Source organism: Salmo trutta, chromosome 14 (genome assembly GCF_901001165.1).
Source record: "Salmo trutta chromosome 14, fSalTru1.1, whole genome shotgun sequence".
NCBI lineage: Eukaryota > Metazoa > Chordata > Actinopteri > Salmoniformes > Salmonidae > Salmo > Salmo trutta.
This window is the reverse complement of record NC_042970.1, coordinates 72,992,462-73,064,550: the sequence shown is the minus strand read 5'-3', so window position 1 is coordinate 73,064,550 and position 72,089 is coordinate 72,992,462. Positions and strand designations below refer to the sequence as shown.

Below are 72,089 nucleotides of genomic sequence, written 5' to 3'. Positions count from 1 at the left end.
GAACCGTGTTTCTTACTACATTAGACAAATGAAAGCTAAGAACTTTAAACTTTATCTACATTTTGTATCCCAGGTTCCCAGAACATTCCCTATCAAAAGAATTTCACGTGTTTAATTAAAACTCAGAAAACAAAACTTCTACGATTCCATGTGTGTGTAACTTCTAAGATTCCATATGTGTGTGTACCCCTTTAAGATATAGTGGCTTCTAGGTGTACAGCAGGAACACTATTAGCTCTCCAATTTAGCTTCCTGCGATACCTATCGGTTGAGGGACTGTGTTGATCTCCACTAATCATGTCTACCCAGTCTGTGATTTTCCTCCCCTGTGACACCCACTGGCCCATGCCCTCCGACCTTTCTGAGGGCTCCCTGGCGAGAGATACATGGGGGCTCCACCTTTCTCTGAACAATGTCTGGTTCTGTGGAAGTAGCTCCACTTCCACAGGAACATGAGTGCTGTCATAGTGTAACCACTTTAACCCAATAGTTCTCTCTGGGGTTTTAAGTAATGCTTCCTCATAGACTGGATCTGGACCTGGGTGTTTGATATACCAGAGAGTACAGTGTAAGTCATCGGGGACATTTTAATGAGTCCTGGTACTAGTTGGTCTGAGAGTTCCATCAAGGTTTTAGGAATATCTGTTATCCCCCCCCCCCAGCAAATCCTGACTGTACCAATAACATGGTTCCCCGTCCCCACAGACGGTCATATTGTCTCTAACAATGTATGCCTTCATTCCCCTCTCAGTGGGACTGACGGCCACATTTAGTTTGGTCATTACATCTCGGCCCAACAAGTTTACTGGGCATAGTTTAGATATTAGAACAGGGATAGTGGCTTCTCCCTCAGATTCTCCCCCAGGTCCCGTGTGGCTCAGTTGGTAGAGCATGGTGTTTGCAATGTCAGGGTTGTGGGTTCGATTCCCATGGGGGACCAGTATGGGAAAAAATTAAAAATAAGTAAAATGTATGGAATGTGTGCATTTTCCCTGGATAAGAGTGTCTGCTAAATGACTAAAATGTAAATGTTTCAGTGTTATAGGAGCAGATAACTGTTCCATGAATTGATGTCCTGATGCTGACTGTACTATTATCTGTTCCCCATTACTCTTTACCCCATTGGGAGCATCGTCTGCACAGATTGCTGTGCGACACGCCCCAGTATCACACAGAAAAGTAATTATCTTTCCCCTTACTGTTAGTGTCAAATAGGGTTTCTGTTCCTGTTGTAATGCCAAATCAATCGTAGCCAATTCAAAAACTTCACAATCACTGTTTATAACCAAATCCTCCTTCCCCTCACTAGAGTCTCCTCCCTCGCTCTCCATAGTTAGTCATGCCTCCTCTTCCTCCTCCTCTGAGTCTGGCTGTGGGCGCCTGACCTTTTTCTCTCTGTATTTGTCTCGACCCCCTCTTTTGCCTCTCCTGTCTTTGTTATTTTTGCAGTCTCGGTGATTATGGCTACTTTATTGCAGTGTTTACACGGCTCCTCACATTCTCTAGCAAAATGTCCTGTCTCGCCACAATTGTAACATCTATTTCCCCCTTTCTCTCCTGCCTTGCTATTTTTTCCTCCCCTGTCACCTCTACCCTTCCCTGCAATCTCTCCTAGAGCGGCCATCAAATACTCCGCTCTCTTCCGTTCCTTCTTTTCTTTCTCTCTTTTCCCGTGCTGCTCATAGTGGACTGCATATCTTTTTACTTCCCTCAGATCTGCTAGCCCCCACCCTACGAGGTTCTGTTTGATGGTACGACTTATCTCGGGACACATTCCACTGAGGAAAGCAATTTTTAATTGCTGATAATACGGGGCATTAAATCCATCCACTATCGGGGGTTCTATTAACCCACTATTTGCGTTGAACACGTCCTTTAATCTCTCGGCTTATAGTCTCACTGTCTTCTTGTTTACACTCGTGGACCTTAGAGATATCTGCATGTCGGTGATAGTGGTCCCTCAGATTATTACACAGCTGTGTGATTTTCTCGACATACTGTTCATCTATCGCCCAGGGCACTACTATCAAATCACCATGTCCTGGTACCCAATTTCCCCGAACTGCTGCCCAATCTTTTCCCACCAGCTGTCTAACTGCTCTCTCTACTTCACCCATCGATAACCAGAAACTATCACAAAGCTTTTACGATTCAACTATCCAAACCTGAATCGCTTTACAGCCAATATATATATAGCCCAGTGAGCGCGCAAACAACGTTCTGCTTTACCTCTATTGTAAGATTAAAAGATATGTTACAACTTTCTCCTCTCTTTCGGCTTCACACTTATGAAATGTCTATGACTTTAAATGTACCATGTAAATCGCCAGATTTATAAAATACTTAATACAACTCCTTTCAAATAAAAAAAAACACATCTCGGTGGGTAATATTCGATCGCAATCACCTATCCGCTCATTAAAAATCATTAGATTTAGGTAACTGTCTCTTCAATTTAAACTTAACAAGCTATCAAAACGTTCGGTTTATACCTTAAACAACCACTAACAACCGTATCTTTCTAGGCAAAACATACCAACAGTTGAATGACAATGAGCACCTCAAATTTTAATCCACTGATGCAGAGGCTGAGAAGTGAACCCGAGCCTCCCGCATGGCAGGTGAGAATTCTACCACTGAACCACCAACGCACTCTCTAGCAAATGATGGAGACTCCTCGCAAACAACCCTATTTCTAAATGTCTGTAGTCGTAAAATTAGGCACGTACTACTGATACAATTTCCAGAACATAGCCCTAACGTAAATGTCTAAGCCTTTCTCCTGTGGCCGTTTACTCTGCCTCTCTCTTTTTCTCCTTCTCAGAATTTAGGAATAATTACTATTGTGACTTTTGATAAGTTATTAGGTCTCACACATATACGAGTTACCGAACTTATGACTTTTAACTGGTCAATAACTCTATCTCACACGCACATATATATATTTTTTCCCTGCTGATATCCTTCTTCAAACCTTCTCTCTCTCTTTCTCTACACTTGCCTTCTTTCCTTCTTCTCCGGGCTTCAGACAGCCACACCCTGGCTATGTCTAACCCTCGACCTGCTGTTTCCCTGTCTCGTCCCCACATACCTTATGTATCTTTCTTATCATTAGTCCCAACTTTTCTACGTCCAAACTTCCATCAAATTCATACTTCCTTCTCCACATTGGACCGAAATAAATATTTATTTTATAACATTTAACTCCATGTATCGCTCATCTCCCGTTAATTCCTGCACCTCCTTTGAGGATTTGCCACCCATGGTTATCCAATAACTATCGTTGTTATTATGCTTCTTCTCACAAAATATATATACTTGCTATTAACCTCAATGTGTAAATGTACTTGCTATTAACTTCAATGTGTGTGCTTTCTACTGTTATTATCCTTTACCTCTTTTGAAAAATACCTACCGTTAATCTTTCCTAGAATTTCAGAATAATTATTTGTATGAATCCTGAATTGTCATCTTATTCTATGTGCTTTTTTTTCAACTCTGATTCAATTACTTCTATGTGTATCTCTTACCTACTGGTAATTTCCTCTAGGATCCCAGAATAATTACTGTTATGACTTTTGATAGATCCATTAGGTCTCACATGTATATGGCCTTTGACCCTCTTATCTATCTCACACGCAATTATCCTATTACCCCTGTCATGACGTTGCCCTCTCTCTGGGTACAGCGAGCACAGTTGAACCCCCTCCCTCTGCACCAGGCCTTTTCTACGCACTATCCCCATACCTACCTCCCCCTACCCAGGCTGCTGTGGTCAGAAGGCGGTCGTAAATCCAAAGGGAATGTCCTGCCTCACAGGCCACAGTTTTGAGACAGAATGGTTTCATAGAGAGACAAAGGAATTCTTCCACCTCACGGGACGGGAAAACCGAATGACATTTATGTTCTGGAGAAGGTATAAAAGATCGGTGAAGAATCCAGCTACGAACTGGTCCGCTTGGTACAATTTTATGAAACTCATGAGAGACAATATTGCCATATTACCATAATAATGTTTATATAATAGCCTCAGCTATGGGACTTACATCTAAATGGTTGTATAAAATGTATTAATAAGGATAAAGCTATTTGGAATAGGTTGAGATGCTATGTACTGATGTTAATCATATAATTTCCATTACACGACCCTCCGAACAAGGCAATTTGGCTGGTACTGGTACACTCATGGGTACACTCAATATGGATGACATATGCACAGGCCCATGTCCCTGCTCTGCAGTGAGAGGGGGGGGGGGGCAGAGAGAGACAGAGAGAGAGAGAGAGAGCGTGAGCGAGAAAGATGAGGAACATAAAAGAGGGAGAGAGAGAGAGAAGGGAGAGAGACAGATACAGGGGATGCAGAGGAAGGCAGCCACTATACTGTGTTCACTGAAATTGTGACATATTTTATATTTACTAAGCCCACATGAATTCCTCTGTCTTGCAGGTTCGCCTATAACACTTTATGGCAGGCACGTGGAAAGGCAGCTATGAGGGCTGATTTATAGTAACTGAACTGGAGAATGATGAGCGAGAAAAAGAGAGAAAATCCCATGTTTACATTGTCACCTATTCTCGTTCTCCCTGCACCCACTTCCTGCTTTGCTTCAAATTGATCCCTTCCTCATCCCCAACAGCCATTAAGCACATTGTAAATTACACCTTTCCAAACAAACGTATCTACCCAGAGCCCTGACATAAGAGCTGTGTTTTCTCTGTTTAGCTAGGCCAGGGTGTGATATGTGGGTGGGCATTGTATGTTTTGTTTTCTATGATTTGGCCGGGTATGGTTTCCAATCAGAGGCAGGTGTCTGTCGTTGTCTCTGATTGGAAGCCATACTTAGGCAGCCTGTTTTTCCTTAGTTTTTTGTGGGTAGTTGTTTTCCGTTTAGTTGTAAGTAGCTGACGGAACTGTCGGCTGTCATTTTTGTTTATTTTGTAAAGTGTTCATTCTTTCATTAAACTACAAGATTAACATATTTCACGCTGCACCTTGGTCTACTCATTTTGACGCTTGTGACAGAACTACCCACCACAAGAACACCAAGCAGCGTGGGCAGGATGAGTAAACCTGGGAGGAGATCCTAAATGGGGCAGGACCCTGGACAAGGCCTGGGGAGTATCGCCGTCCGCAATGAGAGATAGAGGCAGCGAAGGCGGAATGGCGATACTGGGAGGAACGGCTAGGCAAGCAACAGGAGGCCGAGCTTACCGTGGGGAGCGAGTGACCGAGCAAGCACCGTGTTATGCGATGATACGCACTGTTTCGCCAGTGCGTACTCACAGCCCGGTGCGCTCGGTGCAAGCTCCTCACCGTTGCCGTGCTAGAGTTGGCCGACAGCCAGGTTATCCTGTGCCTGCTCTACGCACGTGTCGTGTCTTTGGGCATCATTAACTTGAAGACATGTTTATCAAATAACTCTCTGTAATTATTATTACGCGATTAAACTGATTAATCATGTAACTGTAATTAACTAGAAGGTCGGGGCACCAAGGAAAATATTCAGATTACAAAGTTATAATTTTCCAAATATAACTTCAGATATCATAATATCTGATCTGAGTCTTCTGGTTTATGATGTATTCTTTAACCCCTTCAGTCTCATTCCAAACGTCGTAAATTATTGTTATCTGCATGAACCCAGTCTTCACTAAGTCATCCATACATCAATTGTCTTAAAATCATTTATTTACTAAACTAAGTAATTCACAGAAAGCATACAAAACAGTAGGTATCGTTACAAAGCAATGGTAGAGGAATGTGCCCTAGTGGGCTAAACCGGCATGGCGGCTTGTTAAACAAACAGGGGGAGGGGGGCAGCGGAGAAGACACTACAGAGTTGATAAACATTAACAATTGATATGCTAATCCTTTGCACATGAACACTCACTCATTCGGAAACAATTGCAATCAATATATATATTTACGCTCAGTGTGTCGTCGTGATCTTTGTTGGAGAGTTTCGTCCTCTCTCTCTCTCTCTCTTGGTTAGAATGGATCTTTCAAAGCGACATTCATTAATGACATTTTAGAAAGGATGTTCCGTCGGTCTTCGCGTTCAATGATACCGAATCCCTAGCTGCAGACTAGTAATTAATATCAAAGACTTGTTATTATTCTGTATCGATAGTTTAACCACGTGGTATGGTTAAAGTTCAGTAGAGGAATGCATGGTCAAACCTTGGCCCTCTCTTCTCAAGGTAAGCTGGTCTAAAGAAAGAAACCCTGGGTAGGGGTTCATATACTGAACGTAGAAAAGGCTGTCACATGACACCTTGTCCTGTCTTTGTCCCTGGGGGCGTGCCGGTGACTTGGTAAAACTTTAAGTAGAAAATACAATTCTCTCACATTAACATCTTACAAGCATCCCAACATATTCCAAATAGGTTTATCCTTATTCATTAATTGTATACAACCATTTAGATGTAAGTCTCATAGCTGAGGCAATTATATAAACATTATTATGGTAATATGGCAATATTGTCTCTCATGAGTTTCATAAAATTGTACCAAACGGACCAGTTCGTAGCTGGATTCTTCACCGATCTTTTATACATTCTCCAGAACATAAATGTCGTTTGGTTCTCCAATTCTGTGAGGTGGAAGAATCCTTTGTTCTCTCCATGAAAACACTCTGTCTCTTTATACTGTGGCCATGAGGCAGGACATTCTCCTTTGGAATTGTACGACCCCTCTCACAGGGCCTGGGTAGGGGGAGGTAGGTAGGGGGATGGTGCATAGAAAACCCAGAGGGCAACGTCATGACACACGGTACCCCTCATTCACCAGCACAGCCCAGTTCGTCCTGTACCATCGCTCCGCCCTTGCCGGGCTATAGTCAACATCGAGCCAGGACGGGTTGTGCCAGCCCTCAGTGCCAGACCTCTAGTAAGCCTCCAAGGCCCAGTATACCCTGTGCCTGCTCCGCGCACTCTCCCTCCAGTGCGCCACCATAGCCCAGTACGGCCGGTGCCTGCTTTGAGCACGCGGTCCTCAGTGCGTCTCCCCAGTCTGGTGAGACTGGTTCCAGCTCCCCGTAGGAAGCCTTCAGTGATAATCCATGGCACGAAGCCTCCAGTGATGATCCATGGCCCAGAGCCTGTAGTGATAATCCATGGCACGAAGCCTCCAGTGACGATCCATGGCCCGGAGCCTGTAGGGATGATCCATGGAATGAAGCCTCCAGTGATGATCCATGGCCCGGAGCCTGTAGGGATAATCCATGGCACGAAGCCTCCAGTTATAATCCATGGCCCGGAGCCTCCAGTGATGATCCATGGCACAAAGCCTCCAGTGATGATCCATGGCGCGGAACCAGTAGTGATGATCCATGGCACGGAGCTTGCAGCGAAGGTCCCTAGTCCGGAACCTACAGAGACGCTCCTCAGCCCAGAGCCTCCAGCGACGCTCCTCAGCCCGGAGCCTCCAGAGACGCTCCTCAGCCCGGAGCCTCCAGCGACGCTTCTCAGACCGGAGCCTCCAGCGACGCTCCTCAGCCCGGAGCCTCCAGCGATGCTCCTCAGCCCGGAGTCTCCAGCGACGCTCCTCAGCCCGGAGCCTCCAGCGAAGCTCTGCAGCCCGGAGCCTTCAGCGGCGGCCTGCAGCTCCGAGTCTTCAGCGACAGCCTGCAGCCCCGAGTCTTCAGCGATGGTCTGCAGCCCAGAGTCTTCAGCGGCGGTCGGCAGTTCAGAGCCTCCGGCGCTGATCCACGGTCTGGTTCCTCCGGCGACACAGAAGCAGGGGGATAAGCAGGCGGTGTGGGGGCTACGCCCCGAACCAGAGCCGCCGCCAATTATAGATGCCCACCCGGACCATCCCCAATAGGTTCAGGTTTGCGGCCGGGAGTCCGCACCTTTGGGGGGGGGGGGGGGGGGTACTGTCACGCTCTGACCTAGGAGAGCTGTGTTTTCTCTGTTTAGCTAGGCCAGGGCGTGATAGGTGGGTGGGCATTCTATGTTTTGTTTTCTATGATTTGGCCGGGTATGGTTTCCAATCAGAGGCAGGTGTCTATCGTTGTCTCTGATTGGAAGCCATACTTAGGCAGCCTGTTTTTCCTTAGTTTTTTGTGGGTAGTTGTTTTCCGTTTAGTTGTAAGTAGCTGACGGAACTGTCGGCTGTCATTTTTGTTTATTTTGTAAAGTGTTCATTCTTTCATTAAACTACAAGATTAACATATTCCACGCTGCACCTTGGTCTACTCATTTCGACGCATGTGACAAACATAAACAAAATGTATTATTAATGCTCAATTACTGTCTCTGAGGCTCCAGTGGCTTAGGCTATAAGTGATCTCCTGTAGACAGCAGTAAATGATCTGTAGAGCGAAATTATCCCCCCGAGTTATGGTCCCTATAAAGTGGTAGTGGCGTTCCACGTGACAGACTTTCCTATAGAGGCCAATAAACCTTTCTATACCGAAGAAGAAGAAGAAGGTTATATAACAGAGCAGCAGAGAGAACACTGATGAACAAATTATTCTTAAAGAACATGAGTCATCTCTAATTCAGGAGCCAAACTTTGCTTGGGTGTCCTTCTCCTCGGCCAAGTCCCAGAACAAGAGTAGGAGTCAGTAGACGTTTACTGAACGTTAGACGTGTCAATATAAACAACCCGGGAGCACAACCATTTATCAACTTCTTACCGAGAAGTCAAAGATAACCACATTTTCTGGACCGTTGTTTGGAATTTGGCTTCGTTTTTTTATTGCGCCGCAAAGACGAGGAGGATATGTGTTTATGTGTGACGCAATGAAGAGTCACTGAGTTGAAGGGCTGGATTCAATCAATAGCGCCGAAGATCAGCGTTGTAGAGTGATTGAAATGTAAAGGCAATGTTTCCACGTTCGCAGAGACTGCATTCCCGGTAAACACTGCATATGTCTGCTCAACCCTGCTACCACGCTGATCTTCAGCGCCCGAATGGAGTATGACTTCCTGCCGTTTGACTTTGTCACATATTTGGAAGAGTGTGTGTGAGTAAGTGTGTGTGTGTCCTCAGATGCACTACGGCAGATAAGGAGCCGAGAGTTGACCCTGCTCTGTTGCTGAGTGATGCAGGGAAGTCATCAGGGTTTACACAATGGTTCAGACACACACACACACACACACACACACACACACACACACACAACACCAAGCTGAGACACCTATAAAGTGCCTGCTTTCCCTCCAGCTGACCCCCCACCTTGTATCAGTACACATTTCTTTCCTGGAATACATTTTGATCATGTGTTGACTCAGTAGACTAAACCACTGGCTTGATAGAGAAGAGATATCAACCCCTATCCATTGCAGGCTCTGTCTTGTTTCATGTGCTCTACTACTGCACGACACTACTCTCTCTAATCCAGCACCTGGATAAATGTTTTAAGGGATGGGAGCATCACACCTGGGTTCAAAAACTATTTGAAATTATTTCAAATACTTGTATCTGTTCTTGATTGAGCTTGCCTTACAATGGAACCAATAGAAAAGTCCCACAAAGTGCTAACCCCTCCCACCTAGCACTCCAGACACCGGCTAAAGCAAACAATCAAAGTATGAAACATTTCAAAAAGTATTTGAACCCAGGTCTGGTGAGCATACCACCCCTATATGCATTGTAATCAAGGCTTAGATGAAGTATATGTCCTTCTGCCATTGAGGTACACAGACAATATCCTGCTCATTTACTCATCCTCTCTTCTGGTTTTATACTGGTCTACTCTAATTGGTTACAGAGTTTAAGTGTTGCCATAGCAGCCGAGACAACCTAAACCTAAGAAACAAAAGATCCTTGAATATCCGCAGTACTAAAATAAAAAAAAATATCAACCGTATTCACAGACCCACCACCACCAACAATAAAGGGACTTTGGCTACTAACTACAATCTGTCTGGATAAAATAATAAACCCATTGGAAGGTTGAGTGAGTAAGTTCTTGGAAATGGAAAGGAGACACCTGACAGCGGACCATTCCCACAATGACTGAAAAAGCCACCCGCTCGCTCACAGCAGTTACAACAGATGTTTAGCCTAGCCCTTCCTCAATGATGACCATGCCACTTTCTAGATGCACACACATGAACAAAGCACACCTGTATGCGCACACGCTTGCATACACACACACACACACATTCTCTCTCACTCCCTTCCAGCCCAAGGTCATCTGGTTTCCACAAGCATGGAGGATGAGATTTCATGGAGGAGTCATCAAATCCACCCAGGTTATAAATGGATCATAGGTAACGTTATACAGTGTTGGGAAGGGAATGGGAGACCAGGCCTGGATTGGGAAGATTAGATGAAGATCAGATCTGAATTGCAAGAGAGCCATCCAAAAGCCTTGTGCAATCCTTAAAGCCTTTATCATTTCAGAATAGGAATATTTCTTCCCTTGATTGGTATCTAGGACAGAAAGAAGACAGAGATATGTTTCAGTAGCAGAGCTTCCTTCTGTTCTGTGTAATAACCATGGCAATCGATTTTCAGTTTAGAGGTTCCGTTATGGTCCTCAGGAAGGAACACAACCCCAAACTAATATTTTCTGGTAGATCTATTTCACCATCCACCCACCAAGGTCAACTCTATCTGTTGAAGGAGCGTATGTTCATGACATTAAAAATGTCTGCTTTCATTAAATATAACAGTTTGATTAATTGGATTGGCTTTCCTCCTTTCAGCAAGAAAACAGTAACTCTGGACTATATTCAATGCTCATCACTTGCGTCCCAAATAGCACCCTATTCCCTATATAGTGCACTACTTTTGACCAGGGTCGTATATATAGGGAATAGGATGCTGTTTGGGACGGACAAGTCTTTTTGGACTATAGTCAATACAAATCAAGTACAGTTATATGGAAAGAGTTGAAAGGAGCAGAATTAAAGCTATTGAATGAAATGAATGATAGGGTTGCTGACTGAAAGGAACAATTATTGGGTCATTCTACGAAAAGAGTGCCTTTAAGTAGAAATTGTGGACCAATATTGAATTTTAAAAGCCTGTTATATTAAATCCTCTGTCAACCCTGTGTCACTTCTATGAAGATTTTAACCCACTTAATCCCCAAATTCCTCTGTCAATCCTGTGTCACTTCTATGAAGATTTTAACCCACTTAATCCCCAAATTCCTTTGTCAACCCTGTGTCACTTCTCAGAAGATTTTAACCCACTTAATCCCAAAATGTCTCAAATTTCACCATCATTATAAAGCCCTAGTTGTTTTGTTGCTTTGACAAAGAATGTGTTTAATGTGATTAGTGATTCATTTACATCTGTCCCTCATTTTAAGGTCAACCCTGTCACGTGAACTAAACTCTCTTTTGAATATGGTGAAACATTTTTTTTTTAATTCTAAAGAAACACTGAACATCTAATAGTCAAATCATATAATGAAAGCAGGTGAGCTGGTTCTACCCTTCTTGACAATTTTCTGGTGTTTTGTGTTGGAAAACTGAGCGGGTCGAGCATTAACCAGTTACCCATAGATACTGTAGACAGGCTAGAATCTTTTTTACAATAAAAAGCTTGCATTTTTGTGAAGCTTGCATTCAATTGCCACTCCCTGCTGCACACAACAAGCTTCCATTCCCCCTGTCACAAGGGGATTTATGGCTGATTTAAGAAGACATCGTCAACCCTGTTACGGTCAACCCTGTTACGGTCAACCCTGTTACGGTCAACCCCGTTACTTTATTTGGCACTTAATAGGCACTTACTATAGTCATTTTTTTTATGAGATGTGCTCTTTATGACAGAATGTAACAGAGTTACAATACTTAGAAGGCACCGAATTGGTGGAACAACCCTGCTACAGAAGGTTGAAGAGAGCAGAGCCATAACAGAAGCTGACCATGTTGATTAATTGTATTGATTTAAGTAATTATAGTTGTTAGGTGACGACAGCATGATAAAATAAACATAGTGTAAGCATGCACACACACACACACACACACACACACACACACACACACACACACACACACACACACACACACTTCCTGTTTGATGCCCCACATTACCTAGTCCCCTTGTAAATATATTTTATTCCAGGCACATTAAAGTAGCCAATCAATACCATTTGTTTAATAGCCAATCTCCATCTTGGTTTAACATTCACCTCCATGGAGCTAAACATAATTGACCTAATACGAGATGAATGCTGAGTTCCACGTCGAGGCATTGGGTCCCATTTTTAAAGTCTTTGGCATGAATCCCCAATCTTCCAATCTCAGGGCGTACACTGTAACCACAAAGCCGCTGAGTTGGATTGACCTAATCACTTAGAAAAATAGCCTTGTTCTTCTGACTTACATGTACAAAAGACAGCGCTACATTCTGATGCTCTTTCTTGACCTATGACCCTGCATCCAGTCACTATTATATGCAGCTAGTGTGGTTCGTCCAAAAATGATATACTATCTAGGTTATAAATATTTGTATGTTTTGATATCAGAGCCATATTAGGGTGCAGAGGCAATGTTTGGGAATCTTTGATGTGATAGTGGAGAGATATTTTTGTGTGTAGAGATCCTTTTATGGAATAGGTTGGCATTTGGGATGCAAACCACATCATATGTCATGAATGATAAATGGCCTGCCTAGAAAATGAAATATTTCATCTAGCTGTATTTCATGGTGGTTGTGATTCCAGCGAAGTGAAACAGGGGGGGGGGGGGGGGGGGTGTTTACATACACTGAAATATTCGGTTTGCGTTGGAACGGAACAGTGGTTCGTAAAACAGTACGCCCCTCTGTAGTGGGCACAGTGTGTGTCCCAAATGGCACCCTATCCACTATGGTGTGCACTACTTTGAACCAGATCCAAGTGGGCCTTGGCCAAAAGATGGTGCCATTCGAGATAAGAGACCATATATTATATAGTATATTTCTACTTATCCCTATTAAGTGCACAAAATTTGATCAGGGCTCTGGTCAAAAGTAATGCACTATATAGGAAATAAGTAGCCATTTGGAATGGAACCATTGTGTATAGGAGGCTGGAAGAAGCGCATTCCATCTAATCCGGAATGTCACAGATTTGACTTATTTTCCTGGCAGAACGTTGAGAGAGGGATGGAGGGGAAAGTACTTTAATCCTCTAGGTAGACGAAATGATAATGTGGTGAAATCTCTAAATGTACAACCTAACTTGTTCTTATTTGTCTGAAAGAGTCATTGTGAATCACTGTTTACAGGAATTTCACTATTTCCACATTCATTGTTGATGGAACAAAAAACTTTGACATGAGGAGCAATATTTTCACATCGTAATTGGATGTGTTGAATACATTTGGTTTGATGCTACTAAGATTGTACTATGAGTAAGATTTAATGTGAGATTTTCCCCAAATGCATCAGGAACCTAAATATAACAGATCATTTACAGGTGGAGGGAAATCCTGGTCCGTTCAAATCACTCAGTAGTCTCCTTAGTGAGAGGAAATTATGTCACTGGAGATTTCTCCCATTTCCTGTTTGACGGGTTTTCCCAAATTGCTGATAGACATATAGACTGTAGTGTATTTTAACTAACTACCATATAACAACTTTATGTCATGGTTCCAAGGAGTAATTAGGCCAGGGTTCATTTGACTTATGCCAGTAATTAGATGGAATCTTCTAAACATAAAAAAAAAGATAAAACCCCCTAAAACCAACAGACAGGCCTTTGAAGACTGAACAAGTCTCCAGACTTTTAAAGTTAGGAATGCATTCTTTGTTGTCCCTTTATGGTCAACTCCCTTCACTGCCCAGCCCCAATGCTTAAAACAGAACCCCTAGTGTCCCTAAGGAGTCTCGTTTCCAGGCTAGGACTGGCATCACTCTCTGGTTCCAATATCATTACATGTCACAAATACCTTAATACCTGTGGAAATATTACTGGTATGTTAAATATCCAATGACACGATTATTCCCCAAAATGTCAACATCTGCAACTTGGGGGCATAGAGAAAATACGGACAGGGTTAGAGGTGATAGGGGTCCCTCCTGTGAAGTGACATGATAGTGACACAAAGCATGGATTCAGTTTGGATCCCAGGTTATAAAGAACGACTGAGAGACTCTCCTCTACCTGGTGAGAACAGGTTACATCAGACTCCCTGTCTATCCGCCTAAGAATAATGGCCTCTCCCTCTCACTTTCTGTCCGGTGAATGACAACTATGGAGTATTGGAGGTGACATTGATAGGTACACTCTTAGAAAAAAAGGTGTGTTCTAGAACCAAAAAGGATTATTCGGCTGTCCCCATAGGAGAACCCTTTGGAGAACCCTTTTTGGTTCCAGGTAGAACCCTTCTGGTTCCAGGTAAAACCCCTTTGGGTTCCATGTAGAACCCTTTTCACAGACAATTATACATGGGCCCAAAAAGGGTTCTACCTGGAACCAAAAAGGGTTCTACCTGGAACCAAAAAGGGTTCTCCTATGGGAACAGACGAAGAACCCTTTTGGAACCCTTTTTTCTAAGAGTGTATCATGCGAGGTTCAGTAACACTAGTGTTTACTTTCACACTGCAACAGCGGATTCTGATGAACGTTTGTTAATATCACACTTCCTCTCCTTCTCTCCACCCCTGCTCTGTCCTTCATCATGTCATCGTGTGTGTTCCTTCATTCTGTCCTAGCACGCGATGACTCTGTGACAGGACGCGCTTAACAATGTCTGACCTGCCATCTGCAGGCACGCCCATACAAACCCACACACACACACACACACACGGGTGACTAACTAACCAGACAATTCACAGACAGCGAGCTCCAGCACAGCATAGCCAGCCCAGGGAGCGAGAAGTAAGCATCTCGAAAAACAAAATGTACAACACTATTTCTTTTCAGAGTTGTATTCCGGAATTCATATCTTATGGCCTGTCTGGAGCTAAATTTGTCCCTAAAAATACCGGCACAAACAGATGATCCACCACATCAATCATTGACAGTCACAGTGGAAACGTTATATAGATGGTAAACATAAGTCTCTGTTTACATGGAGATATGATGAGTCATCTTTATACGATGCTATGCTGTAGGTCAGTGTAGGTCAGTCAACTCCCGGTTCTGGGTGGAACTGGTCCCCTGGGGTGCTGCTAACCGGTCCCTCAGATGGTTATTTATTTGACCCTGATTTAGTCACTTCTCTTAAGTAGTAGTTTTAATGTCAGTGGTAGTTTCAATGTAAGGGCCATATCGTACCAGTTCCAGGTATAAAACAGGTTGAGAAACACTGCTGTACGTTATCATTACAGGAATGCACAGTTTATAGTCAGACTCAAAGGTAAATTTAGTTCTCTGTTTCACTCAGAGTCCTTGATGATGTCACAGGTCATAGGAGAGGACCCATAGATCACATGACCTGACTAGTACGCTGCTACTGACCACATGAACAAGCCATTTGTGTTCTCACCATATGAACGACGAGGTCTGATATGTCTTAATGCACATAAATGTGTCATGGTCATCATTAATTATGATGGATGAACCTGATACTGATGACCCCAGCAGCACAGCACGGCCTCCTGGGTAGGGTATGGCCCTTGCCCCCCTAAGGGGTCAAGTGTCAGTAGATTCCAGAAACAGCAGAGAGCCATCAGTTCAGGTAACCTGAGAGGCAGAAGGTGTTCTGCATGGTGACCCTATTATGACCTCATTACGACATGTAGCCTGATCCCAGATCTGTTTGTAATGTCACACCAATGACCATAGGAGTTGACCAGACAGTACAAATAGATCTGGGACCAGGCTACATACAGTCTAGGAACATACAGAGATGACCCAGTCACAACCATAGAAATAGAATGAATAGAAAGGGTGTCTCCATTCAAGTCAGTGATGGCATAATGGGTGGACTGGCAGGCATTTTGAGTGTACCCATTCCATGAAGTAAAAGCAGGATGTGTACCCTTCAATCTGTGCTGTGATTTGTTGAGTCAACTCAACTGACATAAACAAATATACATTCTACATTACTATGGCAATCCTTAAAATGACATGGAAATTATAACGTCAACATTCCAGGCAGCCATTACGAGTGTACCTGTGAGTTTACTAGTCAGATTGCCAGGGTCAGAGCTTCCATTTCTATGGTCGCAACTGTGCTGGTGAAATGCTGAAGCCATCAGACAAGGACCTTGCCCGTCTTACAAACATGGTGGAGATGACTGAACTACTTACTGCTCAATCTAATATATCTACTCTGGATTGTTAATTGGACTCATTCTGACATTTCTTCAGTTCTTGTTTAGATTTTGTGTATCTGTATTGTATTTGCTAGACAGTCTACTACACTGCTGGAGATAGTAACATAAGCATGTCACTGCACCTGCTAATCTGTGTACGCGACCATTAAACTTTGATTTGATTTGACTAGTGCACATAGCCTTACAGGATATGTTGCTGCCTTGCTAGGTACATGCTGACTGATACAGTATTGTATTCTGTAATGCATCTGTACTGTATTCACTTTCATGTAGACAAATGACATGGTCTATTATGTATAACACTGCCTGAAAAGCCATTGAGCTCAAAACAAACTAACAATGTGATTTCAACCTCAAGAGTTTAAGATGATGAGATTCCCCCTGTTTTACATCTTCCCCTGTGTAACAAGAGAAATTCGGTCTTTACAAGACGATATGGAAAAACACAACACACACACACATACACACACACACACACACACACACACACACACACACAGTCCACAGTTCCACAGTCGGAGAAAATGGGTCCTTTGGGAACACTGATTGTGAAGCAAGTCACTGAGTATTTATATGAATCATCTATTGAAGACATATCTAGGGTTTCAGTTAAAGTACTGTCATGGCCAAAATAAGGAGGGAAAAGGGAAATAATGGATCCTTCTAAATGTATCCCATAGCAGCACTGCCACACAAATTACATGTTGTCTGTCACTCAGCATGTGCTGTCAACTTGGTTCACCCACTGCACTCTTTCCATGGATTCCTTTTTTTCACAAAGGAGAAAGGAAAGATGACTCTAAAGCCCTCAAACTGAACTCTGGACCTCGAAGCCAGTTCCACTGCATTTGTTCATTGTTCTCCTCTAATCGGGGACTGATTTAGACCTGGGAATGCCGAGTGTCTGCAGGTTTTCACTTCCCCCTTGTACTTGATTGATGAATTAAGGTCACTAATTGGTAAAGAACTCCCCTCACCTGTTTGTCTAAGTCTTAATTGAAAGGAAAGACCAAAAACCTGCAAACCTTAGGCCTTCCATGGTATGACTTTGACACCCTTGTTCTAGAAGATCAACTGACTGTGTGAATTCACAGAGTCCAGGGTTGTGTTCAATAAGGAGAACACCTTTTGAAATGGAGCGAAACGGAAGGTATTACTTGAACTTGTCCAATAAAAACGACAGATTTTTGTTTCTGTTGCAAAGTGCTTTGCTACGGTGTGCTCTTCTGAACACGATCCAGTACAGCTCAACTCACGCTTGATATGGAAGCTAAAAATAGTGACACATATCACATAATGTCTCCTCTAGATATTTATATCAAGGACTGTGCCATCACTTCTGCCGGATCAAAGACAGGTGGCCGATGAATGGAGTAGAGCTACCACAGTCATTTATCTTTTAAACAGGCCTATAGTCTGTTTGATCATAGTAGACTTAACATGCGGAGCCTTTTCACTAATTGGTACAGACTACAGTATCCAAGATGGACCATCATCAGCGTAAAACACATAAAACACAGCTATAAACTCAGGATTATATTAGAAGTAGAACATCCAGCTCATATTAGGACATTCAAGTCATAATCCAACTGCTCCAGTCCTTGAATACATCTAGAAACTATATTTTGAGGAGGTTAGGTGAGGGCTGGGTTCTCACTTAAAACAAGCAGGACTTCTATGAAACATCCAACTCATCCGGCCCTGGATATAGACAGTACATCTACGAACTGTCTCAACGATAATCTCTTTTGAGGAGATTAGGCTGTGTTCCAATCATCTCTTTTCAGGAAGGGATTGAGGCTGCATTCTCACTTAAAACGAGCAGGTCCCTTTAAAAAGGGCTCCTCTTCTCATTATTGGGTCATCAGGCATCAATTGGGCCGAACATGGGCTCTACTGCTCTACCCGATCTGTCCAGTAATGACTATGTCCACTCCAGACAGACAGACGGACGAACATGAGTAATCTACCGGCTGCCTCAGACAGACAGACAGACAGACAGACAGACAGACAGACAGACAGACAGACAGACAGACAGACAGACAGACAGGCAGACAGACAGACAGGCAGACAGACAGACAGGGCACTCTCCCGGCTCAGGGAGTGTAATAAACGCATAGGGTCAATATGGAATTAACAGAATGGGATACAGGAATATTTTATTAGCAGGCTTTAAAAGTAGGCACTTGGGTCTGGAAGCGGATCAGCGAGGGTGGTTGAATGGTTCCTCAGGGACCTTCAATACGCCCGTAATGTCTGGCGGAGAAGAGAGGATGGAAGCAGAGAGGAGCCTGAGACAGAAGCGTGATAGATCGATTCCAGAGTGAGGCCCACTGTTTGGAATTGGCAGACACACAGACACCGTGTCGTGCTCTATAAGCCTGGTAGGGATAATGTCCTCTCTCTCCCTCACTCTCTCTACCCTTATACACCCTCGCTCTCTCTACCCTTATACACCCTCCCTCTCTCTACTCCTATACGCCCTCTGACTCATTGATGTGGTTTCTTCTCAACACTCACTATACCACGAAGAGGCCATTCAGCATTTACGTATATAAAATACTTGAGGTACGTCATGTAGCCTATTTTAGGATAGTCCAGTTGTGGGTAAAGATGCTCATTTACTTGTGCAGCAGTTAATTGGGAATTGATCCATTTTGAATAAGGATAATATTTCAAAACTAAAAACGTGTCAAACATCTTAGAGATACTCATATTGTACCAACACAACCTATTTCACCAGCCAGTCTATTCCACTAGCAAAGTAAAAAAGCCTGAATATTTGTTATTTTCGTACCCTTTTGACTGATATAGAAGTATCATTGATCTTCTATTCTAAAACCTCTAGAGTAGTAGTTAATCTGTGGTACATAGATTTTCACTTTATTTGGCTGAAATAAAACTGAAATAAAACTCATCGATCTTCATTCTTCACCATCGAGTGTAGTTTATCTAACGTAGATAGTTTTTTACTCTATGTGACTGAAATACAACTAGCATCAATATTTTAAGTGTGGTTTAACTAAAGTAGATTGTTGAGTGCAGACCTAACACTGATTTAACGACTACCATTCCCCAGGGTCCAGTCCAGGAGGTCAGTGATTAACAGTACAACAGACTGATGAAACAGTAGGGAGTGGAAGGCTGCAGCATCAGGGAGAACTGTAGCCACTGGCCAGACATCATTTATACAGGCAATAAAATGAATGTCCCAGGCCTGCTACTGTCAATGCTGGGAATCTGTCCTAGCTTTGTGTTGTGTGAAGGGAGCCATGGCCACCACCACCCGACCTGGGTTCAAATAGTATTGGGCTTCATCTACACAGGCAACACAATTCTGATGTAGTATTTTAGCTGGGCTTATCTGAGTTTGAATAATAAGCTTTGCTGGCAGTAATGTCACCAATGGAATAGTCCCAAAAATTCTAACCCTGTCAATCTCAGACGCTAGGCAGGCTCAATGAAACGATTAACGTATTTTAAATATTTCAAATATTATTTTAACCCAGGCCAGATAGCCACAGTCTCAGACTCACAGTTATGGGGAAACATGTACTGAAATGTCCATCAGCACTGAACCATTTCAACATTTCTTCAGACCAGTGGAGGCTGGTGGAAGGAGCTATAGGAAGACGGGCTCATTGTAATGGCTGTAATGGAATTAATGGAACGGTATCAAACATATCAAACATATGGAAATTACGTTTGACTCTATTCCATTCCAGCCATTACAATGAGTCCATCCTCATATAGCTCCTCCCACCAGCCTCCTCTGCTTCAGACTGAATTGGTATGAAGTCGCTGTCAGATGTTCTCAGTCTAATGAGGTTTGGATGAGAGAAACGTGGAATAGAGTGAAAATGATAGGGTTCTATTTTACTTGTATATAAATTGTTTGAATTGTTTGGATTCAGAGAAGGTTTTGTGAAAGAAAGTGTGTGTGATGGATTCAAATCCGATGACATGACACTCAAGTTTTAAGTTCTATTTTGGTTCGGTTTGACATTAAGGAATTGGTCATTGTTCTTAGCCAAGTCAACTATAACGGCTTTTTTATTTTTTACAACTACACTATATGGACGAATTGGACATACTGTAAGACTACCAATTGACCAGTCCAACGGCATTGTCAGCAATGAAGGACGGATGGGCCTGGTATTTTATAGGATATAGTTATGTATGTAGAAGTTTGGATAAAAAAGTATATACAGGAGTGGACAGTAATTTCTCGATTTACCCTGCTAGCCAGCCTCTTGTAGCTCATTGGGTCTGTTTCTTGTGGTGCTACAGACAGTCACTTTCATTCATCTGTTGGATTTCTTTACATTGTAGTCTCAGCCTAATTTCGTTAGACAAGGAACCTTGGAAAAACCACTGTTACTGATGTCTTGACCTCAAATCAGTCAAATCAAATTGTATTAGTCACATGCTTTGTAAACAACAGGGGTAGACTAACAGTGAAACGCTTACTTACTTGTCCTTTTCAAACAATGCAGAGTTAAAGATAAAAAAAAAGTAGATATACAGTATATATATATATATACACTACCGTTCAAAGTTTGGGGACACTTAGAAATGTCCTTGTTTTTGAAAGAAAAGCACATTTTTTGTCCATTAAAATCAAATAAAATGTGTAGACATTGTTAATGTTGTAAATGACTATTGTAGCTGGAAACAGCTGATTTTTTTATGGAATATCTTTACAGGTGTACACAGGCCCATTATCAGCAACCATCACTCCTGTGTTCCAATGGCACATTGTGTTAGCTAATCCAAGTTTATAATTTTAAAAGACTAATTGATCATTAGAAAACCCTTTTGCAAAAATGTTAGCACAGCTGAAAACTGTTGTACTGATTAAAGAAGCAATAAAACTGTCCTTCTTTAGACTAGTTGAGTATCTGGAGCATCAGCATTTGTGGGTTTGATTACAGGCTCAAAATAGCCAGCAACAAAGACTTTCTTCTGAAACTCGTCAGTCTATTCTTGTTCTGAGAAATTAAGGCAATTCCATGCAAGAAATTGCCAAGAAACTTAAGATATCGTACAACGCTGTGTACTACTCCCTTCACAGAACAGCGCAAACTGGCTTTAACCAGAATAGAAAGAGGAGTGGGAGGCCCCGGTGCACAACTGAGCAAGAGGACAAGTACATTAGAGTGTCTAGTTTGAGAAACAGACGCCTCACAAGTCCTCAACTGGCAGCTTCATTAAATAGTACCCGCAAAACACCAGTCTCAATGTCAACAGTGAAGAGGCGACTCCAGGATGCAAGGACTTTTCTAAGTGACCCTAAACTTTTGAACGGTAGTGTGTATATATATACAGTACCAGTCAAAAGTTTGGACACACCTACTCATTCAAGGGTTTTTCTTTATTTTTACTATTTTCTACATTGCAGAATAGTGAAGAGATCAAAACTATGAAATACCACATATGGAATCATGTAGTAGCCAAAAAAGTGTTAAACAAATCAAAATATATTTTATATTTGAGATTCTTCAAAGTAGCCAATGTTTGCCTTGATGACAGCTTTGCACACTCTTGGCATTCTCTCAACCAGCTTCACCTGGAATGCTTTTCCAACAGTCTTGAAGGAGTTCCCACATATGCTGAATACTTGTTGGCTGCTTTTCCTTCACTCATCTCAAACCATCTTAATTGGGTTGAGGTTGGGTGATTGTGGAGGCCAGGTCATCTGATGTAGCATTAGGACTGCTTGTGCTTAGCTATGTTCCATATATTTATATCCTAAAAAATGACCTAGTCCTTGCTCGATGACAAGCATGCCCATAACATTGTGCATGCTTGAAAATATGAAGAGTGGTTCTCAGTGATGTGTTGTTGTGTTGGATTTGCCCCAAACATAACACTTTGTATTCAGGACAGAAAGTTAATTTCTTTGTAACAATTTTGGCAGTTTTACTTTAGTGCCTTATTGCACACATGATGGCATATTTTGGAATATTTTTTATTCTGTACAAGCTTCCTTCTTTTCACTCTGTCATTTAGGTTAGTATTGTGGAGTAACTACAATGTTATTGATCCATCCTCAGTTTTCTATCGCAGCCATTAAATTATGTAACTATTTCAGTCACCATTGGCCTCATGGTGAAATCCCTGAGCGGTTTCCTTCCTCGCTTGCAACTGAGTTTGGAAGGGCGCCTGTATCTTTGTATCGACTGGGTGCATTGATGCACCATCCAAAGCGTAATGAATAACTTCACCATGCTCAAAGAGATATTCAATGTCTGCTTTTTATTTTTACCCATCTACCAATAGGTGCCCTTCTTTGCGTGGCATTGGAAAACCTCCCTGGTCTTTGTCGCTCAATCTGTGTTTGATAATTCACTGCTCGACTGAGGGACCTTACAGATAATTGTATATGTGGTGTACAGAGATGAGGTAGTCATACAAAAATCATGTTAAACACTATTATTGCACACAGTCCATGCAACTTATGTGAGTTAAGCCAGTTTTTACTCCTGAACTTACTTAGGCTTGTCATAACAAAGGGGTTTAATACTTGACTGAAGACATTTCAGTTTTTCATTTTTAATGAATTTGTAAAAATGTCAAAAAACATAATTCCACTTTGACTTTATGGGGCTGTAAACACAAGAAAACATGGAAAAATTCAAGGGATGTGAATACTTTCTGAAGGCACTGTAGGTTGAAAATGTCAGTGAAGACACTTGCCAGCTGGTCAGCGCATGCTCTGAGTACACGTCCTGGTATTCTGTCTGGCTCTGCAGCCTTCAAACCACTAATTACAGAAGAATTCACAAGAAAAATATAAAACCTTGTCTTATATTTCTTTACTTCAGAAAACAGTTCTACATTTAAAAACATAATTCATAAAAAAGCTAATAAAAATTCCTGTACAATAGGGAAATTTTAGACCATAATTCAAAAGTGAACATGCTTCCTTCCCTGCTAGTTTGCAATGCAACCTATAATGCCACACTGCTTTGAAATAGTTGAAACAAGGGGAACGTATTTAATGCTTGAACAGGCTTCGCCTTACTTCTTCAGTGACATCACTGACTACAGCCTATGGAAACCCATTCCATCCAATGACTACTATGAATTTAGGTTTCTATGAAAATAATGTGCAATAAACATCCCAATAAAGAAATGGAATGTAACCGTTGCTAGACTACTAACTGGTATGAATGTGTCATGGTGAATGAATGTTAGTTTGTTTGACCCCATGTCTAAGTTACCCCAGCAAGAGTAGTTACTGAAAGTAGACTTCTTCAACTGGCCCAAGTAGGCCCTCTAGAGTTGATATGAGGCTGGTACAGCGATGTCTGTGCTACACTAACCTTATCCCCAGGCTAACAGCTAGAGTGAGAGACAGCTGGTGGACAAGACTAGTGCTACAGTACATCCACTTTGTGCAGTTATCATTCAAACCAAGTCATTTCTTTAACGCTGAATAAATAAACGAAGGCATAATCCCCCCCACACACACACACCTTATTAGGTGTTTTTACCACAGTGTAGACTGAGTTCAACAGTCCTTTGAGGAAAACAAACACATGAACAACAGATAAGACGATCCAACTAAGTGGTAATAAAGAAAATGCAGTGAGTGTAGCCATAGTAGTGGACCATTTAAACCACCAGTGGTGCCAGAAGGACCGGGGTGGTGGTGGTGGTGGCTGAGGGTTCGATGCCCGGGACCAAGGGCCGTTCTGGGTCAGGGGGAGGACAGGCCTTGTTGATGCGGAGGTCCAGGATGTGTTTCTGCAGGTGTCTGATCCAGTCCTCCTGTACTGACTGAGATCCATGGAACACTGCCTCACAGAACCTGAGGGATGGAATAGAACAGAAAGCAAGAGAGAGAAGGTTGGTTAATATTAATATACAAACAGACATTCTGTGAAACATTGTGGAACCCGTAGTGCAGAGACCCTCGTACGATGCCAATAATAAATCATACAAGTGTGTGAACTCAGGCAATCTGAGTTCAGCGCACATTGAACTATCAGCGTTTTGGCAATCAGCTCACCTGCACTTGAGGGTGTACTCTTTGCCCACTTGTTTGACGAGAGGAGTGGAGGGAGGCCTGGGAACCAGGGAAGGGATGTTTCCTGACCGGGGGGGTTGTTGAGAGCTGCCATCTCCCTCTGCTCCCTCCGTATGGGCGGTATGTTTAGGGACCCGCCGCTCAAAACCTGGCAGACCGGTTGGAAGGGGGTTTAAAATCAGAGTCTACCATAGCTCAACGTTGGTTTTATCAGAGGGATTACAGGTAGAAAGTTCTGTAGGGTGTGTTTGTGTGTGTGTACATGCACGTTTGAGTCGGTTTCCATCTCTCACCTCTAGGAGAGCGTATGTGGTTGAAGTCTCCTCTAGCCCCCTGGGACTGCGTATGAGTGACGGTATGATGGTGATATGACGAGTGTCCCGTCTCCCCCTGTGACCTTTGACCTTGAGCTGTCCTGGACGAACCCCCGGCGACCCTGGCCACCTCTCGGCCCGCCCTGCGCCCCAGCCCCGCAGCCCTCTGGGCTCCCGAGGGGAAGGAGCCTGAGTCTGTGGAGGGAGAGTGGGATGGGGCGTTCCTCTGGAAGGGGGAAAGAAATCAAGTGTTGGTGAAATAGTTTTCCCTCTTAAGTTGGACAGAATCATCTACATTCACCTGGATTGGTTGTAGAAATAGCATACAGCACACACAGACTGATGTTAGCAACTACAGAGCACTGTTATTCTATTGGTGTCAACCTGCTGCTTTCCTCTCAATTTAAATCAAGAACTGGTTAGAGATCGTCCACTCATCTAGTCTCCCCAAGCCTCAGCTACTGTTTAGAAAAGCAAGGACGAAACCCAGCCGCTCTCTGAGACTGAGTTGAAGCACTCCTGCCACCGAACTAAGCAGCTGGAAAGTACCTAAACGTCATGCACTTGAGGGGATGTGATTGTCACTTTCTTTTAATCCAAGATTCGGTGATCAGCCCCACTGCCACAGAGCAATTACATCCAAACCTAATGGGCGCTATACTTAACCAATAAGGCCAGAGGGGGTGTGGTATTACATTTACATTTAAGTCATTTAGCAGACGCTCTTATCCAGAGCGACTTACAAATTGGTGCATTCACCTTATGATATCCAGTGGAACAACCACTTTACAATAGAACATCTATATATTTTAAGGGGGGGGGGTTACTTTATCCTATGGCCAATATACCACGGCTAAGGGCTGTTCTTACGCACGACACAACATGGAGTGCCTGGATACAGCCCTTAGCCCTTAGCTGTGGTATATTGGCCATATACCACAAACATCCAAGGTGCCTTATTGCTATTATAAAACTGGTTACAAATGTAATTAGAACAGTAAAAATAAATATTTTGTCATACCTGTGGTATATGGTCTGATATACCACGACTATCAGCATTCAGGGCTGGAACCACCCAGTTTGTAATAGAAGATGTAACACTCACCTTAAACCTGATGTTGAGGTCACCGTCGCGGTACTGGCGGTGGATCTCCGCGGCCTTGCGGGGCTGCCTCTGGATCCAGGCGCTGAGCAACTCGATGGGGGAGGCCTTCACACCCTCTGCCCTCCACTCCTTAACCCCCAGCTGGCGGAGGTGGGCCCGGGCGTGGCTCGCCAGCGCCGTGCGGTTCTCAAAGTCAAAGCCGCACAGCTCGCAGCACGCATCCCCGGCTGGAAGGAGAGAAGAGGACGGGGGGGGGGTTGAAAACAGATGTTTGAAGGTTGATGCTTTTCACGTGATACACGTTTCTATTTCAGCACTAATTACTAGGCAGGTTACCTAGTTGATTTTTTACATTTATTTTTTACTAATAATGGAATCAGTCACCTTTGGCAAGAGCATCTTAAATACAATTGCCATCACAGCTGCAATGGAAAACAGTTGCCTGCCACAAATAACCTGGCTGAGATCCGCTGGTCTTTACTCAGGCGTGAGCACTGTTAGTTTACCAGACTGGGAGGATCCATTCTTATCAGGGGAAGGCTTGTCGTTGAGGGAGTAGTCCAGTGGAGGAGTGAACGTCCTCTTAGAGCCCTGGGGAGCCCACGAAGACTCCGAGAACCTCCTGTGATTGGCCCAGGCCGGGCCGGCGCTGGAGTGAGCGGACGCTGGCTCCCTCTTGACCTACAACACAAAACATCTTTATTGATCCAGTTCAACAGGTTTTTTGCCATCACAGCCCCCAATCAGAGGAAGGACCTAAAAAACTGTCAAAGACTTCAGCCACCCAAGTCATAGTCTGTTCTCTCTGCAAGTGGTACCGGAGTGCCAAGTCTAGGACTAAAAGGCTCCTTAATAGCTTTTACCCCCAAGCCATAAGACCGCTGAACAGTTAATCAAATGGCTAGCTGGACTATTTACATTGACCCTCTTATGTTATTAATAATCAATTTTTGCACGGACTCTCTTGTACAGGCTTTGATGTACACTCACTGGACTCTAACCACACACACACGGACATACACACACATGCATATTGACGCCACACACACGGACATACACACACATGCATATTCATGCCACACACACATGCATATACATGCCACACACAGAGACATACACACACATGCATATTGACGCCACAAACACGCTGCTGTTACTCTGTTTATTATCTATGCATAGTCACTTTACCCCTACCTACATGAACATATTACCTCTATTAGCTCAAGTAACCTTTACCCCCGCACATTGACTCGATACCAGTACCCCTTGTATATAGCCTCGTTGTTATTTTTTGTTTTTATTTTTGTGTCGTTACTGACGTTAAACAAAAATTCAAAGGGCAGTAAGGCACATTTCCGCATTTTACCAAATTCAATGTTTTTGCTTACTGTTTCATACACATCTGTGCTTTTACGAAGAAAAATACATGTAGCTATGAGGATTCTACGTTTAAATTCATAGCTACATCCATTGTAACAAGAAGACGACAATGGTGGTCATGTCAAAAACTAAGACAGTTGACTCATGGCAAGTTGTATTAGTCGTATGTACAGGATACGCATGGTATATATCATCCAACGAAATTCTTACTTGCACAAGGTAGTTCCAAGTGCACATGTTCTCAATTTATTTAATGTATTATAGACAAGTCACACTGACAGATGATGAGAATAGTCTTTGGCATGTATCATACAGTTGAAGTCGGAAGTTTACATACACTTAGGTTGGAGTCATTAAAACTTGTTTTTCAACCACTCCACAAATTTCTTGTTAAGAAACTATAGTTTTGGCTAGTCGGTTAGGATATCTACTTTGTGCATGACACAAGTAATTTTTCCAACAATTGTTTACAGACAGATTTTTCACTTATAATTCACTTTATCACAATTCCAGTGGGTCAGATGTTTACATACACTAAGTTGACTGTGCCTTTAAACAGCTTGGAAAATTCCTAAATGATGTCATGGCTTTAGAAGCTTCTGATAGGCTAATTAACATAATGAGTCAATTGGAGGTGTACCTGTGGATGTATTTCAAGGCCTACCTTCAAACTCATTGCCTCTTTGCTTGACATCATGGGAAAATCTAAAGAAGTCAGCAAAGAAAAAAAATTGTAGACCTCCACAAGCCTGGTTCATCCTTGGGATCAATTTACAAATGCCTGAAGGTACCACGTTCTGTTTGGCCATAATGACCATTGTTATGTTTGGAGGAAAAAGGGGGAGGCTTGCAAGCCGAAGAACAAAACATCCCAACCGTGAAGCACGAGGGTGGCAGCATCATGTTGTGGGGGTTCTTTGCTGCAGGATGGACTGGTGCACTTCACAAAATAGATGGCATCATGAGGTAGGAAAATTATGTGGATATATTGAAGCAACATCTCAGGACATCAGTCAGAAAGTTAAAGCTTGGTCGCAAATGGGTCTTCCAAATGGACAATGACCCCAAGTAAACTTCCAAAGTTGTGGCAAAATAGCTTAAGGACAACAAAGTCAAGTCAAGGTATTGGAGTGGCCATCACAATGCCCTGACCTCAATCCCATAGAAAATGTGGGCAGAACTGAAAAAGAGTGTGAGAGCAAGGAGGCCTACAAATCTGACTCAGTTACACCAGCTCTGTCAGGAGGAATGGGCCAAAATTCACCCAACTTATTGTGGGAAGCTTGTGGAAGGCTACCCAAAATGTTTTACCTAAGTTAAACAATTTAAAGGCAATGCTACCAAATACTAATTGAGTGCATGTAAACTTCTGACCCACTGGGAATGTGATGAAAGAAATAAAAGCTGAAATAAATCATTCTACTATTATTCTGACATTTCACATTCTTAAAATAAAATGGTGATCCTCACTGACCTAAAACAGGGAATTTTACTAGGATTAAATGGAATTGGGAAAAACTGAGTTTAAATGTATATGTAAACTTTCGACTTCAACTATATATATATATAGTTGAAGTCGAAAGTTGAATATATAATATATAATATATATATATATATATATATATATATATATATATATATATATATATATATATATATATATATATACATACATACACACACTACCGTTAAAAAAAGGTTGTCCATTAAAATAACATCAAATTGATAAGAAATACAGTGTAGACATTGTTAATATTGTAAATGACTATTGTAGCTGGAAACAGCTGATTTTTTATGGAATATCTAAATAGGTGTACAGAGGCCCATTATCAGCAACCATCATTCCTGTGTTCCAATTGCATGTTGTGTTAGCTAATCCAAGTTTATAATTTTAAAAGAGTAATTGATCATTAGAAACCCCTTTTGCAATTATGTTAGCACAGCTGAAAACTGTTGTACTGATTAAAGAAGCAATAAATCTGGCCTTCTTTTAGACTAGTTGAGTATCTGGAGCATCAGCATTTGTGGGTTCGATTACAGGCTCAAAACGGCGATAAACAAAGGACTTTCTTCTGAAACTCGTCAGTCTATTCTTGTTCTGAGAAATTAAGGCAATTCCATGCGAGAAATTGCCAAGAAACTGAAGATCTCGTACAATGCTGTGTACTACTCCCTTCACAGAACAGCGCAAACTGGCTCTAACAAGAATAGAAAAAGGAGTGGGAAGCCCTGGTAGACAACTGAGCAAGAGGACAAGTACATTAGAGTGTCTAGTTTGAGAAACAGACCCCTCACAAGTCCTCAACTGGCAGCTTCATTAAATGGTACCCGCAAAACACCAGTCTCAACGTCAACAGTGAAGAGGCGACCCTGGGATGCTGGCCTTCAAGGCAGAGTTGCAAAGAAAAAGCCATATCTCTGTCCAGTGTCTGTTCTTTTGCCCATCTTAATCTTTTCTTTTTATTGGCGGGAGTGGCTCGCTAGGCCTTTGCGGTTCTCAGTCTGAGATATGGCTTTTTCTTTGGAACTCTGCCTTGAAGGCCAGCATCCCGGAGTTGCCTCTTCACTGTTGACATTGAGACTGGTGTTTTGCGGATATTAACTGTCCAGAGTTATATTTGCTTGCGTTGCACATCATTTTATTATCAGAGCGTGCCAGTGGACTTCTGGTAAGTATGCTTTAGTGAGAAAGTGTTTGGATCAGGTACAAGTATGTTTACCTACCCTCAAAATGAATATTTATGAGCAAATTCCCACCACCCACAACTTCTCACCTCAATGCATTTTTTGAAAATTTGAAGGGGTTGGTCTGAAATTGGGGTTGAGAGTTAACCTTTAAGCAGAAGTTATGATTCGCCCCTTAAATGCCTTGTTCGGGGGCACAACAGCAGCAGGTAGGTAGAACATGATGAGATATTGACCTGCCCTCCATTGCCAACTGGACTGCACACAAACACGCACTCACCTGGGTGGCAGTGGCACTGCCCTCCTTCAGCAGGATGACTCTCAGCAGGTCGATGGGCGACTCGTTGACAGACCACATGACTCCTAGCTGGCGCAGGTGGGAGCGGGCGTGGCAGGACAGGGCCTTGCGGCTGTCAAAGAACTGGCCACAGAATTCACAGGTGATCATGAGCTCCTGGTCTGAACCTGGGAAAGGGAGGGAGGGATTTGTCCCATGACATGTCACTGCATTTAGCTATGTTTCTTTGACTGAATGGATGGTCAATGGTCTGAGTGCAGTTATTCAATGGTAAAACAGAAATTAACAAAGAAGAGGGACTTTTACATCAAACAAATTAGAATTTATACCACTTGGTCAAAATGATAGGACCCACATCTTACCAGAGTTGAAGGACTGGCCATTTTTGGCCAACTTCTGAGAACCCTGAGATCCATTACTGCTGCTGTACCCCCCAAGCGGACTGGAAAACCCCACATCCAGCTCCATCTCCAGGGGCTCCGGCTTGGGATAGACCAGGGTGGAGCCCTTCTTGGCCTTGGACCTGGGATTGTGGCTGGAGGCCAAGGGGCTGAGGTGGGCGTTAGCTGGGGATCTAGCTGGAGACCTGGCTGGGGCAGGAGACTGAGAAGGGGTCTTGGTGGTGGTGTTACTGGGTCGTACTGATGAAGCGGCCGCAAGCACGCCGCTGCTGACCAGCTGCTGGACCGTGTCGATGGCCGACGCCTTGCCCAGGAGGTCGGTGACGCCAAGCTGGCGCAGGTGAGAGCGGGAGTGGCTCGCTAGGCCTTTGCGGTTCTCAAACTCCTCACCGCACAACACACAGGTGAACTCACCTGTATTTCAAATAATATGTTTTTGATGAATCACTTAAGGTTTTATCATTTACCTTTCTTGTTCTGTTCTTTGAATTGTGACATCCCTTTAAAATGACTTAAACTAAAATGACTAAATTTGACTAATATGACTTAAACTAAATGGATGTACCAATCGCAGATTGCCCCTTTAAAAATAACTTGAAACTCACCTGTGCTGAGCCTATGATCCTGTGGAGCGGTTCCTTCTGATGCGGAGGGCTTGGGCCGTTTGTTGGAGGGAGACTGGTGAAGGGAGGAGGGGGGGGGGGATCCTTTATGTCTAGCAGGCGATGTGGACGAACCAGAGCCGGAGGGACGTTTGTTAGAGTTAGAAGACATAGCAGGGTTATAGACGTTGAGACCTTCACTTGCTATAGGTTGGAGGTCTTCCGCTTCCATGATCTGGTAGAGGAATTCTATTGGTCCTCCTTTCGTCTCGGTGTTCTCGGTGATGCCGAACTGGCGCAAGTGGGCCCGGCAGTGACTGGCCAGGCCTTTGCGGGACTCGTACCAGGCGCCGCACAATTGGCACACATGCACCTCGTCATTGGTATCCATCGCTGTAGAGGCAGGGGAGGAGCCAGAGACTGGTGTTAGAATGTGCCATGTTATACTTGAGCTTAATAATGTAATTACATAAGAACAGAAATATCTATCTGTAGACATGTAATGGTACAATGTTCAATTCCACAAATATAATAGGCCTAATATGTGACTTCCTGATGACAAACATCTAATAACGGAACACTTAAAATATCCACTCCAATCGAAAACACCCAGGCTGAGACTTACCTAGGGTGAGAGGGGCATCCGTCTCCTGCGGTGCCCAGGCAGGCTTGGCCGAGGCCAGGCTCGCTCCCCCTGAGGGCGACGGTGTCTTGCCTGCTGTTAGGAACGACGACATGGAAGACTGCCGAGGCTTGGCCAAAACTGTCCCTTTACGAGCTACCTTGGATATATTATTCTGTGGGGTTGTCACTACTTTGACCCTACCCCCAAGAGGGGTCTCCTTCTGGGAGATGAGCGTCCCTGACCCCTTGGGTTTTTTGGGTGAAGAGTAGACGGGTTTGGGTGGGTGCATGGAACCGTCCCTGTCCTGAATCAGCTGGTAGAGTAAGTCGATGGGAGCTCCGCTGTTGTCCGAGACAGCCACGCCGAGCTGGCGGAGGTGGAGTCTGGCGTGACTGGAGAGACCCCGCCGCGTCTCGAAGTAGGTCCCGCACACCTCACACATAACCGGGGCCGGGGCTGAGGGACAAGAGAGAGAGAGGAGGGAGGAGAGGAGGAAGGGAAGAAGAGAGAGGAGGAAGGGAAGAGAGAGAGGAAGCGAAGAGAGGAAGTGGTGCAGAGGAAATAGTAAGAGTGTGAGTGTAAATCCAGAGACATTCTGAATCTGATGAGACAAAACTATTCTTCTAATCAAAAATGGTTCCAACTGGCTCAGACTATAATTCATGCACACCTTCTCTTTTCCTCTTTGTTCTTACCGTCTTCTTTTGTGTTCTCCATGAGTACTGGTGACTGGATGACTTTGATTCCAGGGATGAAGATGGAACTAGCCTAGGATGTTGTCTTCTTCCGTACATAAGATAATTGAGAGAGGGGAAATGGATAGAAAACATATGGTGTATGTCTTAGCAGCTCATTGGTTAGAAAGTAACTGAAACAGCATGCCGCATCCAGTCAATTCAGGCCACTCTGATTTGGTCATAATGTAAGTTACCAGTCAGTTCCAACTCGAGGGCTGTCAAACTTCTTAAATGACACTCAGACTAGCAACAGCAACTGAGTTCCCTTTCAATAGATGTAAACAGAGATAGGAGTTAACTTGCTCAGATTGTAAGGTAGCTAGCTAGCTAACTAGCTAGCTAGCTGCCATAACGATTTGAAAATACAACTCCACAACATGGCTATCGGACTCAATTTAGCAAAAAATAATACGTAAACTGGTATTGTAGTTAGTTAGCTAAATGACTGCACTTTCCTAGCTAACGTTAGCTTGCTGGCTAGATAGCTAGGTTTCTTGAAAACTGGATTTGTCAGAGAAGACGATACTTCACAATAAGACTTGATAGGTAGCTAAGAACTTAACTAGTTAAACAGACCAGAACTCACCGAAAATATACAATATTATCCTCTTTAATAATTTAACTCGACAATTTAACCCACGTTCCACAATCAGCGCCTGTGAAGAGTTTACAGCAATCGTTTCCGGGTCAAAATATTTACTCATACAAATTAAAAGTCCTTGTTTTAAATCCATTGATTGAACATTAAAAATGTATAATATAATGTGGTGTCATTCCACAGCAACACTTTTGTGTATACATATTGTAATATCAGAAAGTGTTTTGAATTTAAATTAATCACACAACAAGCTATCTAATTCGATTGACATTTATTTTAACGACTTCTCTGGCAACTTTTATTTTGAAAACAAAATATTTTAAAATGTAAAGGGAAAGTTCTTTCTTCCGGATTAGTGGCTTTCACGCCGTTGCAGTAAACCGCAACACAAACTCTTTAGTCATTTCACAAGAAACGTAAGTATATATTAGTTACTTCGACTATCACTCCGTGCATATTATGCTTAGTGTATTTTTCAGCTGCTAACATGTCTCTACTTTTGCTGTGGTTGCAAAGAGTTGCAGACAAAAGAAACCGGCTAACAACTAGCGTTAGCTAGGCATTGTGGGTCAAGCCTCCTTGTACTTGTGGCCTCTGTTTTACTAACTGGTTCTTTGTCCCTTTGAACAGTTCGGTGTGTGTGGGGGATTGGCACCTTGTTAGCCAATTAGCTAACTAATGTAACTAGCTGTATAGATGGCTAGTAAATGAATGCATACAGTACTATTGAATTGTTTCATTGTTAAACATGTATATTTAACAATCTTATAGGAATTATAGTTTCAAGTTTGTCACGTGCAAAATTACAGTGAAATGCCTTGTTAACGTTAGTTCCAAACCCAACAATGTAGTAATCAATATCCCGACTCTTGAGTGAAAAGTTACTATTTTAATGGCTCAAACAATTATTTGACAAGGACCGTTGAATGTCAACTGAGTATAACATTTCTTCATTGGGCAAGGTTTAAGGCTACACTGTAAAACCTTTGTTCTCACGCACAGCCTTGAGGACTGACTTGCATGTGACTAGGCTTGGTATTGGCAAGTTGATCCTGCAGCATTGTACAGCACTGCAGTAGAATTAAGATCAGTGTAAAAAAACTTGGCGCTTTCAGCATTTTTTAGTTGAGAGGCTCCTGGACCATAGCCTACTAGACTCCACCCTATTTGCTTTGCCATATTGAGACGAAGTTCCACACTGTATTGACAAACTGTTGATTGACTTTGCTGGGTCGTTTGTCTTTCCCAGTGAGCTGTCATTGTCACCATCATGTCATCTGGAAACGCTAAGATAGGCCAGCCGGCCCCACAGTTCAAAGCCACTGCTGTGGTGGACGGACAGTTCAAAGATATCCAGCTGTCTGACTACATGGGTAAGGCTTTTATGATTTTCTCTAAATGACAATTTTATTGGCAGGTCAGTCGTATACAGGTTACCATCTAACAATAAAGTTGCCGAAACATCAGAATGTTACCATGGTTACTCCATGGATATCAGTCTGAAAGAAGCTGATGTAAAGAGAGGCAGTAGTCTCTACAAGCCAGAATGTTGTATACAATTATATTTGAGGTTACTTTACTGGTTGTACTTGCTGTTGGTACCTTTGGCAGTAGGAGGAGGACTATCTTTCGGCGCCGGTAGGTCCAAATGTAACCGAAAGTAGTCGACCACAGCACATTCACTCGCAATCATCTGGCAGTGTGTTCCGTTTGCTTAGGTTAGACTCGGCCATATTGTGCAAGTGTTTCTCACGTGCGAATTGCGTCAGTATTGAAATTAAAAATCGGAGGTAAAACAGTTATACAGACCAGTGTGCTGAAAGTCGGGTTAATAACACTACTCTGGATATTTTGTCTAAACTTGAGTAGCTGAATGACAAACCGCACAGACAACAGGTAGAGCAAGTTTAAAATGTCATTTTATTCAACATTCTGGCATGAAATGATCATTTACACATTTTTACACAAGTCACAGGCTGTATATACCAGTTAATTTGTTTACAGCCTGATTAATCAGACTAACTACGAAGCTAAGGGTCTTAATTGTCTTTAACAACCATGCAGAACTACTCATGACGCCAGTTTTAACAAGGCCAGTCAGCCATGTAAGTGCAGGGTACAGAATAGTTAATATTCTGACTGGCTAGAATGTAACTGTCTTATATGTCACCTTCCAGGATGCAAGTACTTCTCTTCAAAACAATAGGCTATAGAGTAGTATGTACACGACTGGCACCCAGAGCCAAATCCGCTGCTCGGCGTTATTGCTCTCCCAAGAGACTAGACCAACATGTACCCAAACACACACACTTCTGACTCCTCTCCTGCGTGTGTCCCCTCCAGGGAAGTACGTGGTGTTCTTCTTCTACCCGCTGGACTTCACTTTCGTGTGCCCCACTGAGATTGTGGGTTTCAGCGACCAGGCCGAGGAGTTCCGCAAGATCGGCTGTGAGGTCATCGGCGCCTCTACAGACTCTCACTTCAGCCACCTGGCCTGGTAAGAACTGGTTTAGACTTTTGAGCATTGAGTTGTTTTAGTCATTTCTGTTGATGGGAACTTAAAGGCATGGAGACATACAGTAGAGTTGAATATTCCTGCACCTCGATCAGAACGGTCAAGAGGCTGACCTATTTCAACTGATAACAAATCTCTGTGCATTTCTCTGTCAGTGTAAAATGCTTTCCAGTTGTCCATCTGCCAATTGTAAAAAATGTAAACAGGCGTTTGAATACACTCCCATGCTCTGGCTATCTCGTCTCTGCCTGCTATACTGCCTAGTGGTGATAAGTGCCATAGCTCTTAGAAGAACTAACGGTCACTGGACTCAATCCAACAATAGTTTTAGAATCTTCCCTCTGTAGTTTACATTTGCATGAATTGTTAATTTACTTTGACTATTACTGTGAATGTCAGCATTCAGAATTCTTAATTTGACTTTCTGTTACTATGTGATGCTCACTACATACTTAATGAAGCGTAAACACGGGCTGTATTTGAGTTTGACATCATCGTGCCCTTTCCCTCTCCCTCTCTATAGGATCAACACCCCCAGGAAGCAGGGTGGTTTGGGACCAATGAACATCCCCCTTGTGGCTGACCTCACCCAGTCTATCTCCAGAGACTACGGAGTGCTGAAGGAGGACCAGGGCATCGCTTACAGGTCAGTTATTTACGACACTGCCGTCAGTAGTGCATGTGAAACCTCTGTATACAAGGTGCCATTTGAAATTTACATTTAAGTCATTTAGCAGACGCTCTTATCCAGAGCGACTTACAAATTGGTGCATTCACCTTATGATATCCAGTGGAACAACCACTTTACAATAGTGCATTTAAATCTTTTTAGGGGGGGGGGGGGTAGAAGGATGACTTTATCCTATCCCAGGTATTCCTTAAATAGGTGGGGTTTCAGGTGTCTCCGGAAGGTGGTGATTGACTCCGCTGTCCTGGCGTCGTGAGGGAGCTTGTTCCACCATAGGGGTGCCAGAGCAGCGAACAGTTTTGACTGGGCTGAGTGGGAACTGTGCTTCCTCAGAGGTAGGGAGGCCAGCAGGCCAGAGGTGGATGAGCGCAGTGCCCTCGTTTGGGTGTAGGGACTGATCAGAGCCTGAAGGTACGGAGGTGCCGTTCCCCTCACGGCTCCGTAGGCAAGCACCATGGTCTTGTAGCGGATGCGAGCTTCAACTGGAAGCCAGTGGAGAGAGCGGAGGAGCGGGGTGACGTGAGAGAACTTGGGAAGGTTGAACACCAGACGGGCTGCGGCGTTCTGGATGAGTTGTAGGGGTTTAATGGCACAGGCAGGGAGCCCAGCCAACAGCGAGTTGCAGTAATCCAGACGGGAGATGACAAGTGCCTGGATTAGGACCTGCGCCGCTTCCTGTGTGATGCAGGGTCGTACTCTGCGAACGTTGTAGAGCATGAACCTACAGGATCGGGTTACCGCCTTGATGTTAGTGGAGAACGACAGGGTGTTGTCCAGGGTCACGCCAAGGTTCTTAGCACTCTGGGAGGAGGACACAATGGAGTTGTCAACTGTGATGGCGAGATCATGGAACGGGCAGTCCTTCCCCGGGAGGAAAAGCAGCTCCGTCTTGCCGAGGTTCAGCTTGAGGTGGTGATCCGTCATCCACACTGATATGTCTGCCAGACATGCAGAGATGTGATTCGCCACCTGGTTATCAGAAGGGGGAAAGGAGAAGATTAATTGTGTCGTCTGCATAGCAATGATAGGAGAGACCATGTGAGGATATGACAGAGCCAAGTGACTTGGTGTATAGCGAGAATAGGAGAGGGCCTAGAACAGAGCCCTGGGGGACACCAGTGGTGAGAGCACGTGGTGCGGAGACAGATTCTCGCCACGCCACCTGGTAGGAGCGACCTGTCAGGTAGGACGAAATCCAAGCATGGGCCGCGCCGGAGATGCCCAACTCGGAGAGGGTGAAGAGGAGGATCTGGTGGTTCACATTATCAAAGGCAGCAGATGGGTCTAAAAGGATGAGAGCAGAGGAGAGAGAGTTAGCAGTGTGGAGAGCCTCTGTGACACAGAGAAGAGCAGTCTCAGTTGAATGACCAGTCTTGAAACCTGACTGATTTGCATCAAGAAGGTCATTCTGAGAGAGATGGCAAGAGAGCTGGCCAAGGACGGCACGCTCAAGAGTTTTGGAGAGAAAAGAAAGAGGGGAAACTGGTCTGTAGTTGTTGACATCGGAGGGATCGAGTGTAGGTTTTTTGAGAAGGGTGCAACTCTCGCTCTCTTGAGGACGGATGGGACGTATCCAGCGGTCAGGGATGAGTTGATGAACGAGGTGAGATAAGGAAGAAGGTCTCCGGAAATGGTCTGGAGGAGGGGATAGGGTCAAGCGGGCAGGTTGTTGGGCGGCCGGCCATCACAAGTCGCAAGATTTCATCTGGAGAGAGGGGAGAAAGAGGTCAGAGCATAGGGTAGGGCAATGTGAGCAGGACCAGTGGTAGAAAGTGGACCAGCGGTGTCGTTTGACTTAACAAACGAGGAGCGGATGTCGTCCACCTTCTTTTCAAAATGGTTGACGAAGTCATCCACAGAGAGGGAGGAGGGTGGGGGAGGAGGATTCAGGAGGGAGGAGAAGGTGGCAAAGAGCTTCCAAGGGTTAGAGGCAGATGCTTGGAATTTAGAGTGGTAGAAAGTGGCTTTAGCAGCAGAAACAGAAGAGGAAAATGTAGAGAGGAGGGAGTGAAAGGATGCCAGGTCCGCAGGGAGGCGAGTTTTCCTCCATTTCCGCTCGGCTGCCCGGAGCCCTGTTCTGTGAGCTCGCAATGAGTCGTTGAGCCACGCAGCAGGAGGGGAGGACCGAGCCGGCCTGGAGGATAGGGGACAGAGAAAATCAAAGGATGCAGAAAGGGAGGAGAGGAGGGTTGAGGAGGCAGAATCAGGAGATGGGTTGGAGAAGGTTTGAGCAGAGGGAAGAGATGATAGGATGGAAGAGGCGAGAGTAGCGGGAGAGAGAGCAACGGTTGCGACGACTTGGAGGGGAGTTGCAATGAGATTAGTGGAAGAACAGCATCTAGTAAAGATGAGGTCAAGCGCATTGCCTGCCTTGTGAGTAGGGGGGGAAGGTGAGAGGGTGAGGTCAAAAGAGAAGAGGAGTGGAAAGGAGGCAGAGAGGAATGAGTCAAAGGTAGACGTGGGGAGGTTAAAGTCACCCAGAACTGTGAGGTGAGCCATCCATTTAGTGTGCACTTGCAAGGTTGTTAAATGTATGTGTGCTTAATTTTGCATTTGATTCACTTTCATCTTCGGAACTTTTTGATTTGACTCTTGTATTGTATATTGATTTAAGCATGTAGTCTCGGATGCCCCATGTGGCCTTCTGACCCTCTTTAACTGTCTGCTTCCTCTCTCCCGCACTCTCTCTCAGGGGTCTGTTTGTGATTGACGACAAGGGCATCCTGAGGCAGATCACCATCAACGACCTGCCAGTGGGCCGCTCTGTGGACGAGACCCTGCGTCTGGTGCAGGCCTTCCAGCACACAGACAAATACGGAGAGGGTAAGCGATTAGCAGGTTTTACATGTTTTTGCTTCCAACTTCTTACTTCAAGAACCAGCACAGGGCTCTACAGTGGGACCACTTTACTTGCATATGCTGTAAAATATTTACCTGTGCGACCTGGAATTTTTTTCCCCCCTACATTTTTTGACACGTGTGCTCCTTCTAAAAAAATATATATATTTTAATAAAAAGTATGTGTAGAGCCCTGCAGCATCTGGATCTAGTCTCATTGCTATGCACACAGGACACTTCCAACACCATTTTTTTTTTTTTTTTTTTTTTTTTTTTTTTTTGGCATGAAGTGATTCAGTTAACAGAGCAAGCCATCATTTTCTCTTTACAACACTTAATACCATTTCATTAGTCTCTTTTTATATGGGAGCTCACTTTCAAACATGTGGAATGTGTTTGGGAAACATGGAATTTTTACCATTGGTTAAGAATTGTTGGAATATTCCATGTCAGTGTGACTCATCCTGGGCTTGTCCCTCTCTTCCTGTGATAGTGTGTCCCGCTGGCTGGAAGCCAGGCAGTGACACCATCGTCCCCGACATCCAGAAGAGCAAAGAGTTCTTCTCCAAACAGTGACAACACAACCTCATCCTGTGTCCAAAATGGCACCCTATATAGTGCATATGGACCCCGGTCAAAAGTAGTGCACTTTATTGTGAATAGGGTGCCATTTCCGACCCATGCTCAGTCTCTCCTGAGATGTCCTAGCACTTACCTTAAGATGGGAAGTCCTCCCTTCAGTAGCACTCTTGGTGTCCAACCCACACTTACACATCTTAAATTTTAAAGAACTTGTTAGACTTCCACTCTTCTTTCTTGACATTGTTACAAAATCTTGTATCTGTATGATAAATAAGCTACTGGTGGAAAGTTTATTCTAGTCCCATGCACTGAAAGTGTTTATTGTTCTCTTCTCAAGAGTTAAAAAATAAATAAAAAAATAAAAAGCATTGAATATTTTGTACCTCAGTTGTTAACTACTCAGTCTACTGTCACGGGATATTAATAACAAATGGGGAAAACAATGATTTTACATGTTGGAAGTGTTTTGTCTGAAAAATTAAACTGTGGAGGTTGGTTGTTGTCATGTGTGAAATTTAGTTTTGACCACTAGGTGGAGCTCTATCGCCACTTTGACAGATTCTCTAAGTCCGTCGACAGATCTGCTTCAACAATGGTAGGTGGTGCTCTAATAAAAATTGTGTAATGTGGAGAATTCCCAGCGCAGTCTTAATCAGTAGGATATCCTGCACCCTAGATTGGGTTCCTTGAAGCCGGCTACGTTATAAAAGCACTGTCATCAGATGACACCTTTTGTATAAAGTTGATGTTAATAAGGCTGTCCTAGTTGGTCTCCAAATAAATGCAGAGAACCTACGGCTCTCTGCATCCAACCTCTACCCTGCCTTCCCTAGATCATTGGTTAGCTGGTCAGAGAACATGTACTAGGGCCTAGCTCTAGTTTAGATCTGTAATATGGATGTCTTCCTTTGGATGGCGTTGAATCAAGATACCTTTGTTCGAGCTCTGCTGATATCAATGATTTGGTCTACAATAGTCCTACACGTTTCCTGTTTATAACTTATTGGCAATGCTATTTGCTTAGTTTACATCACACTTTGAATGTTCAGAGACCTGTACAAGATTACTCCCACGTAGCCTACCAATGTTTAGTTTCCCTTCGCACATCAAAGAACATCGTTTGCGTTGCTGGAAACCCATGTATTTGACCCATGTATTTTAATCTCGACATTATTTTCGCATAGGGTTGTTTTGGGAACTTGAACGCTGCGGTGGCTGACTAGGGAAACTCCCCCCCATCTTTAAAAGCTTGCCATTGACAAACGTCTCTTGGTTTAGTAGTAAGGTCTCTCGAAAACGCGCCGCTCTACTGACGGGCAATGTAGGTGGGGGTTCACGGAAATCTTCCCCCTGCTGTGACGTGTAATTCCAAAAAAGTACCATATTTGGCAATACGTATGTACGTCAGAGAGGGCAAACAACACAACGCGGGCACGTCTCGTACGTCAAGCCCCGTTTCTGTGTTGGTTGATTAAAAACAGAAACCGTACCTGATAATTTACTGGTTAGCGTGGGAAATGTATGTAATTATGTATCCATGTAAACAACACACCTACTTATATAATGTTAACACTAAAGCTTGTCATGAACACTATAGCTGACATGTAATATATAGGCCTAGGCTATATCTAATTCATAGGCCTACAGCGTTCGTTGGTTTGAGAAATGTCAATGTAGTTGTGTAGAAAGAATACAATGTAAAATAGACGAGGGTCAATTTTAAGATTTTACTTAAATATATACTGTACAAGTAAAAAAGACAGTGAGGATCAACCTGACTTAAAACAATAACTTATAAATGGAATGCATTTCACAAATGACAGTTCAAATGAATAAAAAAAACAAATGTAAACAGGCAAAGCCATAACTAGGGGACACTTTATATAACTTGTTCAGAATGCCCCGAGTGTTATTAGTCTTATTATTGTGCACGCGGTTTCCCATGTCCATCATAGCCTGGAAACCAATAAACAATGCAAAAAAAACAACCAACTTTTGAATATTTTCAACATGAAAACACATAAATGGTAGTTCACTCAATTGCTGTCCCAACAGTGCAGTAAGTTCTGATTGCTTTAACAAAGGAAAACAAATGTATTCCCTATTATTGTCCAGTGTTTATTTTATAGTCCATCGTTTTATTGTTTTCAAAACGACTTGATCTTGGATGTCAACATGAGTTGACAGCCAGAACTGACGTGTGTCATAACTTTCTGTTTGAGTTGAGCTACCTGCTCGCGCAGGACGGAAGCTGTGCTGGAGAGCCCGGCGTTGTCTGTCTTCAGAATCTTCACCTTGTCCTCCAAGCGCGAGATGCGCTCCAGCTTGCGCTTCCGGCACTTGGTGGCTGCCAGGCGGTTCCTTAGCCTCTTGCGCTCGGCCTTGATGCGCTCCTGGTTTTCCATGTCGATTGGGGACATGCCGCAAGCTGACTCGTCGTCGCTGCTCTGCATGTCTGGAACGGTCTGGGGCTCCTCTTTCAGCCCCGAATATCGCTGTGCGTGTAGGCCTGCTCCTGCTAGCGAGTGCTGGAAGTGGTGGGATGGGTGCGCCGCGGGTTGGTGGTGCTGGTACTGGTGGTGAGGCAGGTAGCTGATGGTGGTGGAGGGGTAGCTGCTGGTTGCAGGTGTGAGGTTAGTGTGAGGGCCACAGCTGTTCAGGGTGGTGTACTCCAGGTGCTCCGGCTGCATGGAGGAACCAAACACGGTGGAGGCCACAGTGCACGTGGAGACTCCACCGGTTCCGATGGACACGTTCGGTGGCGGCATCTGGTTCATCTTGTGGAGGTCGTCCAGAGCTTTAACGAACCCGTCCGCGAAGCCCTCTTGTTCCTCTGTGATTCCCCTACTGTAGAAGTACTGCCCAGGGGTCGGTGTGGTAGTGATGACACCGTTGCTGTTCTGGATGATCAATCGCTCCAGTTCAGGAGAGGCGAGCTTCAGCGAGCCGACTTCTGATGCGCCCCCGGTCGGATAGAATTCACTCTCGTTGCGCAGCTGAGCCTTGAGGCTTTGGTTCCGATAGTTCTCGGCGAAGTTCAAGTTCATGTTCTGCTTGAGGAGCTTGTAGTCGTGCAGGGCAGCGCCTGAATGACCATAAGCAGAAAGAAACGAGTCGTCATGATAGAAAGGCTGTTCCATTATTGTGGACATTATTCAAATATTGCTGGAATTCTTCAGTGTAGTAGCTGAATTTATAAGTCCAAAAAAGGGCAAGCCCTCTCGAGTGTCTTTTCAGCAACCAAACGTTTCCGCAGAAGGTATATTATAATCAAGCCCAAAGTTATCAATGTAGAACAGAGCAAAACTTCCAAAATAGTGGAACTGTACTGTACCGAGTCAATAGTCGTCGGGTTTTTTTTCTTGACAGTTGTATTCAAACTGATGTCCGGTGACTAATTATTGGATTCCACACAGTCTTTCGTCCCGTTGATATTTCTTTGCGAACTGGAACGTTAGTTGTTTTCTCGCTGGTTTAAACTCGTGTTCTACCAGTGTTCATGCGATACAGGCAATTTATACACTTTATAGTGCAAGAAACGCACCGATTGGCCAGCCCTTGTTCCACGCCCTGAAACGTCAGATGCTCGATGACGTTGTTGCCAGGAACTGCTGAGATAAACAAGACTTGAGAGAGGAAAGTGATAGGCTTCGTAAATGATTTTATACATCTATCTGGGTTAAATGGTAGTGTTATTTGCGTCGAACCTCCACTTTCGGACTCATTTTGACTTCATATATTGATGTGGATATCTTTATAACACCGTTATGAAAGGGGCATTGCCAGTTGGATATAATATTATATTTATACATTTGAGTACTCTACATGTATTGATAGGCTACATGTATTTTGTGCCTATTAGGGTCCATATCAGAAAATATCACTGACACATTTAGCTGATTGAAGATTGCCTTACAATTACATCAGCTTGGGTCATTTACCTAAGAAAACTATAGGTCTTGAAAACTTGTTGAACAGTAGCCAAATACCCCTTCCCATCGCCTTGTATCCACACAGTGTTCAATAGTGTTCGATTGATAAGGCGCAAGGCTGAGTCATGGCAACGAAATTGATAGCAAGTCCATATTTGGTTGTCCTGGCGCATCAGTTCCTGCTCGGTGTGAAAAGCGGGAAGCCACTCCCAGGTTGGACCGCTTCCAGGAGCAGGCCTCCGGGCGAGAAGAGGCGGAGTAGCGGTACTATACTCCGAGTAGAGCAGAGGGAAGGTGGGATGTGGAGGAGAGCAGAGGCTAGAGTGGCAAGGTAGTGCGATATGTCCAGAATAGTTTATTCAAAACAAGAATAAGACTGGCACCATCACGATCACATGTGAAAAAGTGGTTGTGGCCCACATAGGCCAGTAGGCCTATTATTTCTCAAGTATTGGAGTCTTTCCTTCTCATTTTACGCATGGTGACGCCAGCCAAATGGTTATGAATTTATTATGGAGTGGAAAAGTAGTTATGTCCAGAATATTCAAATCAGAAGAATTGCTGACACCATAACGATGAAACCTGAAATAAAGTGGTTTGGGATGCTTTTTATTCTTACAATCAACCATTTTGAGTCTTTATTTTTCCCTTTTACACAGAGACAGAGGCCAAGCAGCTTTATTTTATTTTGTATTAATTGCTGTAAGTATCACGATGACACTTTGTGTGGTTTAGGCTTTTTTTGTATACATATACCTTTGGTATTTTACGCATGGAAAGGCCACGCCAGACTTTTAAATGTATTATAATATTAGCTGACAAACAGCTATTATTTGGCCTCAGGTAGAGTTTTACCTTGAGAAACCATGGTAGCAACAAAACAACAGAGCAGGAGACCCCTCTATCCGAACACCTGTTTTTGGTTCGAGGAGAAAGACGTCTCTGTCTCCTGAGTATGGTAATGAGGTCTGAATCATTCTCTCATCCAGAATAGAAGAACGGTCGAATCGAAAGATGCAGGCATCCGCCCACGCGCCCCTAGTTCTCCAAGTTCTATCTCCGTGTTCGACTCGTCCCAACCTTCCACCCATATCCTCAGGTGGAGTAGCAGTCTACCATGTTGTCTATACCTGTATGCCCATCAGGGGAACAGAACGTTTTCTGGCAGTAACTCTTAAAACACTTCCATTGTAATTTCCTTCAAGCCGTAAATACTGTTTTTTATTATTTTATTTATTTTTTACAATCAGATTTTTGGCAGCCAGCAACAACCAAATGTGCTCAGTACGAATGTTTTAATATAATTTCACTCTTTCTGTGTACTCAGTTTTGGTATGACAATTTCTCATATGCCAAGAAATATGACATATGTCAATTACGCACTGACAAATTTCCCGACAACAATTTGACCACAGACCTTGCAATGTATAGATAAGATAGCTTAAGTAGAAAATACTTAGAGCCCATAATCGATGACTTACTTGTATTATGATTGGTTCAGTGCGTCCTCTAAGATATTATGAATTTATTATGGACCATAAAGTGATGAGTAATTAGAAAGAAAGAAAAAAGCTTTTCCCCATGAGAAATGTTTTCATAAATATCTCCATTGATTATCTTTCTCAAGCCAATGCTGACTCTTAATATTTTTCTTTATGGGAACTAATACTCGGCCTTAGTGGTTGTCAGCCCATGGGTCCAGCCCCTAGGACATGTCAATTAGAGGTCACCCCTACACACATACCCCTACACATGAAACATTGACCTTATTTACATCTGCCTTTCTTCTCCCCGGTCAGTGAGTAACTTCAGAGGAACAGCATGATGCATAGCGACTCCTTCTTTGACTTCTTGCTCTTTTCTCCACATCCCCTTCTCAATATGCATTGGGGGAGAAGGTTAGAGGGGAGTGAACTTGGATCCTCTCCTCCAATGTGGTTCGAGAAGGAGATGAGAATGTGAGGAATGAAGAAAATATGAATTGAGAAAGAGCCAGTCCCCACAGCAGTGGTCTACTCTTGACTTGAGAGAGGTCACTGACCAGTCTGACCTCATTCATTAAAAGGTCAAGAAGATTGTCAAAAATCAATAAGGATCTTGTTCATTGTGGGCCTATGATCTGTGACATGGTGTGCCATTTTTTTGGGGGGGGGGGGGGGTCCTACTTAGTGAGTGGTTATTACTAAGTAATTACTCACTGTAGTTATAGGCTTAATAATGACAGAGTGAGTTGTGGAGTGATCACAGAAGTGCACTGTTTCCGGTTTATTAAGATAGACATGGATACTTGTTTTGCTTCCGTTGACTCAAAAATGTATTCAATATTTCATTAGAAAACAGGTATTTTCAGCACTTTATTTTGAGACAAGATTTCTCCTGAACACAAATAGAATACCCTTCTTTCCCCCTTTCTCTCTCTTTCTCTCACACTCATCACATGCATAAGCACACAGACTCACTTGAGCCCATACTCTCTCTCTCTCACACAGACATACACACATCACATGCATGCCCAAGCACACACACAGTTCACAGCTCATACAGGCAATTTCGTCATTTTTGTTGAGTGAGGGTAATTTAGGATGACAGATTTCATTTGCTTTCTGAGGAAGGTGAAAGATGGGAAGCAAAATGCGGGAGAAAAAGACAGTAAAACCATAGAGCCCCGTGGTGTTAATCACTCACGGTGGTGAGCATGATGCAGGCGTGTGTGTGAGCATGCATGAGGCCTGTGGCAGAGCTGTAGGAAAAGAGGGGCACTTAAACCTGGTCACTCACTATTGGGCCCAAACATCACTGGGCCCAAACATCACTGGGCCCAAACATCACTGCCCTGCCATGGGTGTTACTGTAGCACTCTGCTCTGGGCTGGGCGGAAGGGCTGGAGAGAGGGAGAGAGAGAGAGAGAGATGGAGTGAGGGAAGGATATTGTATGAGAATGGAAGGAGAGTGGTAAGGTCAGGCAAGGCTTTGAAAGAGAATGAGGAAAGGATGCAGCATGCAGCATGCTTAGGCAGGCTAGCCTAGCTAAGTGTGTGTTCGTTAATTCGCTCTGGCTATCTACTCCGATTTCAGAGCACTGTCGTCTGAGTGTGCCAGAGTGCAGAATAACTGACGAATTTACGAACGCTCAACACCCGTTAATATGGCCGGTGTCAGTAAATGTCGGCAAAAAGAAGCGTAATTAAATTGTTGCCAGCAGCACAGTTACAGTCACCAACGCTCTGGATAACATGATGAAAACAGCATAACCAGCTCTGCTAGGGTGAGTAAAATGGTCAGAGTGAGGTGTTCTCTCATTGTGTCAGGAAGTAGTTAGTTAGCTTGGGTACTTGACTGCCGTGGTGAGGTCAGAACGCTCGGATCAACCCTACTCCTCGGCCAGAGCATCCAGTGTACGTTCCGAGAGCGAAACGCTCTGAATTTACGAACGGAGTATCTGACATCGCTCTAAATTTATGAACGCCCAGAGCGCACTCTGGCACTCCAGAATGAAATTACGAACACACCCTAAATGGGGTGACTATAGACAGTACAGACAGTACAGTATGGGGGGCAGAGATAACGTTTGTTTGGCTGCTATTGCCTGAGCAGAGATGAGGTGATGACTTTTAAGGAATGAAAAATAATAAAGTCATCAAATAAAAACGGTGTATTGTAAATAAACAACTGAAATATTGTATTATTTAATAATCATTTAGTTGTTTACTATTGATATCTTACCCAATGTGGACCTGACAGAGACAATGGAATATTTTACATGTTTTGGCAATTGCATGTTCACCATTCTTGGCTTTGGAATGTCCATTAAAAAGCTCTAAAATCATTTAGAGTAGTTTAATAATGCATTTGATGTTCTTTTTTTTTATCGGAACCGACCTCAAAGCACACTAATCACTCAGCACTACCTTGATGACAAGACAGAGAGATTGATGGTTAAGTGTTAATCATTCTCTCACGGTAAACGGCTTGGCAATAGAAAGAGGCATGTATGTTAAGATCAATTTGATTGTGAGTCACAGAATTTGTGGGTGAAAGAAACTCATCTGAAATCCCGCTCGGCCTTTCTTTTTCAGTAAGAGCTCTGCACGGAGGTGTATCCTATGCGTGCCATCACTAACAGTATCGTCTCCATTCTGCCATCATGTACTGTAAACCAAATCTACGTGTTTGTGTTCTCTGTCCGTTGTATGTCATTAGTTCGCTTACTCCAAAGTTGAGTCCTCAGTTAGTAAAGGACAAAACAATAAAGCTGCCAGAAGGAACATGATGTCTATTTGGCCTTCACAACGATGACTGTTTTTTTTTTACTTCCCTCCATCCCTCCCTTCTCTTATGCCCCCAGTTCCTCCATCCCTCCATCTCTCCTTCCTCCTATGCCCATAGTTCCGAACTTCCCCCTTCACAATGACTATTTATACTTCCTCTTTCTCTTCCTCCCTCCTCTTTTGCCCCCGGTTCACCCTGAGTCAGGCCCTTACCGAACACTTAACACTGGCCATCGCAGTTAAATGAACCAGAACACATCTCATCTACTCCCCACTACATGTATTTTTCTCAGGCAAGGTCTTCTCTGCTCCATGCGCAGTGAACCAGAAACGGCCTGGAAGGTACGGTGAGTCAGGTATGGCACTGTCCCCGCGAGGACAACAGCGGAAAACTCGCTCACTTCCCTGACCCAGCAAATGAAGGCAGAGGACAGTGGTTAGTCAAGGGGCTATTCAGTCAGCCTTGTGCGTGGGGGTCACTAACTATAATTAGATACTTTTTTTTATTTTGTATTATTTTCCACACCCCATTCGACCCCTCCCTCTTCCTTTTGTCAATCCCCCTTTTCCATCTGTCGTCGTTATCTGTCTGCCCGTGGGAAAATTAGATTTAGTGTATGTAATCGTTTTAATGAAGGGAATGCAGCGTTGCGGTTGAATCTGCATATCCTCGTTCCATAGCTCCCAGAGAAGTGCTAAGGAGCCTTGTAGCAGTGAGAGACCTTTAGCACAAGACAGGAGGAGGCCAAATGAGCAGCGCAGAGCGCAGCAGGGAAAAGACGGTCTGCCCAAACTGTCCCCTCAGGCCCAGGGGCTGACGCGATACATATGGAGCTGTCCTTCCTCTTCCATCTCCTTAACTGTCGCTCTGCCAGTCTGTAAAAAGGCGAACGGTAGTATGTTCGTATAAGTACAGGATTTATCATTTGATTTAATTCATGCTAATTTAATTTAATTGAGTTGCCATTGTGTTTTTCATAAAGAGATGATGCGTTTTCGATTGCTGTGTAAGGAATATCGAGGCAGAGTGGAGACTACAATGTTTTTTTTTTCTCGCACATTTAGAATTACCTTTCATTACATTTTTTAACCCTGACCTTTACAAAGGTCTAAAACAGGTTATTCCAGAGTTCAAACAACTCATCCTACATTAAATTGGTTTGTGAGCACCATTTGTTTGAGACCCCTGCTGTAAAGTGAAAAGCACCATGAATTTCTCAACTCTTCCATTCTAACAGTTAAACAGGGTTTATCATTGGTCTGCTAGGGCACAATGTCAAGGTGGTATCTACAGAGGGTTATAGAGGTCACGGGTTGCCATGGAGATGTCCGTGACCTCAAGGATAAGGGGGGGTACATTATGAAGGGGTCATGGCCGGGTCAGGGGAGGTGATGTCATACCTAACGCAGAGCAGAGAGAGTGAATGATGGAGAGATGTGAGTAAGTGGTAACTCCCACTCCACTCCAAACACACCAAAACAATGCTCATCACAGTCATGCTACCTTAAACATCTACTGTTTTAAAGTGTTGTAGAGTGACTCATGGAATGTTGGTCCACATGATGTTCTTGGCCAACTGCCAGTCATAGAGTAATGGTAGCCTAGTATCAATTTCTGCATGTAGGCTTACAACTGTATTTACAGGTACATCATTCTAGATGCATTTGTTTCAAGTGTATAGGAAGTTAGGAACTGCTTTTAGTTTGTTCGTTTTTTTTTGTAGTACCCTAGTGTGTTACCCTACTGTGTGCTTTCAGAAAGTATTCATACCCCTTGACTTATTACACATTTTGTTGTTACTGCCTGAATTCAAAATGGATTAAACATATTTTTTCCTCACCCATCTACACACAATACCCCATAATGACAAAGTGAAAATATGTTTTTTTAAATTTTCGCTAATTTATTGAAAATGAAATACAGAAATGTGTCGTTTAGAAGTATTCCCACCTGAGTCAATACTTTGTAGAAGCACCTTTGGCAGCAATTTATAGCTTTGAGTCATCTTGCGTATCAGCTTTTCACATCTGTATTTGGGTATTTTCTCCTATTCTTCCTTGCAGATTCTCTTGGTGGTGAACAGCAATCTTCATGTCTTTCCACAGATTTTCAATGGGATTCAAGTCTGAGCTTTAGCTGGGCCACTCAAGGACTTTCACATTCTTGTTCTGAAGCCATTCCAATGTTGCTTTGGCTGTATGCTCATTGTCATTGTCCTGTTGGAATGCAAATCTTAGCCCCAGTCTGTCGTTAGCACTCTGAAGCAGGTTCTCATCAAGGATTTGCTTGTATTTGGCTCCATTCATTGTTCCCTCTATCCTTACCAGTCTCCCAATCCCTACTGCTGAAAAGCATCCTCATAGCACAATGCTGCCACCACCATGCTTCACGGTAGGGATGGTGTTCGGCGGGTGATGACCTGTGCCTGGTTTACTCCAGACAGCACTTTGCATTCAGGCCGAAGAGTTCCATATTTGTCTCATCAGACCACAGAATCTTTTTCCTTATGATCTCAGTCTTTCACTTGCCTTTTAGCAAACTCCAGGAATGCTTTCATGTGCCTTTTTGTCAGGAGTGGCTTCTGTCTGTCCTCTCTCCCATAAAGCCCAGATTGGTAAAGTGCTGTAGAGACTTTTTCCATTTCTCACTGACGGAGACCATTGTGCTCTCGGAAACTTTCAACACTCTAGAAATAGTTTTATACCCTTCCTCAGATATGTGCTTCATTACAATTCTATCTTGGAGATCTACAGATAGTTCCTTGGACTTCATGATATAGTTTCTGCTCTTACATGCACTGTCAACACTGGGACCTTATATAGACAGGTGTGTTTCTTTCTAAATCATGTCCAAACAATTGAATTGGCCACAGGTGGATTCCAATCAAGTTGTAGTGATGTTTCAACGATGATCAAAGGATAAAAAAATGATTTCACCATTATTTAACCAGGTAGGCTAGTTGAAAACAAGTTCTCATTTACAACTGCGACCTGGCCAAGTGTCACGCCCTGACCGTAGAGAGCCTTTTTATTTCTCTATTTGGTTAGGTCAGGGTGTGATTTGGGTGGGCATTCTAGATGATGTATATCTATGTTTGTATTTCTATGTTGGCCTGATATGGTTCCCAATCAGAGGCAGATGTCTTTCGTTGTCTGATTGGGGATCATATTTAAGCAGCCTTTTCCCACTGGGTTTTTGTGGGATCTTGTTTTTGTATAGTTGCCTTTGTTTGTTATATTCTTTGTTGTTTTGGTTGTAAGTTTCACTATTAAAGAGAATGTGGGACTCTACACACGCTGCGCCTTGGTCTCATCCTTCGGACGAACTTGACAGAAGATCCCACCTCAACTGGACCAAGCAGCGTGCCCGGGAGGAGATGGCATCCTGGTCTTTGGAGGAGGTTGAGGAGAGAAAAGACTGGACTTGGGAGGAAGTATTGGAGAGATATGAAAGCCTGCCGGGGAAGCAGGTGGAGGCAGCGAGAGAGGAACGGCGACGAGATCGGGAGTCACGGCAACGACGAAGCCCGAGAGGCAGCTCCAAAATTGTTTTTGGGGGGGCACACGGGGAGATTGGCGGAGTCAGGATTTAGACCTGAGCCAACTCCCCGTGCTTACCGTGGGGAGCGTGTGACCGGTCAGGCACCGTGTTATGCGGTGCCTGACCGGAAAATGCGGGGAGCCAGCAACGAGCGCACAGGGCTGTGAATGCGCACTGGAGACAGTGCGCATTCACAGCCCTGTGCGCTCGTTGCTGGCTCCCCGCATTTTCCGGGCTAGGTTGGGCATTCAGCCAGGAAGGGTGGTGAATGCGCACTGGAGACAGTGCGCATTCACAGCCCTGTGCGCTCGTTGCTGGCTCCCCGCATTTTCCGGGCTAGGTTGGGCATTCAGCCAGGAAGGGTGGTGCCGGCTGAGTGCTCCTGGTCTCCAGTACGCCTCCTCGGTCCAGGTTATCCTGTGCCGGCTCTGTGCACGGTGTCTCCGGTGTGCCTTCACAGCCCAGTGCGTCCTGTGCCAGCGCCCCGCATTTGCCGGGCGAAAGTAAGCATCCAGTCAGGACGGGTTGTGCCAGCTCTACGCTCGAGACCTCCAGTGCACCTCCACGGCCCAGTATATCCTGTGCCTGCTCCACGCACCCGGCCTCCAGTGAGTTTCTCCAGCCTGGTAAGCCCTGTGCCTGCTCCACGCACCCGGCCTCCAGTGAGTTTCTCCAGCCTGGTAAGCCCTGTGCCTGCACCACGCACCCAGTCTCCAGTGCGTCTCTCCAGCCTGGTACGCCCTGTGGCAGCTCCACGCACCAGGCTGCCAGTACATCTCCTCAGTCCGGTAAAACCCGTTCCGGCTCCACGTACGAAGCCTCCAGTGATAATCCATGGCCCGGAGCCTCCAGTGATAATCTATGGCACGAAGCCTCCAGTGATGATCCATGGCCAGAGCCTCCAGTGATGATCCATGGCAAGATGCCTCCAGTGATGATCCATGGCGCGGAACCTGTAGTGACGATCCATGGCGCGGAGCCTCCGGCGACGGTCCCCGGTCCGGAGCCTCCGGCGACGGTCCGCTGTCCGGGCCTCCGGTGGCGGTCCACGGTCTGGAGCTTCCGGCGGCGATCCATGGTCTGGGTCCTCCGGCGACGATCCACGGTCCGGAGCTTTCGGCGACGACCCCCGAAAGAGAGTCGCCACCGAGGATGGCGGATCCGCGAGCAGAGCGGGGTCTACGTCCCGCACCGGAGCCGCCACCGAGTCTAGATGCCCACCCGGACCCTCCCCTATTGAGTCAGTCCGCACCTTTGGGGGGGGGGGGGGGGGGGGGGGGGGGGGGGGGGGGGGTACTGTCACGCCCTGACCGTAGAGAGCCTTTTTATTTCTCTATTTGGATAGGTCAGGGTGTGATTTGGGTGGGCATTCTAGATGATGTATATCTATGTTTGTATTTCTATGTTGGCCTGATATGGTTCCCAATCAGAGGCAGCTGTCTTTCGTTGTCTCTGATTGGGGATCATATTTAGGCAGCCTTTTCTCACTGGGTTTTTGTGGGATCTTGTTTTTGTATAGTTGCCTTGTGCACTGCATTACTGCACGTTTATTATATTCTTTGTTGTTTTGGTTGTAAGTTTCACTATTAAAGAGAATGTGGAACTCTACGCACGCTGCGCCTTGGTCTCATCCTTCGGACGAACATGACACCAAGATAAAGCAAAGCAGTGCGACACAAACAACAACACAGAGTTACACATGGAATAAACAAACATACAGTCAATAACACAATAGAAAAAAAGTCTATATACAGTGTGTGCAAATGAGGTAAGGGAGGTAAGGCAATAAATAGGCCATAGTGGTGAAATAATTACAATTTAGCAATTAAACACTGGAGTGGTAGATGTGCAGAAGATGAGTGTGCAAGTCGAGATACTGGGGTGCAAAGGAGCAACAACCAAAAAATAACAGTATGGGGATGAGGTAGTTGGATGGGCTATTTATAGATGGGCTATGTACAGGTGCAGTGATCTGTGAGCTGCTCTGACAGCTGGTGCTTAAAGTTAGTGAGGGAGATATGAGTCTCCAGCTTTAGTGATTTTTGCAATTCGTTCCAGTCATTGGCAGCAGAGAACTGGAAGGAAAGGCGGCCAAAGGAGGAATTGGCTTTGGGGGTGACCAGTGAAATATACCTGCTGGAGCGTGCTACGGGTGGGTGCTGCTATGGTGACCAGTGAGCTGAGATAAGGTGGGGCAAAGACTTATAGATTACCTGGAGCCAGTGGGTTTGGCAACAAATATGAAGCGAGGGCCAGCCAACGAGAGCATACAGGTCGCAGTGGTGGGTAGTATATGGGGCTTTGGTGACAAAACGGATGGCACTGTGATAGACTGCATCCAATTTGCTGAGTAGAGTGTTGGAGGCAATTTTGTAAATGACATCACCGAAGTCAAGGATCGGTAGGATAGTCAGTTTTACGAGCGTATGTTTGGCAACATGAGTGAAGGATGCTTTATTGCAAAATAGGAAGCCGATTCTAGATTTAATTTTGGATAGGAGATGCTTAATGTGAGTCTGGAAGGAGAGTTTACAGTCTAGCCAGACACCTAGGTATTTGTAGTTGTCCACATATTCTAAGTCAGAACCGTCTAGAGTAGTGATGCTGGATGGGCGGGCAGGTGTTGATAGCGATCGTTTGAAGAGCATGCATTTAGTTTTACTTGCATTTAAGAGCAGTTGGAGGCCACGGAAGGAGAGTTGTATGGCGTTGAAGCTCGTCTGGAGGTTAGTTAACACAGTGTCCAAAGAAGGGCCAGAAGTATACAGAATGGTATCGTCTGCGTAGAGGTGGATCAGAGAATCACCAGCAGCAAGAGCGACAACATTGATGTAAACAGAGAAAAGAGTCAGCCCGAGAATTGAACCCTGTGGCACCCCCATAGAGACTGCCAGAGGTCCGGACAACAGGCCCTCCGATTTGACACGCTGAACTCTGTCTGAGAAGTAGTTGGTGAACCAAGCGAGGCAGTCATTTGAGAAACCAATGTTGTTGAGTCTGCCGATAAGAATGTGGTGATTGACAGAGTCGAAAGCCTTGGCTAAAACAGCTGCACGGTATTGTCTCTTATCGATGGAGGTTATGATATCGTTTAGGACCTTGAGCATGGCTGAGGTGCACCCATGACCAGCTCGGAAACCAGATTGCGTAGCGGAGAAGGTGTGATGGGATTCGAAATGGTCGGTGATCTGTTTGTTAACTTGGCTTTCGAAGAACTTAGAAAGGTAGGGTAGGATAGATATAGGTTTGTAGCAGTTTGGGTCTAGAGTGTCTCCCCCTTTGAAGAGGGCGATGACCGCGGCAGCTTTCCAATCTTTGGGGACCTCAGACGATACGAAAGAGAGGTTGAATGGACTAGTAATAGGGGTTGCAACAATTTCGGCTGATAATTTTAGAAAGAGAGGGTCCAGATTGTCTAGCCCTGCTGATTTGTAGGGGTCCAGATTTTGCAGCTCTTTCAGAACATCAGCTATCTGAATTTGGGTGAAGGAGAAATGGGGGAGGTTTGGGCAAGTTGCTGTGGTGGGTGCAGGGCTGTTGACCAGGGTAGGGGTGGCCAGGTGAAAGCATGGCCAGCTGTAGAAAAATGCTTATTGAAATTCTCAATTATCGTGGATTTATCGGTGGTGACAGTGTTTCCTAGCTTCAGTGCAGTGGGCAGCTGGGAGGAGGTGCTCTTATTCTCCATGGACTTTACAGCGTCCCAGAACTTTTTGGAGTTTGTGCTGCAGGATGCAAATTTCTGTTTGAAAAAACTAGCCTTTGCTTTCCTAACTGCCTGTGTATATTGGTTCCTAACTTCCCTGAAAAGTTGCATATCGCGGGGCCTATTCGATGCTAATGCAGTACGACACAGGATGTTTTTGTGCTGGTCAAGGGCAGTCAGGTCTAGCGTGAACCACGGGCTATATCTGTTCTTGGTCCTACATTTTTTGAATGGGGTATGCTTATTTAAGATTGTGAGGAAAGCACTTTTAAAGAATAACCAGGCATCTTCTACTGACGGAATGAGGTCAATATCCTTCCAGGATACCCGGGCCAGGTTGATTAGAAAGGCCTGCTCGCTGAAGTGTTTTAGGGAACGTTTGACAGTGATGAGGGGTGGTCATTTGACCGTAGACCCATTACGGACGCAAGCAATGAAGCAGTGATTGCTGAGATCCTGGTTGAAGACAGCAGAGGTGTATTTGGAGGGCAGGTTGGTTAGGATGATATCTATGAGGGTGCCTGTGTTTACGGATTTGGGGTTGTACCTGGTAGGTTCATTGATAATTTGTGTGAGATTGAGGGCATCAAGTTTAGATTGTAGGATGGCCGGGGTGTTAAGCATGTCCCAGTTTAGGGCACCTAAGAGCGCGAGCTCTGAAGATAGATGGTGGGGGCAATCAATTCACATATGGTGTCCAGGGCACAGCTGGGTGTAACTGGCGTCGTATAGAGGGGACCAAAACGCAGCGTGTTGAGTGCTCATTATGATATTTATTAACTCAAAAATACTAAAGACAAAATAACAAAAGGCAACGATCAGAAATACAGTTCTGTCAGGTACAAACAGAAAATAACTGCCCACAAACACGGGTGGAAAAAAACCCTACTTAAATATGATCTCCAATCAGAGGCAACGAGGACCAGCTGCCTCCAATTGGAGAGCAACCCAAACAACAACAACATAGAAATAGAAAAATTAGAACTTAAACATAGAAATAGAAAACATAGAAAAACACAAAACACCCTGAAAAACACGCCCTGACCTACTCTACCATAGAAAATCACATCTTACTATGGTCAGGACGTGACACTGGGGGCAGAACGATGAGAGACTTGTTTGGATATTGGATGCACCTGAGCTCAATTTGGCAATTTAGCAAAGGGGTGTGAATACTTAAGTAAATGAGATATTTCTGTGCAAAAATAAAATAAAACATGTTTTCACTTCGTCATTATGGGATATTGTGTGTAGATGGGTGTGAAAAACATCTATTTCATCCAATTTGAAATCAGGCTGTAACACAAAATGTGAAATAAGTCAAGGGGTATAAATACTTTCTGAAGGCACTGTAAATGTTTTCCATGTTTACTTGTGTATTTGGTCTTAGTACTAGAGACGGTTCCTCTTTAGAGAAATAGCAGAAGTGAATGTGGGGTGGGAGGTACTGGTCTGGGTGAGGCTGGATGGATGGAGCTATAGTACACCACATCTTCATTTCCCAGAATGGTGGAGTTGACCTGTGTGGCAAGAAGGCAGAAAAACATCTCAACAACAGCATACAAAAATAATCTGGCAAAACTCACTCTCATAAACAGTTATGGCCTAATTAAAAGTATTGATATTATTTTACTACTGTCATATTCTTGCATCTTTAAATAAATGGAATGAAATTAATGATAAATACCCATTGATTCTTGAAGTATATAACTTAGAAAATATAAGCGTGTTTTACTCCAATGTTTGTAAACAACCTAAATGTAAACAAACACTGTATAGCCTCAAAACATGGTTAAAACTATAATGTTGATATCATGGAGGGTCAGTCCTTGCATCCATAGCTTTGTCTATGAATTTTTGACTGGTTACATTTCTCCAGCCCTCTCCCTTAGCCTATCAGCAAAACAAGGCCAGGGAGAACGATTTGTTATTGTTTAAGTGTATTATTCTAGCTTTAAGGATTACTTTTAAATGTGAAAAAATGACAATTTGGAAATAGTGTTTAAAAAAAATATATAATATATATATAAAAAGCATATTTACGGTAGCATACGTCTGGCATGCGAGGACTTGTACTTTTGTTTGGAGGTCAGTCACACACAGACACAGACAGTATTTCCCAGCAAGTGATTTGAATGATAGATGGTGAAATGTTAAACATGTACCTCATTGTGTGCATTCACAGAGGCTATATATACTCTTCAAGTAATACTACTTAGAATACTCCAGTGATCAGAATCAAAAAGTGAAAGCAGTCATTTCCAGTAGCGATCTAGAGTCTGGCAACCCAAACAACTCCACATCCCCAGGCAGTCCCATTTCAAAGAAATGGTGTGTGTCGATGAGAGTGTGTTTATAAAGAGACTTTGTCATTTGTTTGACATTGAAAACATACATAATTGCATAGGAAATGCACAAACATTTATCTTAGAAAGTAAGAGGGAGGGCTTTTAAAAAGAGAGAGAGGACACACTGTCTGTGTGTGTGATGGTGTGAGTTTAGCCGAAACTGTGTGGGTGGCATGCTGCATTCAGATGCAGGGCTGATTATCATTTAGAATCAGCAACTGCCCCTGATGCTTCCAGGAAATAAAGAAATGAAGAGAAGTGTGTGTGTGTGTGATGATTGACATGATGATATGGTATATGCTGCTAGACAAACATCAAATTCACTTCACTTCACTCTAGCTTGATTCACATTCTTGGGATGGAGATTTAATGAAGTTTCCTCAGGGCAGAGTTAAGTGAATTCACTTCCCTGGTCCATTGAATGACTGGTTACATTCAGCGTGTTTTTACCATTCAATTATATTTTGCATCAATTGAAAACACTTCTGAAATCAGCACCAACAGATTAACATTTGACATTTGAGTCATTTTAGCAGACATTCTTATCCAGAAACACTTACAATTAGTGCATTCATCTTAAGATAGCTGGGTGAGACAACCACATCACAGTTGTAGCAAGTCAATTTTCCCTCAAAGTACTTATCCGCAAAGTCAGTGCTAGTATGAAAAACAATCAACTTTCTCTTCCTCTACTATCAGCGACTGCTGTTGATTTTTTTTTTTAACCTTTATTTAACTAGGCAAGTCAGTTAAGAACAAATTCTTATTTTCAATGACGGCCTAGGAACAGTGGGTTAACTGTCTTGTTCATGGGCAGAACGACAGATCTTTACCTTGTCAGCTCGGGGATTCAATCTTGGAACCTTTCGGTGACTAGTCCAATGCTCTAACCACTAGGCTCCCTACTCTAACCCTTATGCCACACTAATGCCAACTAACACAGATTTCTCTTCCTTCCAGTTTATTTACCAGAAGTGGTTCACCAGCTTGTACCCACAATATACATAGTCTGTGTTCATAAGCATTGATTGCTACCTATCAGAAATAGAGAGTGGACTACCAGTCAGTTGAAATCTGCAATGCCAGAAAAGAAAGTCACACTTGCAACTGTTATATGCAGGATGGATAACATACTTAAAAAAACCCACAATGGTAAACATTTCAGTCCCATGGAAACATGGGACCGTAGTACATATACACAAAGACACTTCCACTCATAAAGGCCCTCTGTGCACCCCAGTGACTCAACGATTCACACGCCCCCAAATAAACATGACACACACTTTTCGGTCACGCATCAAATGCTCTGTGCCTGGCTGTGCAGACCCCTGAGCTCGGTCTACTTTCCCCTGAATCCCCTGGCGAACAGAGGGGAGAAAACACACAGTCACTGCTAGGCATGGTGAAGCATGTGTGACTTTCCTTCTTCAGAAGATTGGCAGCAGATTTATCACCCTCACTCTTTCTCGCTCTTTTTTTACCCCCTTACTTTTCACTGAAAGAGAAAGCTTACTTACACTTGTTTTTTCTAAGCAACACTTTGTGCAACACACACGATGATGTACCTGAACAGTCATAAACACTCATTCTCAGAACTAGACTAGCAGTGATGAATTTAGAGAAAAAAGCCAAATCATTCTGAAGGATATTTTCACTGTTGTATTTGACAGTATTGTTCGTGCCGTGATATTACATTTATACTTTATCAGTCTGTTGTATTCTAGGTGTTTTCTGGGTCATCAGCACAAACTAGCAGTGGTGACAATGCTAATTGTCAGGTAGTGGTAGCCGAGACAGGCGTAGCCTAGTTACCAACCACCAGCAGACTGGGAGAGGCCGAGCAACGGACCTCAACAACACCATTACTGGTGCGACTGAAACTTCTCAGCCAGTAAGACAGAGAGAGAAAGGCTGCATGCTTTTAGTCAGGGAGCTCAGCCTAGACCACAGACGACTCAATTCTGCTCGGCAGTGAAACGGTTAAACTTGAATTCTGTCCGGCAGCAAAACGGTTAAACTGAGTTATATACTTTTTTGAAATCTCCCCCAGCTGTGCAGCTGACTTGGTAGTCCTGGTGGCTGAGGCCTAGAAATTAGGTTGTCTTATCATTCAATCAGGAGAGTGGTTGTATGTGAAATATCTTTGCTTCCTAAGGCTTGTCTTCACCTGTTATGGTGGAAATGTTTTAATTACTGTTCTTGACATTATCTCCATTAAGTGGAAAGGTGACGATCCTAACACTGTTTTGACTGTATCTCCATTAAAGAAAGGTGACGATCCTAACACTGTTTTGACTGTATCTCCATTAAAGAAAGGTGACGATCCTAACACTGTTTTGACTGTATCTCCATTAAAGAAAGGTGACGATCCTAACATTGTTTTGACTGTATCTCCATTAAAGAAAGGTGACGATCCTAACATAGTTTTGACTGTATCTCCATTAAAGAAAGGTGACGATCCTAACACTGTTTTGACTGTATCTCCATTAAAGAAAGGTGACGATCCTAACACTGTTTTGACTGTATCTCCATTAAAGAAAGGTGACGATCCTAACACTGTTTTGACTGTATCTCCATTAAAGAAAGGCGACGATCCTAACATTGTTTTGACTGTATCTCCATTAAAGAAAGGCGACGATCCTAACATTGTTTTGACTGTATCTCCATTAAGTGGAAAGGTGACGATCCTAACACTGTTTTGACTGTATCTCCATTAAAGAAAGGTGACGATCCTAACATTGTTTTGACTGTATCTCCATTACAGAAAGGTGACAATCCTAACATTGTTTTGACTGTATCTCCATTAAAGAAAGGTGACGATCCTAACACTGTTTTGACTGTATCTCCATTAAAGAAAGGTGACGATCCTACACTGTTTTGACTGTATCTCCATTAAAGAAAGGTGCTTCTACCAGTGGAGGCTGCTGAGGGGAGGACAGCTCATAATAATGGCTGGAACGAAGTCAGTGGAGTGGCATCAACCACATGGAAACCTCGTCTTTGATCTGTTTGATAACTTTCCATTGACTCCATTCCAGCCATTATTATGAGTCGTCCTCCCCTCAGTAGCCTCCACTAGCTTCTATGACCAGGGGTAGGAACTGACCTGGATGAAGAAAAAAAAACGGACCAATGAGAATAGACACAGGTATACAACACTAATGAAATACTTGTTTTCCTCCCTCGACTCCACCTTGCTACATCAATGACTACATTTACATGCACATTCATCATTTGATATCGAACTGATTATCTTAATTGATGTAAGGTCATAATCGAAGTAAGCATACGCTGATTAAAACACCTTCTATACTAATTGTTAGGACGTGTAAACACCTTAATCGGCGTTCCAGCGGTGTGTTTGATCTGCGCATGTGCTAGCACCAGCCGAGAGCCTCCCTCTTTCGCGCCAGTGAAGTGGGTTCAGCGAATCGAAAATTATGCATGTTAGAAATAGTTTTCACATACAAACTTTAGATGCCCGAACTCAGAATTAAATTGGCTTCCCAAAAATAATATGGTCACTTTGATAAAATGTTTATTTTGATTGCCGATTTTTCTGCATTTATCAAATCCCACCAGTAGCCTGATTTCAGTAATTGTATTACTGTGTCCATGTAAACGTACCCATAGTTGTCCACACACACACACACACACACACACACACACACACACACACACACACACACACACACACACACACACACACACACACACACACACATACACACACACACACACACACACTCCCCCACTCCCCCCTGCCATAAAGAGAAAAGACAACAGACTCCCCCTCCTTCATCCCTCTTTGTTCTGTATCTGTAAGTGCCTGTGTCGACAAGCCACATCAGAGCGCCAAGCTCTAACGAGGCCTAACGAGCACCTGTGTAATTCACCAATTATAATCAGTCTAATGGCGTGGCTCTAAGCGGACCCCCCCCCCTCCTCTACACACACACACACCGCCTCCTCCCCTCACCTTCTCCTTTCTCTCCACAGGCCAGAGAGGGAGCAGCACACTTTCTGTTTTTATAGACTGGGAGCCAGTGGGAGGGGGGCAGATGCTTTGACTCCAGGGTTGTGTGTCCAGAATGGGGATAGAGAGGGAAGGATTTGGGGTTGGTTGGATGAGCAGAAGGATATTACACGTGTATAAACAACTTAACATCAAGTTGAATAGGTAAGACATCGGTCACACTCAGCCTCATAGACACACAACCCAGATGGATTTGATTTCCAGTTTATTATCAATAAAAATCCCTAGAACAGTTCCTTCATCAGGGCTGAATGACACTACGCCTCTCATTCATAATTCACCAAAAACACAGTTCGCCACAAACCTCACTTCCTGTGTGAAATGCAGCAGGAAATGCTTTATTTCCTGTAGTAGAGTGAGCATGTTAGTGACGTGGGGGGTTGGTGTGTGTGTGTGTGTGTGTGTGTGTGTGTGTGTGTGTGTGTGTGTGTGTGTGTGTGTGTGTGTGTGTGTGTGTGTGTGTGTGTGTGTTCAGCCATGTACGTGTAACATTAACATGGACACACGTCATACAATAACAGTAAGGACAATGCTTCTAAGCTCATTAATCATGAACTATTTTAATCATTACCCCTTAAAATGAATGAAGCATTAGAGGGCCAAGCATGCATGTTAATAAACAGTAGAAAGTCAAAAGGGAGTTCAAGTCACAAATGTTGCAGGAGAGGTAGGAAACCATTTGATAGAATGATTTGAATATCGTGGCTGTTTCCATAATGTCTACGGACACAGCAGGTGGGTGGTTAGTCATTAGGGTGTGTGTCTTGCCAGATCCTCGAAATGACGTCAAGACAACACAATGTGTTAAGCAATCCGAAAATCAAATTGACACATTCACTCAACACCGGCGCCTTCAGAATTCTCTGTGTGATTATCACCTTGTACTGTAGATAAACCCAGTCTGATGTCTCCTGTTCCCAGTGTCTGGGGTCCTCAGGGGCCACGCTCACTTCCTAGGGGCCTCTTATACGCTGTGGCTTCTTTCCAGTGTCTATACTAGCGTACTACTTAGAATGAAGCAATGTAATGGCCATGGATTCTAACTAAATAAGTGGCTATTATGGATATTGGAACCTAGCCAACGTCTCTTGTTACCAGTATTTGGGGCCTCAAGGGCCACACTCACTCCCTCTCACTTTCTGGTACCACAGCTCACCTTGGCTATGGTGTTGTAGAGTGGCGGCTAGCACTCTTAAGCCTCTTCATGTCGAATGAGAACAAGAGAGTCATGATATTACTATATGGATTAAGTTCAACTCATTATAGTGATAGAAATACAATGCCAGTGTCCTGATGTTCTGGGATTTGCCACACCCATGCCGTGTAAGGTGTGTATCTCTACAGCCATGAGCCTTCATGGGTCTGCTTGTAGTAGTGATGCATCCCTAGACTGTGTACCCCCCTACGCCAACGGGGATACGACCAATATAGATCTGTTGTCAAGGAAACAACCAAAAGCCAATCAAAGCGGTGTGTGGAGAAGTGGCAACGAATACATCAAAAGAGCGAAGACCAAAAAAAAAGAAAGATCACGACATGCACGCAGTTTCTCTCCTGGAATGACATTGTGCGCGTAGAAATGGAGGGCCACAGACACTCATATGTAAATGCTTTTGTGAGTGTGTGTGAGTCTGGGAATAGCTTCATTCTGACGCGTGGATGTTCGCCGTACACACACAGACCAGCTGAAACACTATCGCACTGTAGCTCCCTCTCTCTCTCTCACTTCACCCTCTCTGTGTTACGACATCAATCTGTCCTCTCTCCCTCTCTCACCATCTCTCTCTCTCGTTCTTCTTCTCAATATATTTCCTCTATCTATCTCTATTCATCTTTCTCTCTCTTTCTAGCCTTCCTTGTCTTTAAATCTCTTTAAATCTCTCTCTCTCAACTCACCTTCTCTCTCTTCTCTTTTTCTATCTCTCCACTCTTTCTCCTTGCCTCAGCTTGCCTTGTGCATATGGGCCAGAGAACATTCTCTCCTTCTATTGCTTGGAAAATGTGAACGTGAGTCAATTCACCCCCCACACACACCCCCCTCCCCCTTTGTAACTACTGTTCAATATTCAATACCTCATCTACATACTACAAAATGATCACTATTATCATCACTGGCATCATGATACAGATTTGGACAATAGGTGCTTTCATAATATGAAGGACGAATGGCGAAAGCGTTGCTGTGTATTACATTGTGGGTCTTCTATAGGAAACAACATCCTTGTGATTCATAAGTTTTACTTGCTCCAAGAGCTCACTCTAGACATCCATAGTTAGAATGTTTGTTTGTGTTATTACTGGTAGCAACGCCACTTTAATGGTCCACGTGAGTTGTTTTTTTTCTAAGGCTACAAAATAAGATGTGGGGGCAATGACATCACTGTGTTGTTTAATAGTTAAACGATTAATAGTTACCCAGCATTCCACCACATGGAGAAAGGGGAAGGCGGGGTGAGTAAGGGGGGAGGGGTGTCTTCTCTGGCACTTGGAATGGAACTTCCAGCCAAAATCAGTTTTTCCCCCTCACCTCCTCTCTTTGACCCCCCTCGCCTCCCCCCCCCTCCCCTCTGCTCAGAAAGCGTAGGAGGGTATCTAATGCAAAGCCCCCCAAATTCCCAAGTGGTCACCATCATCAAAATGTGATAACTTCAGGGAGGGGGATGGAGGGCTGCAACTAATAATACAGCTTGTTTTCTGTAAGAGGCTGGCTGTTTGGCATTTTGGAAGCAGTGTGTGTGTGTGTGTGTGTGTGTGTGTGTGTGTGTGTGTGTGTGTGTGTGTGTGTGTGTGTGTGTGTGTGTGTGTGTGTGTGTACACGTTTTACTATACTTGCAAGTACCAGAAGTCCTCACAAGAATAGCAAACCAATGAAAATTCAGAGAAGTGAGGGCATTTTTTCGGTCCTCACTTGTAAAAGGGCTATTTTAGGTTTAGGGTTAGGGTTAGAATTAGGGTTAGGTTAAGAGTTAGGAGTTAGGGTTAAAGTTCAGATTAGGGTTAAAGTTAAGGTTAGGGTTAAAGTTAAGGTTAGGGTTAGCGCTTAGGGAAAATAGGATTTTGAATGGGAATCAATTGCTGGTCCCCAAAAAGTCCTCACAAGTATAGTAAGACATAGCTGTGTATGAGTGTGTGTGTGTGTGTTTGTTTGCACCTCTTACTAGACCTATGCGTGAGTTGCACTGAGTCACAATTGTCCCCTTTGGGTGCATGGTTAGGGGTCTGGAAGTGCTGTGTGTGGGTGTGTGTGGGTGTGCAGGCAGGCACTAAGGTCCAGGCAGGGAGTTGTACAGACCTGTGGGATATCTCCATCATAGGAGGGGAATGTGTCTCAGTCTGGGTCTGTCTGTGTTTAGAACAGCATCTCTGTCTGGATAGAGACACAACCTACTGTATGTTGCTATGAAGTCTAATAACCTACTGTATGTAACTATGAACTCTAAGGACCTACTGTATGTAACTATGAACTCTAAGGACCTACTGTATGTAACTATGAACTCTAATAACCTACTGTATGTAACTATGAACTCTAAGGACCTACTGTATGTAACTATGAACTCTAATAACCTACTGTATGTAACTATGAACTCTAAGGACCTACTGTATGTAACTATGAACTCTAAGGATCTACTGTATGTAACTATGAACTCTAATAACCTACTGTATGTAACTATGAACTCTAAGGATCTACTGTATGTAACTATGAACTCTAAGGACCTACTGTATGTAACTATGAACTCTAATAACCTACTGTATGTAACTATGAACTCTAAGGACCTACTGTATGTAACTATGAACTCTAATAACCTACTGTATGTAACTATGAACTCTAAGGATCTACTGTATGTAACTATGAACTCTAAGGACCTACTGTATGTAACTATGAACTCTAATAACCTACTGTATGTAATTATGAACTCTAAGGATCTACTGTATGTAACTATGAACTCTAAGGACCTACTGTATGTAACTATGAACTCTAAGGACCTACTGTATGTAACTATGAACTCTAAGGATCTACTGTATGTAACTATGAACTCTAAGGACCTACTGTATGTAACTATGAACTCTAATAACCTACTGTATGTAACTATGAACTCTAAGGATCTACTGTATGTAACTATGAACTCTAAGGACCTACTGTATGTAACTATGAACTCTAAGGATCTACTGTATGTAACTATGAACTCTAAGGACCTACTGTATGTAACTATGAACTCTAAGGATCTACTGTATGTAACTATGAACTCTAAGGACCTACTGTATGTAACTATGAACTCTAATAACCTACTGTATGTAACTATGAACTCTAAGGATCTACTGTATGTAACTATGAACTCTAAGGACCTACTGTATGTAACTATGAACTCTAAGGACCTACTGTATGTAACTATGAACTCTAAGGACCTACTGTATGTAACTATGAACTCTAAGGACCTACTGTATGTAACTATGAACTCTAATAACCTACTGTATGTAACTATGAACTCTAAGGATCTACTGTATGTAACTATGAACTCTAAGGACCTACTGTATGTAACTATGAACTCTAAGGACCTACTGTATGTAACTATGAACTCTAAGGATCTACTGTATGTAACTATGAACTCTAAGGACCTACTGTATGTAACTATGAACTCTAATAACCTACTGTATGTAACTATGAACTCTAAGGACCTACTGTATGTAACTATGAACTCTAAGGATCTACTGTATGTAACTATGAACTCTAAGGACCTACTGTATGTAACTATGAACTCTAAGGACCTACTGTATGTAACTATGAACTCTAATAACCTACTGTATGTAACTATGAACTCTAAGGACCTACTGTATGTAACTATGAACTCTAAGGACCTACTGTATGTAACTATGAACTCTAAGGACCTACTGTATGTTTGTACGTTTTCCTGACCCAGATCAAAGTTTTTCCTGGACTAAAAAACACTTTTAATTGAGATTCTCCATTGAGTGTGTTTTTTTACTCCAGTCCAGGATTAAACTTAATCTGCCCCAAGTGAACCTAAAGGTATCAGCTGGAGGACATTGGCCAGATGAGGGAGCTTGACATGTGATCATTAAAACCCAATGGGCGAGACATGGGGGAAGAACATAAATCTGCCTATAAAATCCTCTGAAAAGGAATGAGAGAGTGGAAAAAGAGATAGAGGGGGATGATCATGGGGAAACATTGAGCAGGGGAGGTACAGATGGATGGAAGGAGGGGTACATATTTCCTTTGGCAAGTCATAAATTGTATTTCAGACAGGCAGGAACACATGCACACAGACAGACAGACAGACAGACAGACAGACAGACAGACAGACAGACAGACAGACAGACAGACAGACAGACAGACAGACAGACAGACCCTCTGCTGAATCAGTCATATGCAGCTGCAGTTGTCTAATAGAACCCAGGTTCCGTTGACACCTCGCCAGAACCCTGACTGGGTTCCTTAACGGGTTCCCTATGTTGTGAATGTATGAAGTGGGTATATCAGCGGGACTTGACTAATCAGTGATTCAGGGAAGTGCGTGCGAGTTGGATGGAAAAAAAAGAATACATGATTGTTTGGGGGTTTGGATCTGTTTTGGGGTTCCAGTTATACTAGTCATGGGCACTTCCAGGAGAGAGAGAAAGACTGTGTGTGTGTGTGTTAGCCTACTGAAGCGTATTCTCATAAGAGTGTCTTTCTTTGGCAGTTCCTTTCAGGTTCCGTTTACCGTAATGCTTTTCCTGGCACCATTAAACTGTGGGGAAACAGAGTAAGAAAAGAAAGGGTCAAGGACCTGAACTCTAAATGACAGACAATAGCAAATCTGCTGGAGCTCAGTGTGGGCTGGTTGACGTGTTTACTGTCGTCTGTGTGAGTAGCCTATCAGGATCAGATTATGCTGGCAATGATGTTTGTGAGAGTGCGTTGCTCTATTGATATTTTCTGATCAATTGCTGAACTTGCCTATTGCAAGTGGTAATCCATCATGTTCCATGGCATGTAGTGGTACACTTTGTTTGCATATCCTTACACGATGGGCGCTTCAAACGTACGTCTCCTTTGTAAATGATATATGATGTTGCCTAGTGAAGTTGACACTTATCTTGGGAGCGCACTTCAGAGCGGGCCAACAAAACAAGGGATTTCATTGGATCGTTGACAAAAACGACAGAAAATTCAAAACTCCACAGTGCAGCGCTGTAGTCGGAGACGTAGTGGGAGTTGCACAATTCGCGGGATGGGAAGCGGACGGATGGCGAGAGAGGGCCGGAGACTACACTTGACTGGAGCCAGTAGAGCGGCTGAAGTTAAAAGCACCGTGCCGAGACATTCAAAGCGGCTGCCTGATGAGAACAGGGCCGTTTAAGACTGCTGCACCGTGACTCACGGCCCCCTTTCCCGGTTTTACGGGAAATGGAATGTGTTTTTTTAGCTCGTTTATTTTTTTCTCCTCCACGGTAGAGTTCTAGAGGAGATGGGGAGGGTTAATGTTTGTGTGAGTGTGTGTCGACTCCCTCAGGGTGCATAGGCGTAATTATCGCCTCAAGTCAACTGAGAGTTGGCAAAGCAAAGTCAGACAGCAATGTAAGAAAGCACTGTTTCCCTCCTGTCCATAGCCAAAACATGAAGCTCAATGTTGATGAGGGTGGTGGTATTGAAGGAAGACCTGGATCTGGGTGATAGAAGCGTATTGATGATGATGATGATGATACATTTAGTTGACAATATTGAACTGAGGCTCGAGCAGATTTCAATTCAGGAGAATTCCTGAACTAGATTGTCAGTACTCACCATTGGCGCATTACTAATCAATCCAAGCATGAAGGATATGATGAAGCCTTTGTCAAAAGTTTGGAACCTTATCAATAAATAAAGTTCTAGTGCCTTGTAGCTGTTGTCTCATAACTCCGACTCAACCAGCTAGCTTCACTACCACCTCAACACACCCAGAAAGTTGGTCGGTCAGTCAGACAGACAGACAGACAGTCAGACAGACAGACAGTTGCTAGCTTCCTGCTTTGGAAACTCTTGGCTGTAGTCTTGAGTGGGGTTTTTCCAACACGAGGTGGTTATTTTGGTCAGATAAATACAATGTTGTGGAGAGGGGTGATTCAGATGAGATCACCTCTTAGCTCCTCCTGAGGACACACACACGCACGCACGCGCACACACACACACACACACACACACACACACACACACACACACACACACACACACACACACACACACACACACACACACACACACACACACACACACACACACACACACACACACACACACACACACACACACACAGCAGCAGCAGCAGCAGATCCAGCCCGAAAACAAAAGCTAGCAGCAAGACAAGACAAGAACCAACATGGGGTGAACCTGTGGAAAAATAAAATAGGCATGGAAAAATAAGGCATGTTCCCATCCAACCACCCCAGAACTAGACTGCCAGCCTGACCTGGGGCAAGGAACCTGGCAGGAACCGGTCCAAACACTCTGGGGTTGGAACAGTCATTGGCTAGAACAATGGCCTAGACTAGAACAGTGGAAAGGGTTGGTTAGTGGAACATGTCTTATAGCTGTACTGTCTGTTATAAGGCGTACCACAGACCAAAACTATAGGGCTGTAGTTAGTCACACGCAGGCACGTATGCAGTACACACACACACACACACACACGCACGCACGCACGCACACACACACACATACACACACACACACACACACACCAGCTTGTTCTGTGTTAAGGTTTGTTGACTGTGTGTGGGAACACAAGGACCACATAGATCTCTAGCTCTACCTAGATCCTAATCCAATGGATTTACATCTGACTGTGTGTGTGACTGTGAGGTCATGATATGTTTGGCTTCAGTTATTGTGGATGGGATTTTGTTGATGCGTACGTGCATGCATGAGTCTGTGTTTTAGGGTTCTGCGAGTAGGAATGGGATAGGTAATTATGAGCTGTGGTTGTCTGCTATTGAGAGAGAGAGAGAGAGAGAGAGAGAGAGAGAGAGAGAGAGAGAGAGAGAGAGAGAGAGAGAGAGAGAGAGAGAGAATTGTCATGTGGTGGTCTGCGGTGTGATGTCTTGCCAGGTGTGTTGCTAGTGGGGCTTGGCATACAGGTATACACCACCTGCATGGCCTCTCTGTCTCAGACAACAACAGCTGCACACAGCAGGCCATTGTTTAAGTGTGTGTGTATGTGTGCGTGGGTCTGTGTGTATTTGACTCCGTAAGTGAGTGTGCATGTACGCATTCATGTGTTTTGTTACAAGGGGAGTGAACAGTGAAGCCCTCTTGCATCTGGACCTCAGCAAGGGGGGTTGGAATGAGGTCATCATGGCTGTTGATTTATATGCCGGGCTCTGTTACTTACATGACTGGGTGTTACTCTCCTGTAGTTGTCTGTGTGTTACTCTCCTGTAGTTGACTGTGTGTTACTCTCCTGTAGTTGACTGTGTGTTACTCTCCTGTAGTTGACTGGGTGTTACTCTCCTGTAGTTGACTGGGGTTTACTCTCCTGTAGTTGACTGGGTGTTACACTCCTCTAGTTGACTGTGTGTTACTCTCCTGTAGTTGTCTGGGTGTTATACTCCTGTAGTTGACTGTGTGTTACACTCCTGTAGTTGACTGGGGTTTACTCTCCTGTAGTTGACTGTGTGTTACTCTCCTGTAGTTGTCTGGGTGTTATACTCCTGTAGTTGACTGTGTGTTACACTCCTGTAGTTGACTGGGTGTTACTCGCCTGTAGTTGACTGTGTGTTACTCTCCTGTAGTTGACTGGATGTTACACTCCTGTAGTTGACTGGGTGTTACTCTCCTGTAGTTGACTGTGTGTTACTCTCCTGTAGTTGACTGGGTGTTACTTTCCTGTAGTTGACTATGTGTTACTCTCCTGTAGTTGACTGTGTGTTACACTCCTGTAGTTGACTGTGTGTTACTCTACTGTAGTTGTCTGGGTGTTACTCTCCTGTAGTTGACTGTGTGTTACTCTCCTGTAGTTGACTGTGTGTTACACTCCTGTAGTTGACTGGGTGTTATACTCCTGTAGTTGACTGGGTGTTACTATCCTGTAGTTGACTGGGTGTTACTCTCCTGTAGTTGACTGGGTGTTACTCTCCTGTAGTTGACTGGGTGTTACTCTCCTGTAGTTGACTGGGTGTTACTTTCCTGTAGTTGACTGTGTGTTACTCTCCTGTAGTTGACTGTGTGTTACACTCCTGTAGTTGACTGTGTGTTACTCTACTGTAGTTGTCTGGGTGTTACTCTCCTGTAGTTGACTGTGTGTTACTCTCCTGTAGTTGACTGTGTGTTACACTCCTGTAGTTGACTGGGTGTTATACTCCTGTAGTTGACTGGGTGTTACTCTCCTGTAGTTGACTGGGTGTTACTCTCCTGTAGTTGACTGGGTGTTACTCTCCTGTAGTTTACTGGGTGTTACTCTCCTGTAGTTGACTGGGTGTTACACTCCTGTAGTTGACTGGGTGTTACACTCCTGTAGTTGACTGAGTGTTACACTCCTGTAGTTGACTGGGTGTTACACTCCTGTAGTTAACTGGGTGTTACCCTCCTGTAGTTGACTGGGTGTTACACTCCTGTAGTTGACTGGGTGTTACACTCCTGTAGTTGACTGGGTGTTACTCTCCTGTAGTTGACTGGGTGTTACACTCCTGTAGTTGACTGGGTGTTACACTCCTGTAGTTGACTGGGTGTTACACTCCTGTAGTTGACTGTGTGTTACTCTACTGTAGTTGACTGTGTGTTACTCTCCTGTAATTGACTGGGTGTTACACTCCTGTAGTTGACTGGGTGTTACTCTCCTGTAGTTGACTGTGTGTTACTCTCCTGTAGTTGACTGTATGTTACTCTCCTGTAGTTGACTGTGTGTTACTCTACTGTAGTTGACTGGGTGTTACACTCCTCTAGTTGACTGGGTGTTACTCTACTGTAGTTGTCTGGGTGTTACTCTCCTGTAGTTGACTGGGTGTTACTCTCCTGTAGTTGACTGGGTGTTACTCTCTTGTAGTTGACTGGGTGTTACTCTCCTGTAGTTGACTGGGTGTTACTTTCCTGTAGTTGACTGTGTGTTACTCTCCTGTAGTTGACTGTGTGTTACTCTCCTGTATTTGACTGTGTGTTACTCTCCTGTAGTTGACTGTGTGTTACTCTCCTGTAGTTGACTGTGTGTTACTCTACTGTAGTTGACTGTGTGTTACTCTCCTGTAGTTGACTGTGTGTTACACTCCTGTAGTTGACTGGGTGTTATACTCCTGTAGTTGACTGGGTGTTACTCTCCTGTAGTTGACTGTGTGTTACTCTCCTGTAGTTGACTGGGTGTTACTCTCCTGTAGTTGACTGGGTGTTACTCTCCTGTAGTTGACTGGGTGTTACACTCCTGTAGTTGACTGGGTGTTACACTCCTGTAGTTGACTGGGTGTTACACTCCTGTAGTTGACTGGGTGTTACACTCCTGTAGTTGACTGGGTGTTACACTCCTGTAGTTAACTGGGTGTTACCCTCCTGTAGTTGACTGGGTGTTAATCTCCTGTAGTTTACTGGGTGTTACTCTCCTGTAGTTGACTGGGTGTTACACTCCTGTAGTTGACTGGGTGTTACACTCCTGTAGTTGACTGGGTGTTACACTCCTGTAGTTCACTGGGTGTTACACTCCTGTAGTTGACT

General features: G+C 43.8%; 3 protein-coding genes across 5 annotated transcripts; 1 reads left to right on the top strand and 2 right to left on the bottom strand.

The window, feature by feature from the left end:
- Positions 1-22,716: 22,716 nt before the first annotated feature.
- Positions 22,717-33,042, bottom strand: LOC115147331 (protein Wiz). 2 transcript variants are annotated; one of them, XM_029689520.1, is made up of 11 exons: positions 32,946-33,042; positions 32,318-32,405; positions 31,623-32,078; positions 31,001-31,390; positions 30,357-30,809; positions 29,977-30,161; positions 26,138-26,312; positions 25,632-25,858; positions 24,506-24,752; positions 24,195-24,360; positions 22,717-23,993 (listed from the first exon to the last, which is right to left on the bottom strand). In XM_029689520.1, the coding sequence occupies exons 2-11, from the start codon at positions 32,337-32,339 to the stop codon at positions 23,798-23,800; spliced, it is 2,517 nt and encodes an 838-aa protein (XP_029545380.1). In that variant the 5' UTR covers positions 32,340-32,405; positions 32,946-33,042; the 3' UTR covers positions 22,717-23,797. The 2 variants fall into 2 exon arrangements, with proteins under 2 accessions (XP_029545380.1, XP_029545381.1); XM_029689521.1 differs by having other exon boundaries at positions 32,318-32,402.
- Positions 33,043-33,278: 236 nt separating this feature from the next.
- LOC115147330 (peroxiredoxin-1) lies at positions 33,279-40,075 on the top strand. The gene is made up of 6 exons (XM_029689519.1): positions 33,279-33,373; positions 34,207-34,330; positions 35,301-35,454; positions 35,996-36,118; positions 38,853-38,983; positions 39,492-40,075. Exons 2-6 carry the CDS (start codon positions 34,228-34,230, stop codon positions 39,572-39,574), a joined length of 594 nt encoding a protein of 197 aa, XP_029545379.1. The 5' UTR covers positions 33,279-33,373; positions 34,207-34,227; the 3' UTR covers positions 39,575-40,075.
- Positions 40,076-41,293: 1,218 nt separating this feature from the next.
- On the bottom strand, positions 41,294-43,089 carry LOC115147329 (transcription factor jun-B-like). Of its 2 annotated transcripts, XM_029689518.1 has the most exons (2): positions 42,915-43,089; positions 41,294-42,665 (listed from the first exon to the last, which is right to left on the bottom strand). In XM_029689518.1, the coding sequence occupies exon 2, from the start codon at positions 42,625-42,627 to the stop codon at positions 41,728-41,730; it is 900 nt and encodes a 299-aa protein (XP_029545378.1). In that variant the 5' UTR covers positions 42,628-42,665; positions 42,915-43,089; the 3' UTR covers positions 41,294-41,727. The 2 variants fall into 2 exon arrangements, with proteins under 2 accessions (XP_029545378.1, XP_029545377.1); XM_029689517.1 differs by having other exon boundaries at positions 41,294-43,089.
- Between the last annotated feature and the right edge of the window lie 29,000 nt (positions 43,090-72,089).

Bases quoted from the DNA above. Each gene is read 5' to 3' on its own strand.
- LOC115147331 (XM_029689520.1), bottom strand. From the start codon at position 32,339: ATGGAGAACACAAAAGAAGACG. The intron at 32,079-32,317 runs GTAAGAACAAAG...CTTGTCCCTCAG, and splicing joins GGAGAACACAAAAGAAGACG to CCCCGGCCCCGGTTATGTGT. The intron at 25,859-26,137 runs GTAAACTAACAG...CTCTCCTTCCAG, and splicing joins GAATGGATCCTCCCAGTCTG to CCGGGGATGCGTGCTGCGAG.
- LOC115147330 (XM_029689519.1), top strand. From the start codon at position 34,228: ATGTCATCTGGAAACGCTAAGATAGGCCAGCCGGCCCCACAGTTCAAA. The intron at 34,331-35,300 runs GTAAGGCTTTTA...TGTCCCCTCCAG, and splicing joins CCAGCTGTCTGACTACATGG to GGAAGTACGTGGTGTTCTTC. The intron at 36,119-38,852 runs GTCAGTTATTTA...ACTCTCTCTCAG, and splicing joins GACCAGGGCATCGCTTACAG to GGGTCTGTTTGTGATTGACG.
- LOC115147329 (XM_029689517.1), bottom strand. From the start codon at position 42,732: ATGTCCACAATAATGGAACAGCCTTTCTATCATGACGACTCGTTTCTT.